The 68,638-nt window shown below is 54.9% G+C and overlaps 4 protein-coding genes across 5 annotated transcripts in view; 2 read left to right on the forward strand and 2 right to left on the reverse strand.

Annotated features, from left to right (window-relative positions):
• Positions 1-5,135: 5,135 nt before the first annotated feature.
• Positions 5,136-19,807, forward strand: PLEKHG6 (pleckstrin homology and RhoGEF domain containing G6; the record flags this gene model as incomplete). 2 transcript variants are annotated; one of them, XM_082665083.1, is made up of 14 exons in its annotated part: positions 5,136-5,273; positions 6,474-6,629; positions 7,198-7,362; positions 7,742-7,837; positions 8,129-8,179; positions 8,407-8,556; positions 9,389-9,499; positions 9,623-9,772; positions 9,956-10,093; positions 10,334-10,453; positions 11,755-11,887; positions 12,005-12,120; positions 18,298-18,443; positions 19,111-19,807. In XM_082665083.1, the coding sequence occupies 14 exons, from the start codon at positions 5,136-5,138 to the stop codon at positions 19,805-19,807; spliced, it is 2,367 nt and encodes a 788-aa protein (XP_082521209.1). The 2 variants fall into 2 exon arrangements, with proteins under 2 accessions (XP_082521209.1, XP_082521210.1); XM_082665084.1 differs by having other exon boundaries at positions 7,745-7,837.
• A 565-nt stretch (positions 19,808-20,372) lies between these two features.
• Positions 20,373-32,099, reverse strand: TNFRSF1A (TNF receptor superfamily member 1A). The gene is made up of 10 exons (XM_082665843.1): positions 31,820-32,099; positions 25,212-25,365; positions 24,869-24,997; positions 24,504-24,653; positions 24,279-24,357; positions 22,426-22,496; positions 22,189-22,302; positions 21,845-21,873; positions 21,385-21,658; positions 20,373-21,254 (listed from the first exon to the last, which is right to left on the reverse strand). Exons 1-10 carry the CDS (start codon positions 31,856-31,858, stop codon positions 20,947-20,949), a joined length of 1,347 nt encoding a protein of 448 aa, XP_082521969.1. The 5' UTR covers positions 31,859-32,099; the 3' UTR covers positions 20,373-20,946.
• Positions 32,100-36,973: 4,874 nt separating this feature from the next.
• On the reverse strand, positions 36,974-57,958 carry SCNN1A (sodium channel epithelial 1 subunit alpha). Its single transcript, XM_082666214.1, has 13 exons — positions 57,566-57,958; positions 57,060-57,420; positions 49,544-49,811; positions 48,574-48,761; positions 43,401-43,504; positions 42,855-43,018; positions 42,318-42,416; positions 41,986-42,103; positions 39,422-39,500; positions 39,228-39,285; positions 39,044-39,099; positions 38,806-38,881; positions 36,974-38,378 (listed from the first exon to the last, which is right to left on the reverse strand). The coding sequence occupies exons 2-13, from the start codon at positions 57,413-57,415 to the stop codon at positions 37,998-38,000; spliced, it is 1,947 nt and encodes a 648-aa protein (XP_082522340.1). The 5' UTR covers positions 57,416-57,420; positions 57,566-57,958; the 3' UTR covers positions 36,974-37,997.
• A 9,852-nt stretch (positions 57,959-67,810) lies between these two features.
• The window catches only part of LTBR (lymphotoxin beta receptor), a 6,580-nt gene continuing 5,752 nt past the window's right edge, over positions 67,811-68,638 (forward strand). The window contains exons 1-3 of the mRNA XM_082666443.1: positions 67,811-68,107; positions 68,246-68,342; positions 68,595-68,638. The exon at positions 68,595-68,638 is cut by the window's right edge and continues 82 nt beyond it. Coding sequence (XP_082522569.1) covers positions 68,012-68,107; positions 68,246-68,342; positions 68,595-68,638 — 237 coding nt within the window. The 5' untranslated portion in view covers positions 67,811-68,011. The remainder of the gene's footprint in view (positions 68,108-68,245; positions 68,343-68,594) is intronic.

A 68,638-nucleotide genomic window follows, 5' to 3' on the forward strand; every position in this document is an offset into this window, starting at 1 on the left:
GAGCACATAAGCCAACAGCAGCAGAATTAGGCAGAATATGAGTGGTGCCTTTCAAAGAAACACAATGGCCAAGGCATTGAAAGTGGGGAGGAAAGCCATCACTCTGGTTGGAGGATCCTCAGGAAAATGTCCTGAAGGAAGCAGGACCTTGAAGGAGGCAGAAGTGGAGATGGGGGGACAAGGGGTCAGGAACGTTAGTCATGCCAGCTGGGGGGAATGCTTGAGCAAAGGCGTGGAGCCAGGGAAGCCCAGGCAGAGTCAGAGGATGGGGACACATCCAGGGACGGAGCAGGGGAGCAGAAAGTGAAAGCAGGAAGTATGACTGGGGCCATGCCTTGGAGGTCCTTGCATGCCAGCAAGAGGTTTGTCCACCACCCAGAAATCGGCACCCAGGACGGGGAGGCTCTCAGGAGGCTTTGGGAAGCCTGCCCTTTCCCTCTTTCTTTCTAAACACTTCTCTGTGTCTTTGCTCATGCCGTTCCCTCCTCCAGAAATGCCCTTCCCTCCTACTCTGGTCAACAAACTCCTACTCAACCTTAGAGTCCCGGTACAAAGTTCACCTCCTCTGTGAAGCCTTCCCTGGCTCCCTTATGTAGCTATTAGTCCCCCCAAAGTACTCCCCCAGCTCTTGGCTCATTCCTTATATGTAACTTATAGATCAATGTTCTGTCCCCCATTAGTCTATCTGTCTCCCCATTAGTTTGTAAGTTCCTGGAAGTCAGGGGCTATCTCTATACTAGGAATTATACTATTCTTATACTAGTCTTCATACTAGGAATGCATATTCTATATACTCCTAGCGCCTTGCACAGAGAACACTGCCAGTAAGTGGGGCAGGGACGGAGGGCATCAGTTCTGGTCTGAGGCACTGTCAGCTGTGCCCCGTGGCCTGGCCTCCTGGTTTTATCTGCTTCACATGACCTGGTACCTCCCAGCTCGAGCCCTCAGCTTCTCCCGCCCCCAGCTCTGGAGGGAGGAAGACACACCTCCCATCAGCTCCCTCACTGCCAGTGCCTGCTAGCACCTCATTAACCCAGCTGGCCCCCGCCCTGCCCTGAGAGGTGTGGGCTGGGCAGAGTTCAGGGATCAAGGGAGTCTCCCTGACCTTTCTGCCCATGAGGAAGGGGAGAAGGGACTAAGGGCCCACTACACCAGCCCCAGAAGTCACCCTCATGCTGTACTGGACAGAGGCTTTTGATCCTCAGAGCTCTGCTCTTGGACAGACAGACACTTCACTAGCCGTGGGGTCCAGCTGGGGACTTGAAGGGGACCATCTGCACTGGGGCAGAAACGGAGGCACCGAGGGATAGGACTCAGGCTAGGGGGAACTCCCTGGCGGTCCTGTGGTTAGGACTCCGCGCTTTCACTGCCGAGGGCGCAGGTTCAATTCCTGGTCAGGGAACTAAGATCCCACAAGCTGTGTGGCACGGCCAAAAAAGTGTGTGTGGGGGGGCGGAATGTGAGGGAAGGCGGGGTGGGGAGAAAGACATGTACCCCGGTGCCCCCCAGTAGAGGCCAACCCGCCAACCTGCCAGCTCTTCCAGCTTCATTCAGCTCCCTGAGCTGTGTTCCCCTCTGAGCCTGTCGCAGGCAGGGTCTCCTCTCCACAGCGCAGAAGGGACCAGGCAGGCTGTGAGACGAACCATCTGACGAGGCCGGAATGGAACAGATAGAACACAGGAGTCCGGCCTCCCACCCGCCACGTTCCTGCGGCCACTCCTCCAGCTTCTTTCCCTGATAACGTCTCCTCCCAGACAGGCTGGAGACCCGGCCCTGGGGCAGTGGCGGGTGGAGGTTGGATCTCAGCCTCAAGACAAGTGAAAGGGTTAACGCTCCTGTGTCCACTGGCCTAGTGTAGCCAGCTCTCTCAGCGCCTGTAAGTCCGGGCTTGCCTCTGGTGTTCTCTCAGTTTCCATTCCTCTCTTACTCCTTCCACTTGGGAGGACACCCCTGGCACCAGCAGTGTGTGGGGTGTCATTTAATACTGCCAGTAATCAGCACCTCCTTTACTGGCTCTCTTTCCCTCATGGCTACTCTTGTCATCCCTGAATCCCTCTCTCTCTCTCTCTCTCTCAGACACACACACGCACACACACACACACGAGGAATGGGAAAAAGGGCTTCTGTCCACCGCAATTCCTGCCCCACACAACTTCTCTCCCTAAAACGGATCCAGATCAACTGGGAGGCAGGAAGCAGGAGGTAGGATGCAGAGAGCTGCAGGTGCCAACAGCCCTTCTGAACTAACAGAGCAATCGCATAACAGCAAGCTCAGAACAAGAGAATAGTGGAGGGCAGACGAAATTAGAAAGTATCAAAGGATAAAGATTCCTCTTCCAGATCAAACAGAGTCATCAGAGTCGAGGATTGGAACACTTCAGATCATTTGTGGGTTTAATATGCCAGCAAAGAGAGGAGAGAGATTGGACACCCTTTCCCCAGTGATACAATGAGAGGATGTCTGTACACTTCACTGCATAGCCATTTTTTAAAATAAATTTACTTATTTATTTTAAATTCATTTTTGGATGTGTTGGGTCTTCATTGCTGCGCGCGGGCTTTCTCTAGTTGCGGCGAGCGGGGGCTACTCTTTGTTGTGGTGCGCGGGCTTCTCATTGCGGTGGCTTCTCTTGTTGCGGAGCACGGGCTCTAGGTGCGCGGGCCTCAGTAGTTGTGGCTCGTGGGCTCTAGAGCACAGGCTCGGTAGTTGTGGCGCACGGGCTTACTTGTTCTGCGGCATGTGGGATCTTCCCGGACCAGGGCTCGAACCCGTGTCCCCTGCATTGGCAGGTGGATGCTTAACCACTGCACCACCAGGGATGTCCCCGCATAGCCATTTTACAGAAGGAAGAACCAGGACAGGGTGGCGGGCTGGAGGCATTCAGGCCTGCTCCCCCCACCTCTCCCCCCACACTGGGTCTTCAGCTTCATGGGTGAGAAGACAATGACCACACATCCATGGACACTTCTGATTCCATGTCGGCGTTTCTGTCAGATGATGTGTCCTGATCTGGGAATGTGAAAATGTGCCCTTTATTTTGCTGCCGGCTGTAGGTGCTGGGACGCCCTCCTGAAGCCTTCAATGTGGCTGTTTGCCAGTGAAGAGCGTGGGCGCCCCCATCTGATACCCCTGTCCTCCCAAGCCCCAGACTTGGTTAATGGGAGAAGTGTTGGGTCAGCCTCAGCCTGGCACCAGACGCCATCCTTCGAGCAAAGGTGAAGTCCAACCTTCTACCAGATGGCTGGAGCCGGCAAGCAGAGATAAGGGTCACACTTTGGACTCCACAGCCAGAGGTGGGGGCAGAGCCCCCGGGGTCCGTGAACCCCGACACCCCTTCTGCTGCGGGTCCTGCTCCCCTGCCTGGTTAAAGGAGGAAGACGGGGCCGAGACCAGGGCAGTGGGGGGCTAGTCAGTCACTCACAGCACGCGCAAAGCGAGGTGGGCACCTGCTGCGGGTCACTCAGTCATCACCGCCGCCCGGCCGGGGGGAGGGGGGCGCGGGGGGTTTGCAGCGCGGGAGGGCGGCGGGCAAGCCAGGGTGGGCGGCGACTTCAGGGGCGAGGGGAAGCGGGGACGGGTCCCTGCGGAGCGAGCCCTCCTCGGCGGGGGAAGGTGGTGGCCGCAGCCCGGGCAGAGCCGCTCGGTCCCCAGGGCCCCATGGGCGCCCACTGCGCCACGGGTCCGGTGCCCGCGGGAGGGGGAGGAGCCAGCCCGACGCCCCGCCCCTCCGGCCCGCCCCTCCCGGCCCGGCCCCGCGCTGCGCTGTACTGGCCCCGCGGGCCGCTCGGTCCCAGACCTGGCCGGGCCGCGAGGTGGGCATCGCCGGGGGAGCAATCGGCGACCGGGGGGCTGGCAGCGCGGGCAGCGGGCGCCGGGACACCTGCGGACACAGGTGAGTGGCGGGAGGGCGGGGGCGGGGCGCCGGGGCTGTGGGCGCGGGGCCGAGAGAAGGGGAAGCCGGGTCAAAGCTCGGAAAGGACCCCGGGGAGGAAGAGGGACTCAGAGCCCTAGGAGGGAGGATTATTGGGAGGGGGCCCGGGAGACAAGGAACGTTGTCCCCTGCTCATAAATCAGAGGAAAAGTAAGGGGCGGGCTGCGCGGGATTCTGGGGCCGCCTGGAGGGAGACCAGCACCTGCTTAGGAGGTCTCTCCTCTCCAGGCCCTGCCGCCCCAGTGAGCGGGTCCTCTATCAGGTTTAGGGGGAGGGGATGGCGCCCCGCGCGCGAGGCTCCCAGCCCCACGGAGGAGTTCCCACTGGCTGGGGAAGACCTAACAGAGCCTGCTCCCCCTCGGCTCGTCTGTAAGGCCAGCGGCCGGATAGCTGTCTGTGGCCTGGAGGGTCCAGGTAAGGGGTGGGGCAAGCTTTTCAGTAAAAGACCAGATAGTAAATATTTCAGACTCTGAAGCCGCTGTGGTCTCTGTCACAGCTAGCAGGAACGTAGTCACAGACAACTGGCCAAGGAGGCGATGTGGCTGTGTTCCCATAACACTTTATTTATGGACGTGGAAATTTGAATTTCATATAATCTTCATATGTTGTGAAATATTATTCTTCTTTTGACTTTTTCCAACTATTTAAACATGTAAAAAACATGCTTAGCTTGTGGGCTGTGCAAAAACAGGTGGCAGGCGGGGCTGCGTCCAACGGGGCCCGTCCAGCTCGCCACCCCAGACACTCATCCCCCACTCCCGTGTTTGGAGGAGGGGAGGGTGTAGCTAGGTGCAAGGGGCATCCTGGATGCCTGGGGGCCTCCAGGAACCGAGGGACCCTTGCTCCCAGCTACTCTTAGGACTTCAGCATCCTTTGAGGCCAGGGTGGGAGCTGGTACCCCAAATGCGCAAATGTGAGGGAAGGGGCATGGTTCCAAGGGGCTTCCTACCCAGCATGTCGGGGTGTGCCCAACCCCCACCAAGTAGTAGATGAGGCAGCTGTGCTCTCCCACCAAGTAGTCTTGGCCTTCCCTCTCCCCTTCCCTCTCTTCCCCTCCCCCTCCCCTCTCTGTCTCCAGCCTGGCGTTACCCACTGATCAAGGCTGGCCCTTCCATTCCTTATTTTCTCTCTGCAGCCTCAGCGGGTCCCTTTCTCCTGAACATTGGAGTTATGACCCTTGGGAGGTGACCCAGGAGAGAAGGGATGCACGCCTTTGGTCCTCCCAATGGGGGTCGCCTCCAAGGACTGGTGGCCTCCCGCATTGAGACCTATGGGGGCCGGCTTCGGGCCTCCACCCTGAGTACTCCTGGTAGCCTCTATCCCCGAGGAGGCCCCGTGCTGGTGAGTCCAGGCTGTGTCCCAAAGGTGACCGGGGTGGGGCAGGGGGGAGGACACCCAGGCTTTCAAGTCTCTGTCCCCTTGCCAGGCCTTGGACTGCTCTGTTCTTAGCCCGCACCCCTGCCTTCTTTCGTGGGTTGTGAGGGAGAGGATGGCCGTGCTGGGCCAGGCTCCCGGGACTCCACACCCATCCCAGACAGATGGGGCAGGTGAGGCAGAGAGCCAGGAGGGGCCAGGCCCTCAGTGCTGTTAGACTGGTCACAGGCACGGAGCTGGTGGGGAAGGTCACCAAACCCAGGGTTTGGCACCTCCCAGACTCCCACCTCTACTTGCGAGGAGCTGGTGGGCTCCTTGAAACCTGCCTCCCTCTGAGTCAGGCCTGGAAGAACAAAGGTTCAAGGTGTTCCTACTCTACAGGTGGGGAGGGGTGTGAGGGCCTGCCCACCTCCACCCCAGCTCCACCCTCCTGGCGGCCTCCAGTGCTACCAAAGAAATGGGCATGGAGGCGCAGCAGTCTTTCCCTCAGCCTCCAGGCTCTCCCTCCACCTTGAGGTCAGTTCTGCTTCGGCCGAGAGTATCCCCTGCCTGACTGGAGGAGGGTTTGGCCCTGGGAGGCAGCTGAGGGTGGGAAGGGAGACTAGGATGTCTGTGGGGTAAATCAGGCCACGGGCAGATCAAGGAATGTGACCAGGCCTGCCCAGGAGGAGACTTCTGGGCCAGGCCTCAGCTTCGCACACGGAAGGGCAGCCACTCCCAGCTGGAGGGGACATGCCCCGGGGAGGAGGCCGCACGTGTGAGGGCCCCCATCCCCACGTGCGCAGGAGGCTGTGAGGGCCCCAGAATGCGTGTGCACCGGGCACCGTGCAGGCACGGCCGTGGTGCAGGGAGCACACACGGGAGTGGGGCTGGAGGGGGACACCGGGACACACGCAGAGCCTGGGCATGTGCGTGCCAGAGCTGCTCTGCACAAGGCCCCTGGGCGCCTGGGCCCGGCGGCCCCTGCCTGGCTCAGTGGCCTCCCTGGAAGTGGCTACTCTGACTCAGGGCTAGAGCGGCTCTCACCAAACTGGTTTGAGGGGAGAGGTGAGCCGGCCCAACTTGCTGGTGTAGGGGATGCTGTCCAGAGCCAAGCCAGGCCCCACTGCTTGTCTGGGACTTCTGTGGGGAGAGGACACCCCCAGAACTCCTCCATTCCTCCTCCAGGATCCCAGTGGCCAACACCTCCAAGGCTATGTCCCCTTTACCAAGGGTTCTGGCCCGGCCCGAGGCCTGTCTCCCCTGAGGCTGCGAGAACCAGAGCCTGAGAAGAGGCATGGAGGCCACTTTGGGGCTGGGACACCTCACTTCCCCAAACTCAAGGTAAGGGGTCCCTCTCCTCCCATCCCCAAGCTCACAGCCTGAGCTGCGACGTCCTCCAGAGACCATCAGAGCTGAGAACATGGGAGCCCCTCCAAGAAGCAGGGTGCGGCTCTGTCTAGAGACCCTCTCAGGGGAGCATCTCTAAGCCAGGCTGCCTCGTAATGATGTCCGTTTGATGGGCAAGTGTCAAAATGTTCCTGAGACCACTGGTTCCCTAAGTGCCGTTCTGGTCTCCACCTGAAGGTCCCTCTGAAGGGTTCTGTCTCAGGAGAGCCCTGGAAGCTATCTTTCTGGTCAGGGAGCCCAGGTCAGACCCCTCTGTCCAGGGACCTTTCTGCAGACAAGGTGCCTCTCCATGCGTGTTCCGGCCACACCCTGTACCCCGTAATCCCAGCCAGGATTGATCCTCGTCCCTCGGGCCTGCAGGTCCTCACTCAAGCTCAGGGCAACTTGCCACCACACACACACACACACACACACACACACACACACACACGCACGCACGCACACACGCAGCCCTTCCCGGGCCAGGAAGTGGCCAGGACTAATCCCCTCTCGGCGCCCCCAGGAAGTCACCAGAGCCCATCAGCTGGAGATGAGGCTGCACACGTTCAGCATGTTTGGGATGCCCCGCCTGCCCCCAGAGGACCGGCGGCACTGGGAGATCGGAGAGGACGGTGACAGCAGCCTGGCCATTGAGAAGTCCTGGAAGGAGCTGGTGCCTGGACACAAGGTGGGCCCGGGACACAGTGTCTGACCCCGTGGGGTCCTAGACACACACACACACACACACACACACACACACCCCTCACCTCTGCCCCGGAGGAGGGAAAGGCCTTGGGAAGTGGGGTCTGCAGGGACAGCACTTGGAGGCATCTTGCTGTAACTTCAGATCCCGGCCCCGCCACATACTAGCGAGACCTCGGTCAAGACAGCAAACCTCTCTGCGTCTCGGTGGCCTCCTCTGTGACCTGGGGATAACGCCCCCTACACACTGGAGGATTGGTGGAGGGTTAAAGGCTTTCTGTGCAGTAGATCTGGTAGCATTCAGCAGATGGCATCTGCTGGTCTTGTCATCATTCCCCAGCTGAACCAGCCCTATCCCCACCCAGGAGATGAGCCGGGAGCTCTGCCACCAGCAGGAAGCGCTGTGGGAGCTACTGACCACCGAGCTCATCTATGTGCGGAAGCTCAAGATCATGACGGATGTGAGCCGCCCTACCCCCGCCACATCCCCGGCAGCCCCGCCCCCGGGCCCCATCCTTGGCCCTTTACCGTGTCCCTCGAATCACTCCCCCCACCCGGTTCTCCAGACCGGAAGGGGCACGGCTGTTGGGGAGAAGGGGCAGGACATCAAGATTCCCCTGACCTGAGACCCGCCCAGGGTCTTGGGAGAGAGGCTCGTGGTATGAAGGTGGGGGTGGGGATGCTGTGAAGGGCTGGCTAGGCTGGGGTCTGAGAGGAGGAGGTCAGACGCTGAAAGCCCTCCCTGCATCCAGCTCCTAGCCGCCGGTCTGCTGAACTTGCAACGAGTGGGGCTGCTGACGGAAGTGAGTGGGCACTCGGGGTGTGGGCCCCAGGGAGTGGGGGCGGGGTCACAGAGCGGAATTGCAACCCCCATTTACCCTGCCCTCCCCACTCCCCTCCTTGCCCTAGACCCCAAGCAGGCTGCAGGTCCCACCCAGCCCCTGCCACTCGGGCTTAGCCGTCCCTGCCTGCCCACCGCGCGTGCTGCCCGCAGGTCACCTGCCGAGGCATGTTCCGCTCCCTCCTCCAGGTGTCAGCTGAGACCCTGTTTGGAAATGTCCCTAGCCTGATCCGAGCCCACCAGAGCTTTTGGGAAGAGGTGCTGGGGCCCACCCTGGAGGAGACGCGAGCCTCGGGCCAGCCTCTGGACCCGGTCAGCCTGCAAAACGGCTTCCTGTCGGTGAGGCGGGGAGAAGGGCCCCATCTGGATGGGGCAGGACTGGGAGAGCCCCAAGGGGTCCTGTCCGCTGGAATGCTCATACCACTGGCACCCTGCCGTGACTCGAGGGCGTCCAAGGGCACGACCCCTACCCCTAAATACCACCTCACCTCTTCCCTCCATTCCACCAGTATGACCTCTGTCCCGAAGGCCCTTTGGGCTTCTGGAGCGCCCAGAGGGAGGGCAGCTATCTCAGGGAAGGGCTACACCTAAGCTCTCATCGACCGTGAAATCTTATGTCCGGGACAGAGACCCATCCACAAGCAGCAGGGGCCTAAGCGACTTGTCCCTCAGGGGCCTGGGGGGAGGGGAGTGAAAGGCCACAGGGTACCCAGGGCGTGAAGGGTGATAAGAGAAAGCAAGAGGCCCAGGATCTGACTTCCTCCCAGTTCACTGGCCAGGGAAACGTGGCCTTGCAGAGTTGGATTGGGGTAGAGAGGCAGGGGGACAGTCTCCTGGGGCCGTTGGTGGCCCTCTTCCCCAGGAGCAGGGCTCTGGGCAAGCCTCAGGTCACCACCCCGTGGCTGGGCTGAAATGGGATCCGCAGTGCCCTGAAAACGGTCCAGCTAAATTATTGATGGCGGGTGAGGTCCAGAGCAGTGGGGCGTGGCGGGGGCTGGGGATGGAGCTCAGAGGGCGGCAGCGGGTCGGCCCCTCGGGACCTCAACTCCTCCTTGGAATCCAGAGAGGGGGGCTGGAAGTGGTGGGGGGTTGGGATTGGCGGGAGCTGGACTAAGGATCTAGGCCAGGCTCCTTCCCCTGCCCGCTCCCCGCCCCACACCTGTCCCTCCAGTTCAGCCAGCGCTTCCAGCCCTACGTCCTGTACTGCCTGCGAGTGAAGCAGACCATGGCCTACGCCTGGAAGCAGCAGGACAACGACCCTCTCTTCCGCACCTTCCTGCAGGTGGGAGAGGGGCTGCTGGGGAAGGGGGATGCGGCGGACCTTGCTCCAAGGCTGAGGGTATCCCCGGGGCGGGGCAGGAGGGTGGCTTGCAGCCCCCTGACCCCTGCCCACCTTCCCTGGCAGTGGTGTGAGAAGCACAAACGCTCGGGGAGGCAGACGCTGGGGGACCTCCTCATCAAGCCCCACCAGCGCATCACCAAGTACCCACTGCTGCTCCAGGCTGTGCTCAAGAGGACCCCCGAGGCCCGCGCCCGGGAGGCCCTGACCGCCATGGTAGGGGCCACTGGGGCTGTACCCTCGGGAGTTGGGGGCTGGTGAGTGGGGACGCATCTCCAGGGACTCTTGAGGTCTCTTTCCTTACGTTTGTGTGCCGGCGTGGCACTGATGTCGTTGTCTGGGTGGGATGTACAGACGAGGAGCTGAGCTGTCCTCCCTCCACACCCCACCCTCACCTAGATCGCGGCGGTGGAGTCATTCCTCCGACACATCAACAAGCAGGTGCGCCAGCGGGAAGAGCAGGAGAGCTTGGCGGCTGCAGCCCAGCGCATCGGGCCCTACGAGGTCCTGGAGCCGTCCAGCGAGGAGGTGGAGAAGGTGAGAGAGGCGGAGGGAAGGGGGCGTCCAAAAAAGCAAGGCCCCCAGGAAAACGGATGAAGCCGAGGCCTGCAGCGGGAGAGGCAGAGGTGCCGTGGGCCGTGTGCCATCCTTCCTTCCCGAGGGTGAGGGTCCCAGGGGCCAGGTGCAAAGGAGTGAAACGAAGGCACTGGGATGCTTCCTGTCCTCCAAGAGGCAGGATGCCCAGGGCCCCACTCCTGTGCTCTCTGCACCCCTCAGAACCTGCGTCCATTCTCCACGCTGGACCTGACGGCCCCCATGCTGGGGGTTCCTTCTGAGCACACCAGGCAGCTGCTGCTTGAGGGGCCTGCGCGCATGAAGGAGGGACGAGAAGGGAAGGTGAGGGGGCTGTGGGAGGAGCGAAGAAGATGGGAGAGAACTAAGAGAAAGGAGGGAGAGACGGTGGGACACAGGATGCGTCAGGAGGCTGGGAATGGGAGAAAAGGGGTGTGTGTGTCTGTGTGTGAGTTTGTGTGTGTGTGTGTCTATGTGTGTCTGTGTGTATCTGTGTGTATATCTGTGTGTGTCTGTATGTGTCTATGTGTATATCTATGTGTGTCTGTGTGTGTATCTATGTGTGTCTGTGTGTCTGTGTGTGTCTGTGTGTCTCTGTGTGTATCTATATGTGTCTGTGGGTGTCTGTATGTCTATGTGTATGTCTGTATGTGTCTATGTGTGTATGTATGTGTCTGTGTGTGTCTGTGTGTCTATGTCTGTGTGTGTCTGTGTGTATCTGTGTGTATATGTGTGTGTCTGTATGTGTCTATGTGTGTGTGTATCTATGTGTGTCTGTATGTGTCTATGTGTGTGTGTCTATGTGTGTATCTATGTGTGTGTCTGTATGTGTCTCTGTGTGTCTATGTGTCTCTGTGTGTATTTATGTGTGTCTGTGGGTGTCGGTATGTCTATGTGTGTGTCTGCGTGTGTCTATGTGTGTATCTGTGTGTGTCTGTGTGTGTGTCTGTGTGTGTATCTATGTGTGTCTGTGTGTGTGTCTGTGTGTGTCTATGTGTGTCTGTGTGTGTGCCTTTGTGTGTGTGTCTGTGTCTATGTGTGTCTGTGTGTGTCTTTGTGTGTGTGTCTGTGTCTGTGTGTGTCTGTGTCTGTGTGTGTCTCTGTGCGTGTCTGTGTGTGTGTCTGTGTCTGTGTGTGTCTGTGTGTGTATCTGTGTGTGTGTCTGTGTGTGTCTCTGTGTGTATCTGTGTGTGTCTGTGTGTGTCTATGTGTGTGTCTTTGTGTGTGTCTGTGTCTGTGTGTGTCTGTGTCTGTGTGTGTGTCTGTGTCTGTGTGTGTCTGTGTGTGTCTTTGTGTGTGTGTCTGTGTCTGTGTGTGTCTGTGTGTGTCTCTGTGCATGTCTGTGTGTGTGTCTGTGTCTGTGTGTGTTTGTGTGTGTCTTTGTGTGTGTGTCTGTGTGTGTTGGGAAGAGGACGTGGTTCTGGCTTTGCTCTGCTTGCTGGCATGGCCCTGAGTCAGCCACTTTCCTACCTGTAAAGTGAGAGATGGGCCCAAAGCAGCACGGCTCCCAGCTGTCCTATCCCACAGCTCTGCACCCGCCCACACACCCACGTGTGAGCCCCGACCCCTGTCCCGCCTGCTCCCTGCTCCAGCTGACCCTCGTCTCTCTCTTCGCTTGCCCCCAGCTGGATGTGTACCTGTTCCTCTTCTCTGATGTGCTCTTGGTGACCAAGCCCCTTCGCAGGGCAGACAAAGCCAAGGTTATCCGCCCGCCCCTCATGCTGGAGAAGCTTGTGTGCCGACCGCTCCGAGATCCGAGTATGTCTTTCCTGGGGGGAACTTTTCCTTCTCCCTTCCCATCGGCTGGAGAAGGAGAGGTTGGGAAGGGGATCAGATAAAGTCCAGCCCTGGAAGCAGACCTTCTCCTCCACCCAGGCAGCTTCCTGCTTATCCACCTCACCGAATTACAGTGTGTCTCCAGCGCCCTCACTGTGCACTGTCCCAGTGCTGCAGACCGTGCCATGTGGCTGGAGAGGACCCAGCAGGCCCAGGTATGTGAAGCCAGGTGTGGGAGCAGGGGGATGGCGGGGCCCCGGAGCTCAGATCCGGTGCACAAGAGTGGAGGAAGGGGAGAGAGAGGGTGGGGTGCACACAGCTTCAGACTGGACCTCCTGCCCCTCTGGTGCACCCTCGAGAGGGAGACACAGCCTTGACCAACCTTAAGAGCATGGAAGAGGGACTTCCCTGATGGTCCAGTGGTTAGGACTCCACGCTTTCACTGCCGAGGGTGCAGGTTCAATCCCTGGTCAGGGAACTAAGATCCTGCAAACTACATGGTGTGGCCAAAAAAAAAAAGTACAAAGAAAAAGAGCACAGAAGAAAGCCTTTGGCCAGCTAGGGTACCAGTCCCTGGGAGAGCCAAGATAGCCTCCCCTGAAGGTTCCGAGGCTGTGAAACAATTAACTGCTGAACTTGAGCTTCCGTTCCGCGAACATGAACGGGGCACCTGCTGGTGCGCACAGGCTGGGTGCTGGGGAATCAGAAAAGCATATAATGCCATCTCTTCCCTCACAGAATACACGCTGCAGCCTAGCTAGACAGACAAGTATACAAATAACAGAAACGTGTGGACGGAATGGAGTTAGGACAGGGAAGGGAGTGGCTCACTCTGTCTGCTGGGTTGGCTGGGAGAGGGACAGTGCAGAGAACAGAGATCTTCCAAGGACAGAGGAGGCTTCGCCGAGGAGCTAATTTCTGAGCACCGCGGGCGGGTATCTAGGAGCACGTCAGGGGAACAAGGTGGGCAGGAAAGGCATTCCAGATGGAGAGCAGAGTGTGCGAAGGTCGGAAATCGGAAGCAGTTGTGTGTGTTGAGTGCACCGTCAGCTGAGTGGTTGGCGTTACCGGGGCGGCACAACGGCAGAGAGGCCAGGAGGGAGGTGCTACCAGATGGTGCCCGTCCCTGGATGCCGCGCCGGGGAACTTGAACTTTGTCCTGCAAGTGACACAGAGGCGGTAAAAATGTTAACTAGTGAAGTGGAGTGATGCGGGGGGCAGATTTATGCAAGAAAAGCCCAAGGAGTTCAAAAGGAGGGAGACCCGGATGGGGCCATATTGGTTACTGCTTTGGTGCCGTAAAGCAACAGAAACATTCCCTCACGGTTCTGGAGGCGGGAAGTTGAAAATCAACATGGCAGCCGGGCAATGCTTCCTCTCCACAGCTCTAGGGGAGCATCCTTCCCGGCCTCTTCTGGCTCCTGGGGGCTCCAGGTGTTGCTTAGCCTACGGCAGCATCGCTCCACTCTCTGCCTCTATCTTCACGTGGTCTTCCTCTCCATGTGTCTCTGTGTCCCAACCTCCCTTTCCTGTCTCTTAGTAAGACACCGGTCATTAACCCAAAATCCAGGATGACCTCATCTTGAGATCCTGCACTGAGGGTCTATGCACATCTGCAAAGACCCTTTTTCCAAACAAGGCCACTCACATTCACAGATTCTGGGGGTCAGGACCTAGACCCATCTTTCTGGGGCCACTATTCAACCCACTACAGGAGCAGAATTGCCAAAGAAGAGGGAAGATTTGAGTTGGACTTTAAGGATGGGGAAGACCCTGAGCAGAAGACTCAAGGGAGAAATTGGGTTGGATTTATTTGGGGGACAACCAGCATGTCTGTCTGAGTCTGGAGGGAAGGGTTTTGTGTGGAGCCAGTGATGAAACGCCAAGTTCTAGGGGACCCCAGGGCCTGTAGAAGAGGGTGGGCTGGACGAGACTGAATTGAATTGGGTTGGCAAGTTGACACCAGAGCCACCATAGATTCTTTGAGCAAGGGAAGGCCATGGTGAAATCCACGTGTTTTGTCTTGAATTGTCAGGTGGCAATGTGACAGGTGGGCTGGGGGCAGGAGAGATTGGTGGCAGGAGATTTCCCGTACTAGTTTGGGTATGAAACATAGAGGTTGAGTGCCACGGCCTTAGGGACATGGTGCAAAAAAAGAAAAGAAGAAGAAAGGAGCTGAAGAAGAAAGAAGAGACAGGTGAGCCTTAGGGAGACCGATAGAAGCCCCTACCGGGCCCATGGTTCAGACCCCAGCTCTGCCTCTTACTAGCTGGGTGACCTTGGGTGAGTTATGTGGCCTCCCTAGTCTTCCGTTTCTTCACCTGCAAAATGGATATAAATAATAACCGTCCTTGTCTCATAGGGAAGATTCAAAGAAACCATTCAGATTAAGTAGGCAACTTGGTGCCTCGGTAACTCAGGTCCACAAGGACAAAGGATGACTTGCTTCCGAGGTTCCTGTGTGAAAGGCTGCTTTGGCAATGACAACAGAAATCATTAGAAAGGGAAACCTGTTTGTCTAGTTGTTGCTTCCTGGGTGGCGTGGGGCATGGGTAGCAAGGTTTACTTTTAAACAGAAGCACTTTGGAAATGAGGTAATGGGAGACAGCCAAGTGGAGACCTTTCAGGGGTTTGTGGAAACACAGACTAGAGTTCAGGCGAGAAATGAGGGTGAACTATGAAAATCGCTAAGAGAGCAGATCCTAAAAGTTCTTTTCGCAAGGAAAAAAATGTGACGACGGTGACGAATGTTCACTAGACGTCGTGTGGATCACTTCATATGTACACAAATGTGGAATCATTATGTTGTACCCGTGAAACTAATATGTCAATTACACCTCAATTTTTTATAAAAAGAAGAGGCATTTTGAACAAGTTAAGAAATCATAGTGTAGACGATTTCTAAAGGATGCAACTGCACTATTTTTAAAGAGTTTAAATCAAACTCTTTACTCATAGGACTTGCTTTAATGAGCAGATTATAATGATTTGTCGTTTGCACATCAGGTAATTAGGGCTTTGAAACTTTGGAGGATGCGTAAAAACAGTCTTGTCCTTTAAACAATTTTAAGCATTCTTCCCACAGTCTTACCTATGGCATCGTATCAAGATGTGGAGAGCTTATTCGAGAAAAGGAAAACCAGAGCTTAGTCTCTGTTTAAACACTGTATTTAAAGATTCGGAATTATGAGAGTAATAAATAGGAGGTTTATGCCATTAAAAAAAAAAAAAAGAAAAAAGGATGAAAGATCTTGAACCTCAAGATCTTGTGTCCTCCAGCCCATCGGGGCTGTCATTTCCTTGGATACCTAAACACGATGGTGACAGCGCCCAGGAAGCCAGAGGTAGGGGACAGGGTGTGGGTCATCTGCCCTGACCCCTGCTCCAGGCCGGATCAGAGTCCCCTCTCTCTTTGCAGTGGGGCCTCCTCTCTACACCATCGCCCCCCAGCCCAAGAAGAGACCCCCCACCTTCTCCTTAGAACCCCCAGGGGAACCACTAAAGATTGCTGGTATTTTATTACACAAACTAATTTAGCCCCCAGGAGTTTTACTCCACGCTAACTGAGGTAGAGAAGGCATTTCCAATACCTAACCAAGCAGCGCACTAGCTCCCCGCGTCCCCTTGCAAAACCAAGAACCCTGAAACTTTGAAATGAGATTGTCCTGCTACTGCCTCACACCAAAGTCTTAGGGAAAATCCTTTTCGCAGTTCCCACCAGTCCTTGTAAACTGAAGAGGGCCGTAGCATACCTGCTGATCCTAGGGGTCAGGGTGTTTTTTCTCCGCCTTACAGAATTGTACATAGGTAGATTTATTCCTAGCGGGTCTGGCTGTATGGCTTCAGCTTTTAGAGAAAATGAGCTTCTCAAGAGGAGAGACACTGAATCTTGGGGAATGCCCATGTTTAGGGGCTGGGAAGAGGAAAATGAACCAGTGCTGGGAACAAGGAGCTATCAGAGACGAGGCCAAGATGTGAACGGAGGAAAGAGGTGGGCTCGGAGGGCCCGCAGCCCAGCTCTCACTCATTATCTGCGTCATTTCGCTCAGCTCCGGCCCCACCTGGGAACTGCAGGGATAATGGGAACCACCTTGCAGGACAGACGGGAGAGTTATGTTTGTAAGCTGCTTGACACGCGCCCGGCACTTAATGGGGGTTCCATACATGTTTATTGTTGTCAACTTTAGAAGATGCCAACATCTTCTAAAGGCCGGGGGTGCCTGGCCGAGGGCACCTTCAAGAGATGGTTTTCGTCCATGATGGGAGACTTGGGGAGGGCAGTGGGTGAATTTGGGAGCCGCTCCAGGGGCAGCAGGGAGAGGAGGCATTTCCTCCCAAGGCTTCAGTTCCCCACCGGGGCAAAGGAAGAAGAACCATGGCGTCGGGGGAGCCCTCCCTTTTCCCGGCTTTGTGGGGCTGTCGCATTCAGGCCCAGGCACCAGTTTCCTCTTCCTTTCCCACCCTGCCCCCAACACGTCTCTCCTCTTACCCAAGCTGTGAAAATCCTCCCAGGGTTGCTAGAGAGCCTTTGGGGTGGCCGGGGGCCCTTCAAACAGCCCGGTCCCTGGTAGCTGAGGTGTCAGTTCCTCCATCCCCACCCCACCCCTTGCCTCCCTGCTTCTTCCCAGGTGGGCCCACGGGAGAGTTTAGTGGAAATGCTTGCATGGGACAGATGTTCCTTCCAGACCACCCCCCAGCCGCCTTCCTCCCAGTTCTTTTCCTCCACACACCATCTCTATCCTGGACATCCCAAAGATAAACTTGAACTTGAGTCATATGGGGCCAAAGGGCATCTCAGCAGGCTGCCCCAGCCCCACCCTGACCCCAAGAGCGGCTCCTCCCACCCTCGTTACTCTGCACAGCTGGGAGATGTGGAAAAGGTCACAGGACCTGGCCTGGTGTGCTGGTCTCCTGCCCCCAGACACCATCATCCCTGGCTCTGGCCGACAGAGCAAGTCTTGTGAGACTGCTGAGAATCCTTGCAGGAGACAGTGACTGGGAAGCCAGGCAGGAAAATTGGAAATACAAGCCTGAGGTCATTTTCCTGTCCCTGTTCGTCCTTTTCTCCAACACGTCTCTTGTACAGACCCAGCTACCCCCCACCCCGTTGTGTTTCTGGAGGGGCTTTGGGAAGGTCCAGAGTTGCCTAAGAATTGCTGGTTCATAGGGTGGGGGGAGGGGCACATTCAAATTACTTAATAACCAGAATGGAATGGGCATCAACCAATCAGAGTAGAGCTTGGGGAGGCGGGGGGTGGGGTGGTGGTGGTGGTGGTGGTGGTGGTCCTAGAGGCCCCCAGCTGTGCCAGATGTTATCCCTCTGCTGCTGGATCTTGGAGGGCAGGGTAGTCCTGGTGAAGGAAGATGGGAGGCTTGGGCAGTAGCCCTTTGCTCACCAGCATGAAAGTACTTCAATATGTGCACAATGATAAGGCCATTCCAGCCAGTGCTGGTACCAGCGCCGCCCCCAGGAGCCTCCACCACCTCTTTTTGCCAGGCCTCCGCCTTTGGCCTCTCCGAGGGTTCCCTTGCCATCCCTCCCCTCCCCCAAGAGAAAGTTGTCCTTTGGTAATTCCTGACCCTTTCTAAGGCTGCCCTTGAAAAATAGTGCAGTTACTGAACTAGGACTCACAGAGAAAGACCCAGCCCCAATTCTGCTTCTCTCTACCTGTGCGCCCTGGACCAAGTCCACTCATCTTTCTAAGTCTTGTTTCCCCATCTGTAAAACTGGCTAATACACTGCAGGCTGATGGTGCGTGTCAAATGACCGCCTGCGTGTAGAGGTGCTTCATAAACCACTTCTCAGATATTACTATTTTATTCCGGTGGCGCCTGTATGAAAATGCTAAGGAAGACAAAATATAATGTATATCCTCTCTCCATTCCTCTTGGGATGGTCTTGTTGTCAACTCTGAAGGACAACAAAGTCCTCAACCCAGGACAAAGCCTGCCCCTGCCCACCCTGGTGGTAGGAGAAAGAGTAACCTGAGGGCCCAGCATCATTCAGAGCAATTATGCCACCATCACCACCAATCAGGGAGGACTTCCTGAAGGAAGAAACAGACCAGACCTTGGCTTGCCAAGGGGATGTGAGAGGCAGGAAGAACGTACAAGTAGGAAAAGGGGCCTTATGTTTACCCCACACATCCTAGGACCAGCTCAAGAGTTCAAATACTGGCTCCGTCCTACTTTCCCGCAGCATGACCGTGGTAGTTACTTAACCTCAGAGTCTCTGTTTCTCAGGAGTAAAGTAGGAGCAAAAAAGTCTGCCTCATAGGGCAGCGGTGGTGAAGAGAAAGCAAGATAATATATGTAAAGCACTTAGCGTGGTGCCTGGCATACAGCAGGTGCTCAATAAATGAGAGCTCTTAATGAAAGTATCCCCACCCCAGGTCACCCTGCAAAAGCTGAAGGCAGAGGAGTACATCCAACAGAAGAGGGAGCTCCTGGCCCTCTATCAGGACCGGGACGGGGAGTCCCCAGGCCCCAGGCCCTCCATGCCTTCAGTGGAAGGCTCTGAGAGCAGCACAGAGGGAAGGTAAGACCTACAGGGCGTACAAGGCCTCCCAGAGGAGGGGGGCTGCAGGCAGGGAGGGAGGGCAGAGGAGCCCACAAGGTTGGGAAATGGTATTACAGCTTTTGGGGGGACGGGGACCAGACTGAGGAACCCAGGCTACAGGTTGACACCAGCCGTGCGAAAGGCCACATGAGACAGCCTATGGGGTTAGCCAGCCTAGGGCTGGCACAGGGTGAAGGAAACAGGCACGAGAGGCACAAATTCCCTGAGAGAATCAGGTTCCCCAGGCCGGGGATGGAGAGTGAAGGCCAGTATGGGTTTGCGGAATGTCAGAGCTGCAGGGACCCGGCTAGTTCAAATCCCCAGAGAGTGTGGGAGTTTCACCCAAAATAACAGCTGTTGAGCAGCACGGTTATAGAGAAAAAAAGACTCCATCACCGGGGGATAACCTCAGGGGAGCTCAGGAAGCACTCAGCAGATACTTGATAACAAGTTTCTGGACTGAGTGCAGGGGCTAAAATGCCTTTAAGGAGCTTATAGTCTAGCCAGTGAGTCAGTGCAGTGTAAAAGTGATACCAAAATAAGTTTGGAGGAGGGCCCATTTCTGGATGGAGGGATCAAGGGAGACTCCCTGGACTTGAACTTGATCCCTCAGCATCTGACTCTGACCATTTGCTAGTAACTGTAGGACTCCTGGGTCCTCGATCGTCATCCCCCAGCTGGTGGTGACGGAAGACACAGATGAAGATGCTCCCTTGGTACCAGATGATATCTCGGACTCTGGCTATGGCACTCTGGTCCCAGGCTCCCCCAAGGCGTCCCACTTTCTGCCAAACCGTCTACGCTCCAAGGTCCTTCGGCGGGACCCTCGCCGCACCTTCTCCACCCTGGACCTCCGAGATGTTCCTTTGCATCTCCAGCCTCCTGACCCCCAAGCTCCCCAATGCCGAAGCACCCCTGAACTGCCAGAGGCAAGTGTCCAGAAAGGAGACAGCCTTCCCAGGGGAGACCCACCGACCTGGTCTGAGGAAGAAGGCGGGACCTCGGTTGGAGAGAATGTGGTAGTGGAAACCTTACATAGGGCCCGACTTCGGTGGCAGCTCTCCCCCTCCCTGACCCACACTGACTCTTCTGGGGAAAGCCCCTGGGAATCCTCAGGGGACGAGGAAGAGGGGCCTTTCCTGGGACCCGGCTACAGCCCCTCCCCTCACCCGCTCTGGGCCGAGGACATGCTCCGAGAGATCCGGGAGGAACTGGCCAGCCAAAGGATTGAGAGAGTCCCCGAGCCTGGGGACAGCAGACCTCGGAAGCTGACTCGGGTCCAACTGCAGAGGATGCGGGGGCTTCACGTCATACGCCTGGACACGCCCCTGTCCGCATCGTAAGTGCAGAAGGGAAGCTGGCGTGGGATGGAGCGGAGGGGAAGGCCAGTATGGAGCCAGAGGGGATGCCGGGGCAGGGGGTTGGTGGGACAACACAGGAGGGCAGGACCAGAGGGGGGTCATGGCGGGGAGGGGCCTTTAGCTTCACTCTTCACCCCATGTCTGCCTACCTGACACCTGCCTCTTGCCTTTGCAGAGAGGTGTGAGGGAATACCTCCGTAAGAGTGCTGGTCACCACCTCCACCCCTGGATTCTACCTCAAGGACACTTCCCCAGGCACCCTGCCCTTCCTGCTCTGAGGACTTTGGGGATCAAGCGCTGTACACCGATGTGTCACAGACACACCAGAGTCCCACATAAAGTTGTGCATAAAGATGGCCGTCCAACCAGCACTAGATGAGGGCGGGGCAAAGAGAACCTGGCGGGTGAGGAGTCACAGACTGAGCACAGGTGACTCCTCTGTTACTGGGCTGCACGAGGGTGAGGTATCCCCCCGCCCCCCTACTCCGCCAGGATCACGGCCCCGGCCCCGCCTCCCACCACGCAGAAAGGCCACTCCCTCCAGGAGCACAGCTTTAATTCCGGGCTTTTAGTGTATTTACAAGTCCACAGCTCCAGCGGGAGGGCCCTTTGTTCTGTGCCTCCCCTGCCTTGGGACACTTCGGCTTACTCTGTGCTTGTCCAGGCAGGGGGACAAAGGTTCTATTAGTGTACATAATGGAAACAAAGATTGCTTATCTACTGTGAAACAGGCTCAGGGACCAACCAGGGGCCCCCAAGCAGCCTTGCTGGGTTCTCCAAGTCCAAAATGGGCAATGAGGCGCCCCTCATCCCCGCAGCCACCGCCTGGGCTCCTGGCACACTCAGCCTCTCTCACGAGTAACACACACTCCACATCACACAGACACACACACTCTGACACACACACTACACACAGCTCACCCGCTGGCAATGCTCAGGCAGCTGAGATATACACTGAGGGAGTAGCACCAGGTTAAGTGGCTGCCAGATCATGCCTGCTCCGCCAAGACCCTTCCCCTCCAGAAAAACGGGGATCCAGAGGGCATCTCGCGGGTCCTTCCAGGCTGCCTGGGGCAGGAAGCAGCCGTCTCAGGGCTGCCCGCAGGGGCCGGGGCGTGGCCTCATCGGGGAAGGCGGGGCTCGGGCGCGAGGGGGGCGGGGCCGCCCAGCGCTTCCTCGATGTCCTCCAGGCAGCCGAGCAGGTCCATGTCGCGGAGCACGCGGCCCAGCAGCTCCAGCGTGGCCTCGCGCCGCGGGGTGCGCCGCCGCCAGGCCGCCAGCATGCTGTACTGCGCCTCGCGCAGGCAGCGCAAGTTCTGCAGCTCCAGCCGCTCGATTTCGTGATCACTCAGCCCCAGCCGCCGCACGAACTCCTTCCAGCGCAACGGGGGCACGCCGTCCACCACAGCGTACAGTGTCGCGGGGTCAGCTGCCGGGAGGCGGCGCGGTGAGCCCGGAGCGGCGGCCCTCCCCACCCGGCCCACACCCACTCGCCCCGGGCGCCCCGCCCACCCGCCTCCCCGGCCGGGGTTCCCTGCGAGGATGAATGAGGAACTCACCATCTGCGAGCGGAGCGGGGGCGCTGGGGGCGCCGGGGGCGCCGTGGGCGCTGGCCTCCCACTTCTGCACAGGGGTGGGGACGGGGGTGGAGGCTGGAGGCGCAGGGAGGATGGGGCCAGCCCCTTGGTGGGGCGGGGCCATCTCTCTGGGGAGAGATGTGACTCTGAAGTTGGACCACGGGGGGTCACAGGGGGTGAAGGTGGGACTGGAGGCAGGACTGAAGCTCGGGATGGGACTGAAGCTTGGGGCCGGGGCCAGGGGCTCTGGCTCCCCCTGAGAGAGAGAGAAGGCACAGCATTAGCGGGGAAGAGGAAATACAGCCCCAGCCCTCCTTCTTCTGGACTCCGGACGGGAGTTGGGGCTAGAGGGAATCAGGGGAGCCCCAGGACGATTTGGGTGTTACAAGATGACAACGGACAGTCAGGGAAGACTGCGGGTAGTTCCCCGGTTTCACCTTACCTCCTTTACAGGAGCCGACTGCCCACAAACTGAGAAAAAAGAGACAAAGCGTCACAGATTTCACTTCCTCTCTCAACCCTGGCGCCCATCATGGGGCTGGCGATGGGTACTTGTGGTGACATGCTTCAGGGCCTATGTGGCCCCAGGGACGAGAGAGCTACTGATGCAGTATGAGCTCTCACCAGCCGTCCAAGACCACCTCGTGCCAGTGGGGTCCTCGCCAGCGAACTAAGGGGACATTCCTCATCTCCCTCCATGCCTGTGCACCCCTCCCTCCCGCCTCCTCTGAAGCCTCCTCCTGCATTCCTACCAGCACCCTTTCCCTTCCCAAAGGTCTCACTCACCGATGGAGTAGAGCTTGGGCTTCCACCGCTGGTATCGGCATGCTAAAACAATGAGGAGGAAGGATGCCAGGCAAAGACCAAATACGATCACCAGGGGCAACAGTACTGTGGTGCCTGGAAACAGAGCAGATTGTGGTCAGAGGAGAGGGGCTCTGGAGGTAGCAGGGCAGGACGGATGGGGAGGGGCATGACTAGGAAAGGGTCCATGGGCATGGGCACCAGGATAATTCTCCTCACCTGGGTCCTGAGAGTTGTTACTAGTTACAGGTAGAGCTGGACATAACTTCTCGCACTCCGTGTTCTTACAGCTAAAAGAAGAGAGAGTGCTGGTGAGTAGGGGCCCACCGTAAGAGGAATACAGGAAAAAAAAGAAAAAGAAAAAAACCACACAGATTGTTGGAAATTCTTGGCTTTACAAATATTTTAGCTATCTCTTGATATAATGGAAATTAATCCTATCTTGGGAATTGATGCGGAGGAAAGAAACATTAGTTAATCCCCAAATCATTTCATTTTAGAGCTGGATTTGATCTTGAAGAAGCTATGTAGAGGGCTTCCCTGGTAGCGCAGTGGTTGAGAGTCCGCCTGCCGATGCAGGGGACACGGGTTCGTGCCCCGGTCCGGGAGGATCCCACATGCCGCGGAGCGGCTGGGCCCGTGAGCCATGGCCGCTGAGCCTGCGCGTCCGGAGCCTGTGCTCCGCAACGGGAGAGGCCACAACAGTGAGAGGCCCGCGTACCGCAAAAAAAAAAAAAAAAAGAAAGAAAAAAAAGACATTATGTAGAAAAAGAGTTAAAAGCAGTCAGAGTCAGGTATAAATTCCAGCCCCATTCGTTGGCTAGCAGTGTGACTCCAGGCAAATCACTTCACCTGTAAGCCTCAGTTTCCTCATCAGTAAAACAGGGATCCTACCCACTGTCAAGATTGAGGATTAAGTGAGATAATTATGCCTGACATATAGTAAGCCCTCAATAAATGCTGACTGTCATTGAATTGTTATTTTATCACTGTTTTACTGATGAGAATCCAGTGAAAAAAAGGTTAAAGAGCTTTTTCTCTAGATGACACTGCTGATGACAGCACCTAACTTTGAGAGAGGGGTCTAGCATGCATGTGAACAATTAAAAAACACATCTTGCTGGGGGCAGCCAGAGAACACTCTAGAACAAGCGCATCTTCCCGTTTTGGAGCTGGCACTGGGCAGCATGGACTAATGAGAACTACATCAGGGGTCCTAGAAGGAACTTGAGGAGGTGAGTTCTCAGCAGGAATCTGAAAGCAGGGAGAGGTCATTTTGCCCACCTCACAAGCTCCTGGTGAGAACCACATGGAAGGGGTGTAGAAGTGCTTTTAAGGGGAAGAAATTCGTGGGAAAAAGAACATAGTTTCTTGTCAGACACTTTGTGGCTATTTTTTGTGGTCCTTACAGCTTTGCCAACCTGATGTCATTATCCTTACTTTAAAGGTAAAAACAACTAAGGCTCAGAGATGTTAAGTCACTTGCCCAAGCTCACACAGCCTGAGATGTTAAACCCAGGGCAATTCAACTTTAGAACCCTCAGTTTCCTCTTTGCAAGCAAGTGTGCAAGAACAGCCCCTGCAGAGCCAGAAGGAGTGAGGAGATGCGGTCAAAGGGACTGGGGAGGAAAGTGCATACTGCATTAAACCTAAGATCAATAATCAGAGACATTACGATTTACATCACACACACACACACACACACACACACACAAACACACACACAGGTGCCAACTGAACCATGATACACCGTCAACTGTTGTAAGATGCAGTATGATTTCAGAGATGTAAAAGTGTATTCCTAGAATCCATAGTAGGGTCTGTTGCTCAAGAATCTGAACGTCTTCCAAAAAACATCTGAATGTCTAAAAAGAACTTCAAGTCCTTGCGGTATGTGCCTCTATCCACAGAGACTTCATGAGATTTTAGGAACAAGTTGGGGGCAGGGAGGACTGTCTGGTATCTTGACATGAAGTGTCTCCCATCCAAACAGCCTGGAGGAGCCAGATCACCTCCCACAGTCTCCCCCTCCCATGCCGATCCGGTGCCCAGCAGCCAGCAGAAGTACTCACTGAGCACAGGAGACGCACTCAGCATCTCTTAGAAAGAACCCCACGTGGCAGTGGCAGACGGTGTCCTGTCTCTCCTTGCCTGTAGGGAGAGATGCGGCACAGCTGAAGGAGGATGGCCCAGCACCCTGAGGGCCGGAGGGAGAACCGGGGGGGCAGGGGTACAGCAAGCTGGAGACCGCCCTCCGGAGACGGGGTGACCAGCTGGGTCGGGAGGGCCATGCTCACAGGAGTGGTGCACCGTGCCGTTGGGGCAGAGGCTGCAGTTCAGACACTGGAACAGAGTTTCACTCCAATACTTCCGATACTGGTTCTTCCTGCAGCCACACACGGTATCCTTGTCCACTGCGCAAGGAGCAATCTCCACCTGGAACATTTCTGGTGCGGGGAGTAGATGGGGTATGAGCTCCCACTGTCCCCACCGGGTGTGTCTCTATGGGTAACGCACGCTCACACCCATGCATTCGTTCACTTGCGCACATGCATCCCTGCCCACCCGCAGCAGCACAGCTTCGTACCTTCCCCTGGAGACAAGACGCGCACACCCACCTGACCCAGTCGGTTTAGAGTCCCGCCCCCCTGCTGGGACTTACCTTTCCGGCACTTGGAGCAGCTCAGACATTGTCTGAGGTGGTTCTCCGAAGCGGTAAAGGTGCCGCGGGCACACACCCTGCAGTCCGTGTCCAGCCCCGGGCCCGGACAATCATTGTACAGGTAGGTACCTGTGATTGGGGGGTTGGGGTTAGGCTGCAGCCAGGAGCCCCAGCCCCAGGACGGCCCGGGCACCTCCCCGAAGTCCCTGGGAGAGGAAAGGAGGGAGAAACTCCCAGCCCTGGAGAGGCAGCCAAGTCAGGGACCCCACGTTCCGGAACATCTGGAAAGAGCAAAGGGAGAAGCAGGGCCCCTGAGGAGCCCCACGGTTACCCCTCCTCCTACCTTTGTGGCACTTGGTACAGCAAATGGAATTATTTTGAGGGTGGCTATATTTCCCTTGGGGACACGAACTCTCTCTCTTCTCCCGGTCCCCGGGGTGAGGGACCAGCCCATGAATCCCCACGGGGTACACATCCACCAACAGAGCCCGGAGCACCTGGGGAAGAGTCAGATGGAGAAGACCCCATCAGGAGAGGGAGGGGTGGGGTCTCAGAGGGAGCGAGTCTAAAGCCTTCCCAGCTCAAGTCTTCTCAGCGGAACATTCTCCCCAGGCCACTCCCGCTCACACGCCACGTTCTCCTCTAAGCCTAGGCTGCCGGCACAGTGCCATCTAGTTGTCCTCTGGTTGTCCTGTGTGTGCGTTTCTGTCCTTCCAACTCAAGGCTGGTAAACTCCAGGCATGGGCTGTATTTTATCCTCATTTCCCTGAAGCAGCTGTTAGTGCTGGGCACAAGGCAGATGTTCAAGGAGTTTTCTGGGTTGGGAACAGGACCTTCCTTCCGACGAGTAGCCCTAAAGATTGGGGTGGCGCTTCTCCATCTGGGTGCTGCGTTCACAGTGTATTCACTGTGCACATTCACGGAGGTGAACAGTTAGGATCTGTGCACTTTCCTGAACTATGTTATGCCATTAAAAAGGTTTTTTGTAACATCAGATTGGAGTGGAGGTGAGCAATGTCCCTGTGGGGGCCATTCCTGGACAGCGGGCAGAAGCCACAGGAAGAGTTTCTTTGTCAATCTGTACCAAAACCTCACTCAGGATCCTGCCCTCGGACTCCGTGCTGCATCCCCTTCCGCCAGTAAACCTGCATGAACACCCCAGGTTGGCCCGGGCAAAGGGGGAGTGGAGAAAAAGGGAAAGTTCAGGGTCAGGGATGGGGGTAGAAAGGTGATGAGGTTTAGGTGGGGCGGGAGGGGGCACAGGCATGGAGGTTACACGTAATCGTAGCCGGCTGGAGGCTGGGGGTCTGGCTCAAAGACCACCGAGCCAGGAGCTGAGGGCGTGCCAGGGAGTCCCTCTGCCCTCTGCACATCGGGGTGTCCGGGGAGCCTGTTTTCCGGCCCCAGGCCGGGCCCCCGTCCCGGAATCACTCGCCCAGCCCTGGCTTCAGAGCTGGGACGGCACGGCCAGGAGGCTGTGTTGAGCTCCAACCCAGACTTTGCTGTTTCACCTCCTACCAGCCTCTTCCTGGCTTTCCCTGGCCCTTGATTTTGTTTTCTCTGCTACAAAGCCCGCCTTATATGAAGATAAGAGGATGTCCTCCAAGGATGTTAAACTTTGGGAGCAACAGGCTAATCAGATCCCAGAAACCCCAGCCCAGGACAGGAGGGCCTGGTAGCCCAAGGCTGTAGGCAGGTCACACCCAAGTCCCCCGCTAGGTGTCGCTGCAGCGGCCCGGAAGCCCAAGCCCCCGCCCCAGCCCCACACAGGGGAAGCCACACTCAGAAACCCAGCTGCCACCCCCCAGGGGTGTAGGGCGCCCTCCCCACCCAGAGGCAGCACCCTTCCCTGGCCACTCCAGCGCTGTGCCACCTCCCCTGAGAACAGGGCTGAGGCTTCCAGAGCAACAGGAAAAGCTTGGAGTGTTTATGGGAAGGACTTCCCAGTCCTGAGAGTGTGGTTCCTTTCCCCGAAGAAGGGCTCACAGCACCTAAGGTCACTGGCACTTGGAATTCCACCCAGGAGGCTGGGAGCAGAGCCAACCGGCAGAGACAGCATCAGGAAAAAGAACGGCGGCGGGTTGGGGTGGGGTGGGGGTCCTTCCCAGGAAGGAGGGAGAGGCACCTTCTCCGTCCACGTGCCTCCCACCGCGATCTCCAGCACTTTGGGGGTTAAGTCAGATCCGGGAAAGGGAAATCTTTTCCCAGAAGCTCTGCCCGGTGACTCAGGCCAGAGGGAGGGAGGGAATCTAGGGGAGGGAGAGGGAACCAGCAGCTTCCCCAGCTCCTCAAGGGTCATGAGTCAGCAGAAAGGCTGAAGGGACCAGCCCGCAATTGGGACCCGATCCGATCTCTTCCTCCTGTGGGCCAGTCTCTCCCTCCAATCCCCACTCAGAGGCCCCTTTCCTCCCCTTCTCCTCCCAGGAGCCAGGCAATGGGCCTCAGTCCCCCTTGGCCCCACTTTTTCGGGAAATGGCTCCCTATCCCATTCCATCCCAAAGGGAAGTCTCGGCCGACCCCCTGCTTCCTCCCATCAGGTCACTACCCGCCCCTCCCTGAGGGCCACTCAGCTCCTTCCCACCCCTCAGCATCCTTCCTTCAGACCCAGCCCCGCCCAGGCTCCTCCTCCGGGTTCAGCCAGTCTCTCTGCGGGTTTGTCCTTTCCCTGGCTTCTCACGTGAGCCCCACCCCGCCCCCGACACTTCCCAGTTCCAGAAGGGAGCAAACCAAGGCTGCCCTCCCACCCGGGTTCACTGCCTTCCCACAGCCTGACTGGTTCTGGCCAGCTGGGTTGGGCTTGGGCACCTCCCTGGGGTCCTCAAACAATCCTTAGGAAACGCGGCCAGTTCTGAGGCTCCACACGCCCCTCCCACAAGCCCACTGGCAGCACAGGCAAAACTCCAGAGCCCTGAGCACCCAGTTCCGGGAGGGAGCGAGCAAGACGGGATGTAAGACAAGCAGCACCATTTCCCCGGGTCCCCCCAGTCCCCAGCAGCCCCCGGAGCCAGCCCACTCCGACCCCAGGAGCCAGCAGGCACCGTTCCTCGGCACTGGCTGGCGCCAGTGCTCAGCCGCTGCACCGTGCAGCAAAACAGCGGAGCTAGGAGGTGAACTCTGAGCGCCCAGACCCCAGGCAGCCTGAGTGCCTGTGTCCTGGAGCAGGGGAAGCGCAGGAAGCCGGGGTGCCTGTGGAGAGACGGTTGAAGGGGTGGCCCAGCACCCCTCCAGCTCCCCCATAACTTCCGCCTAGGGAGACTTTTAAGTGTGACTTCCTGTGCTGGGGCCACGGCTTGGGGGCGGAGGGGTGGACCCTGTGGTCTAGCTCCCACCCAGCAGCCTCACGGTCCCGTCCTGCGTTCATCTGTTCGTTAACTTAAAATGTCTTGTGTTCATTGGATGTCAAAATCTTTGGGGAGCTCACGACAGCTTCTCCTCCAAGGCCCAGTTGAGGCCCGGCCTCCCTCCCCGAAAGCCCCCCATTAATGAGGTTTCCCCCCACTCCAGCTCATGAGATACATAACCACCCTGTGAACTTTAAAAATATGAATAAACTATACCTATTTTGGGCTCTTACCATAACTACCTAGGGTGAGTAGATACGGTCTCCCCAAACAGACCATAAACTATGCGATGAGAGATGAGAAAGTGTTTTGGTCAGAGATAATGTCTAATCCTCCGCACCCAGAACTGGAAGAGGGAAATAAGTGTGGTTTGACTGGGTGATTTCATGACTATCTGTCTTCCACTCCAGTCAAGGCCAGTGAAAACCAAAGTGGGAAGATGGGAGTCAGTGCCTCCCTGTAGGCATATATTTATCTCCAGGGGAGAGTTCCCCTCTCCTTCCCACACACATGCACAACCGCAAACACCCTCACAGGAGATGCTGACAAGCCTTCCTCTCCTTCTGAGCATCCCTGGTGAGTGAAGGTTTTGTGTCACTTACGAACGACACAACGGCAGATGTGAGTCTGAGAACCTCTGCTCTGGCCTGTTAGATGCCCACTTCACTTGGCTATTCTCCAGACCCTCAACATGCCCCAAAGGAAATCCATCGACCTCCTGACCTGGACAGATGTCACACCAGCAACTTCTCTTTGCCACCCTTCTCTCCTCAAAGCCCCCATCCCTCCTGTGCTGCCATCCAGTCTGTAGTCCATCTTGCCAGACCTCCCCTGTCATCTCTCAATCCTTTCCAAGTCCAGGGGTTGCCTCACACCCAGATCACTGCAACCGTCTTCCCACCTTTTTCCTGCTCCAATCCATCCTACACGCTTTCTTATCTGCATTTAAGCTTCAACTTGCACCCACAGGTGTGGGAATCTTCCTTTCCGGGGCCGGACCTCAAACATCATTTCCATGGGTCACTCTTTCCCTGAATGAGAACTTGCAGAGGTACCTCACTGCTATACTGGACACATGCCCAGGTGCAGCGGCCCTGAGAGAACCATTTATGAACGAATGAATGAATGAATTCCTCTACCTGGGACCACAGTCAGGACTCTCTCTCCATCGCTTCCCCCACTTCCTCCAATTTTCTCTTTCTCGCTTCTTCTTGTTCCTCAACAGGGTCCTTCCCCTGCAGCCAAGGTGCTCAGCTTCCTGCCACCACCAGCCCCCAACACAAAATCCAATCTCTCCGTTCCTCCGCTCTACCTCAAACCAGTCCCCTTTCTTTCCAGCCTGCTGCCAGTGAGTGACTTTAAAGCTCAGCTCCAAAACCACTCTTCTATGAGGCATTTCGTCCCTCATTCCATCCTTTATTCATTCAACAAACAGTTACGGAGCACGGTAGAGACGCAGGTCCCGCAGGGATGCCCAGGTGAATACATGGCTTGAGCTCTCAGTTGGGTCAGAGACGGGTGACTGTGGACTCTGCGTCTCTGCAGGGAGCACAGGTGCTGGAGCTGAGATCAGCTGAGCAGAAAAGGCAGCAGGACGGCACTCACACCCCTCCTGGTTCTGCCTCCCACGGGTGTTCCAGGGCACCACATCGCAATGCTTTTGTGGGCATTTCTCCCTGGAGTGCTCTAAAATCATTTTTTGCTATAAGCTGTCTTGGTTCCAAGACTGTCAGCTCGTTGAGAGCAGCAAGATCTTATGTGCTCTGTTACAGTCTCTCCCGCATTCTTCCCCCACCTCCACGCCCCCCCCCCACCCGGCCCCGCCGCCACACAATCACAGTTCCCTGCATTGCCCATTGGAAAGCCCGTGGACAGCCTCACCCAGCACTGCACACCTCCTGTTTCCCCTCCAGCTCCAGGCTGAGCTTGGTCCCTTAGCTGTCACACCCCAACCCAGGCTGGATCAGCTGCAGTCCCAGGCACATTCCTTCATCTGTTCAGGCTCCCCCCGTACCTCTGTTTTCCAAACGCAGAAGCCACTGAGTAATTACAACCACTACTGATACTATTAAGAATAGGAAAGCTAACATTTATTGAGTGCTTTCTGTTTGCTATACCCTGTTCCTGCACTAGAATAGAGACTCCATGAAGGCGGAGACTTTTGTTCACTGCTGTAAGTCCAGCACCTAAAAGAGTATCTAGTGCCGAGCAGGCAGAAATGAATGGAATACTTAATATCTATCTATCTATTTCATCTTCAGAACGACATTATGAGGTAGTGACGATTCTGTCCATCTTAGAGATAAAGAAGCAAGGCATGAAGGGTTATGTTAACCTGCTCAAGTCCAGGCAGCTAGTCCCTGAGGGAGTCAGGACAGGACCAGGGGATTCACTGCCAGGAGACAGGAGAAGGCAGGGCAGCTGGATGGGGAGCAGGGAGAGCCCCTGGGGAGGACAGCCTGCACAGGAGGGAAAGGTGGGCCTGGGGCCACAGGAGGTGGCGGGGTGCTGCGCAGGGAACTAGGGTCTAGAAACGTGGACTAAAGCAGAGGGAGCGGGAGGAACTGGAGAGAAAGGTTCAGAAAGGAGACTCGAGAAGTCTGAGGAGACGGGACAGAAAAGAAAGGGATGATTTGGGGACACAGTACAAGACCCTGGGGGAAGAAGAGGTGGGGGGAGGAGAGGTGGGGGAGGAGAGGTAGGGGAGGAGGGGTGGGGGAGGAGGGGTGGGGAGTGGCGGTTGGGCCAGGGAAGAGCAGGAACCCTGAAGAAAGTGACCAACGCAGTGCCCCCAGCTAGGTGGAGGCGAGGGGCTGGATTTCTGCGCAGGACGACTGCAGGACGTGGAGGGGTCAGGGATGCATTGAAACAAGGCTGAAGCAAGAGAAAGGGACATTTTCCAGTGACGAAAACAACTGTCTACCAACTTCCCCAAACTGAGCTGTGGGAGAAGAAAGCAAGTGCTCTGTTGTCTGGGTCCGTGGGAAGGGCTTGGGGGGCAGGTCCAGGGCTCTGAGGCGGGGGAGGAGGGTCAGGCCCACAGACAGGGGCCACAGACCCAGGGTGAAGCGTGCCCCCCGGGGGGGAGGCCTGGGCCTGGGGAGGCCTATCCGGCTACCGACCCCCCTCCCAAATGCCTCCAACACACGGCATCCCAAGCCTACCCGCCCCGAGCCAGGGCCTCTCCCAGACTCAGTTTCCCCACTTCGCTGGCATCCAGTCCCTGCCCTCCAGCAGGGTGTGCTCAGCTGGGCTCACCGGCAGCCTCGCCTGTCCACGGCCCAAGACTGCTGACCTGCCGGACACAATTCAGAACCATCTGGACTCTGAGAGGACAGACCTTCTTTCTCCCACTCCTTTCGGTTTCTTAACAAACTCCCCCGCCCCCGCCGTGGGCACCTGCCCCCCCGTCTTCCTGGCAGCCCGGGAACCCCTTTCCCTCCGTGCCTTTCAAACTTCTCCCTTGCTCCCGACTCAGGGCAGCGAATGAATGGGGCAGTGTTTGAGGTCAGGCCGCGCAGGCCTGAGGCTGGGGCCCGGCCCTCGGCTCTCTCCCGCCCCAGGCGCCGCTCGCCCGCCAGCCCACTCCGCCCTCCGTCCCCCGTCTCACCAGTGGCAGCAGCAGGCCAGGCACGGTGGGGAGGCCCATGTCCGGCCAGCTGTGGCCTCTCACTCCCCCATCAGGGCTCAGGCAGTGATGGACAGAGGCGACAGTGGCAGCGACACAGTCCCAGGATGAGCAGGGTCCGGAGTGGAGCCCGGGCGTCAGGCAGGGGAGTGGAGGGTTGAGACTGGGGCGCGGATCACAGCCGGGTCCCGGGGACCTCAAACCCGGAAGGCCGGCACTGCAGCCTGAGTTCGGAGAACTCAGAGAAAAGTTAAGCAGAGAGGAGGTGGGAGGGGAAGGGAGAGGGGGGGTGTTGCAACTTCAGGACAGGAAGAGCCGGGGTGGAGGCGGGTGGAGGCGGGAGGAGGCGGGAGGAGGCGGGAGGAGGGGGGAGGTGGGGGGAGGTGGGGGGAGGTGGCGGGAGGAGGCGGGAGGAGGGGGGCCAAGGTGCCTTAACCTTTTGTACCCAGTGCCAGCGCGGGCGCCCGGATCCAGCTGCCCTGCCACGTGCGCGGGTCTGACCACTCCCACCCAGACACCCAGGAGCGCCGGCCCCCTGCCCCCTCCCCCCATCGCCCGGCCTTTCCCAAATGAACCATAGTAGAAGGACTCGGGGCTTTGGAGTCAGATTCGCTGGGTTCCAGCTCAGGATTCTCTACTTTTTAGGTGGGTGGTGTTGGGCAAACTCGGATGCTGTGTTCCAGTTTGCAAAATGGAGAGCCGCTGTCTCGTGAGGTTGCCGGCAGGATTTCTTGACACTGGCAGGTAAGCGTCTGATGCCAGACAAGTCCTCAGTGTTCCTTAGAACCCCTTCCCCTTTCCCCAGAGCTCTCCACTGACACCGTAATCTCTCACTTTCTTAGGAATTTACGCCTCGAACCCAAACCTCAGAGTAAAGCCTAGCCCTGACTTGGGGCCCTGCCGCCCCGCACCTCCCTGCCCCACCCCCTCCGCCCCAGTTCTCATCCAGTCTTTGCTGGGCGATGCTCCCAACAGCGGATCCTGGCTCTGCCTCCAAACGATGGTGGGACCTCTCAAAAGACCTCGGTTTTGAAATGAGAGCGACAGTGCCTGGCCTGCCTTCGTGGGGAAGATGATGTCATGAGTCCTAATGAGATCACATCCGTGACAACGCTGTGGAATTACAGCTCTCTCCATCAGGTATTACTAGTATGTTCCCAGTGCCCCTTTCCCAAATATTCCGATACATCAATCCGAATTGCGCTCGGAGATCATCTACCGCAGCCCCGTTGTTTTATAATCGAGAAAACGGAGGCCCAGAGACACGCAGGTCATGTGCCCTGCAGAGCCAGCCCAGCCCCCAGACTCCTGACTTCAGACTAAGGGCCCATTTTGCTACGACACATAATTACCGCTTTCCATCAGTCCTTCTGAGTCAGACCCCCCAACCCGATTCTTCGGGTATTTTTTAAAAAATATTTATTTATTTATTTATTTTTGGCTGCATCGGGTCTTAGTTGCAGCACGCGGGATCTTTCGTTGGAGCGCATGGGCTTCTCTCTAGTTGTGGCGCACAGGCTCCAGAGCAGGTGGGCTCTGTAGTTGCAGCATGCGGGCTCTCTAGTTGAGATGTGGGGGTTCAGTAGTTGCACCAGGTGGGCCTAGTTCCCCAAACAGGGATGGAACCCACGTCCCCTGCATTGGAAGGCGGATTCTTAACCACTGGACCATCAGGGAAGTCCCTCTTTGGGTATTTTATGCCATGCTTATCTGTGCAGGACATCTCCCCAGTGAATCCCACAACAAGGGTACAACATTCACCCAAATATTCTCTGGCCACAATGACCTTCCCTAGACCCAGTCCAGGCCCCGGGTCCTCCAGCCGCTGACGTTGCTGGAAATGCAGGGAGACCAGACAGGAGTGAGGTCCTAGGGCTTTGTGACTTGGAATCAGAGCTACTCACCCCTTTGCCTCTTGATCCACCAGCTGACTCCCCACGCTGCTATCCACCCTCCCTGGCCCTTTCCTGGTGCCCCTCTGTGATTCCCGGAACAGAGCTGTGGATGTGAACGGAGCTTGGACGCCCCCACTTCTGGCTGACTTCACTCCACCCCATCCTCCAGCTTCTGAGGGACAAGAGGGTTGAAGTTGGACTCACAGAGGAAGGAGGTCCCCTCCACCAACACACAGGGAGGCTCCAAGTACAGCACGCATGGACCCGAAGCAGAGCTCTTACAGAAGCAGAGTCACTGAAATAAAGTGCGAGAGTCAAATTGCCCAGTTTCCAGTGTAAAGACGCCAGAAGAGCCACAGGCTTCTCACGTAAGAAATGGGAAGCAGGCACTGATGAGCAAACGCACGTGAGGTGTTTAGCAAGGCTTTGCCGTATACTAAGCATTCGGTCAGTGGTAGCAATGGTAATAATTTGTATTCACCATTATTATTCAGTGTCCTATTTTTTTTTAATTTTTATTGAAATATAGTTGATTTACAGTGTTGTGTTCGTTTCAGGTGTCAATGTCCTATTTTTAATGTTACAAGGAATTTTTAGTAGTCTGTGCCAACCGTCAATGCCATTACACATAGCCCGGCACAAAAGGAGAATTTCTTTCATTGTTTAGGATAAATGCCTATTTACTCAGCAGGTTTAAAGTCTTGAGACACATGGTATTCAACTGTTCAATAAAATTCTGTTTAAAAGAAAAGATGCTGAGGGGCTTCCCTGGTGGCGCAGTGGTTGAGAGTCCGCCTGCCAATGCAGGGGACGCGGGTTCGTGCCCTGGTCCGGGAGGATCCCACATGCCGCGGAGAGGCTGGGCCCGTGAGCCATGGCCACTGAGCCTGCGCGTCCGGAGCCTGTGCTCCGCAGCGGGAGGGGCCACAGCGGTGAGAGGCCCGCGTACCGCAAAAAACAAAACAAAACAAAACAAAAGATGGTGAGAGGTGCATGGATCTAGGGATATGAACAGCTAACCAGTCTCTTGGAGGAGGTGAGAGTATATAAGCATAATCCCTCCAGGGGAAGAAGAAATCATGGGGAGGGAGACAATGGGAGAGCTGGAGAAATAGGACAGCGGCAAACTAGGATTGGCTGTTAGGGCTCATGAAGAAAAGGATAAAGAGTATAAAGAGCTTTAGATAACAGAGCCCCATCTCTCCATCACGTGTCACACACACACACAGACTCACACACACGGGCCCCACGGTAGCAGAGTCATCAAAAGGGCACTGAACTCTCTCTCAGTCGAGGTGACATGGGTTCCAGCCCCTGACATCCCAGCTCCATGTGTCACAGGAAAACAGGCTGAGTCACAGAAGACCTGGCTTCCAAGCTGGTTCTGTAAGAATCATGAACTTGGGCAAGTCACTTCACCTGATAAGCTCAGTAAGGAGAGTGAGGCAACTGGAACTCTCTTCTCTACCAGTCTGATCGACCTGGGACAGAGAAACTAGGCGCACCTCCCCTGGATGCGCTGATCTTGGATAACTACTCATACGGTGCAAGTGTGCAGATTACTGCCGATTTCAGTAAACACTCTAGAAAAACGCATGCCCTGTATTACTGGTACCTGCCCTAGTCCCCTCCCGGCCCGCGTAACTGGTACCCGTTTGCTTTTAAAATCCACTTTATCTTGAATCATGTAAGACACATACATTAATAGAAGTTTTTATGGAATTTGTGATGCCTTGAATAATGGTCAGAAGGTGCATGTCTTTGTGTGTGGGTGAAGAAGGAAATGAACTATTTTTAAAGCTAAAAAAAAAAAACAAACTACCCTAGTGTCCAGAAGTAACACAAAGATGAGGGATGGAGGAGAGGAGGAAACAGCTCAGGGTGGACATGCCTTTGGCAGGAGAAACTCCAGCGCAGGCTGGGGGAGAAGGGGAAGGAGGGGGAGCGTAGCTGATTGCTGTCATCTGCAATAGCTCCAGCTTTGCCCCGCAGGTCCTGCCCACGCAGCCAGGGGAGACGGAGCCAGGGAGGGCTGGGGCAGGACTGATGATAGGCTGTGGCCAGAGAGCACAAGAGCAGGCTGAACCTGAGGGCTCTGAGAGGAAACCGTTGTGACACCAGCATTTTCCCCTCATCGTCTTGTGTCTACGAAAGGGAAGTCAGGAGTCGTCACATCACTTCCTCGTCATGACCTTTCCTACCTTCCCGCTCCCTCCACCATCCCCCCCTTTCCCAAGATTCACGTGGCTCCTCAGGACGGGGAGATTACAGTTGAGGGGAGTAAGACCAAGGCAGCAGGGGAAGTGGTCCCAAAGAGGATGAGGAAGGCTGACTTCTGAGTTCCAGGTCTGATGCTGGAATGGGGGAAGGAACTGGGGGTCTGGAAACCCGGGTTCCATTCAGACATCCCTCAATTCTCCTTTGTTAAAATAAAAGCTGGGGCTTCCCTGGTGGCGCAGTGGTTGAGAGTCCATCTGCTGATGCAGGGGACGCGGGTTCGTGCCCCGGTCCGGGAAGATCCCACATGCCGTGGAGCGGCTGGGCCCGTGAGTCATGGCCGCTGGGCCTGCGCGTCCGGCGCCTCTGCTCCACAGCGGGAGAGGCCACAGCGGTGAGAGGCCCACGTACCGCAAAATAATAATAATAATAATAAATAAATAAATAAAAGCTGGAAAGATTCCCAATGCTGCTCTCTCTGTGATGACGTGAGAGTAAGAATATACAGGCTTTGAAGTTCCTAGGAACCCGGACTCTCTCTCATACTCCTCCACCACTAGCGGGCAGTTGCTGGGGAGGCAGGCAGGTGAGGATGCTGCAGACGAGGCAGATGAGGACGAAGATGTTGCAGCTGCGTGGTGAGTGGTACTCAGCGAATGCAGAGGAGGATTACACATGGTGGTAACCAAGGTTGGGAAGGAAAGGAGGTTCAGGCCGTGGACAGGGGCACATCATCCCAGGAACTGCACAGCAGGTCTCCTGACGGAAGGGCACCTGTCTTCACCTCACACCTGAACATGGTGATGGGCACATAGGAGATGCTCAGCAATGCCCGTGGAGGAACTAACAAGCTAGTTTGTCTCTCCTAAGGCCCCTGAAGAATGGCCATTGCCGTAGTGCAGCCAGGGGTACGGGAGACTGTCCCTTCCCCCAAGCTGGGACCTCCCAGGTGCTTGGACAGTGACCCAGGACTTGCATCCACTCCCTGACCCTTTCACGGTGCTCCCATCCAGCACTCCAGACATTCTTTATGCAGCAACATTTATTAAGTACCTGCCTACTTGCTCCAAGCAGGATACTGGGCTAGACCCTGAGGATCCCTAAATGAACAAGACTCAATCCTGACCACAACGAGCTCAGTCTAGCTGGGGACGCAGACGCAAATAAACAGGAAAGTAAAATGCAGCATCTGCACTTCCATGGATGTTATGGTGTGCTATGGGAGTCCACAGGGTAGGGAAGTGGTCACGCCTGGGCAAGACAAGACGGGGCAGAAGCCTGCACACAAGTAATGGTATCTGAGCTGGAGTTTAAAGGATGCGTAGGAGTTCTCCAGCAGAGGGTGGGAGAAGCTTCCAGGCTAAGGAAATAGCTTGAGCAGATGCACAGAATTCCAAAGGACAGGGATGCAGGGCAGAGGCGCTGGGGTGTGGCTCCGTGAGGGCATGGGGTCGTGAGGCTGGAAGAGTCCTGGGACTCCGACTGGGAATGGCCGAGTCTTTACTACACTGAGCTGTTCCAGCCCCTGCCCTGAGAGTCAGGGAAAGGGAATTGCCTAGCAACCAACCAAGGGGGCTTTTGGGTGGGGTTCCCCACCCAAGTTCAAGAAGAGGAGCAAATGTCTGTGTCCCTGGAAAGCAGCGTGGAGGGCCATTCTAGGGCTGAATCCAGGCATCTTTGAGGAGGAAACCGTGCATGGCTTTGTGTGCCCTTGTTTGTGTTTTGTTCTGGTTGTCAGTTGTTTCCAAGGAAAGTTCTTTGTCAAAGATCCAAGTTTGTCTTGGCTGGTCCAAGGGAAAAGAGGACTTGTCTGCACTCGGGTGGGGAAACCGGAGTGTTCTCGAGGCAGGACCAGGGGGTACAGGGCAGGAACCGAGGCCATGCTGGCCATGGTTCTCCAGACAATTTCCTCAGCCCCCTATCCAGCCTGCTTCCCTGCCCCCCAGCACAGGCAGCTGGGCAGCTCTGAGAGGCAGCCCCAAACATTCTCTAATTCCCGCCCACCGAGGGAAGCACCTGCCGTGGGGAGGGGACACCGCCCTTCCCTCTCAGGGCTCCCCCGGAGTGTGGGCGGACGAGCTGGCCTCCGTGGAGCCTGATGGAGCCAGGCGGGGGCCCAGGGTGGCATAGGCAGGTGGAGGGGCTGACAAGGCCAGGGAGGTGGCAGGGCCCGCCGCGGATGAGGATGGAGACGCGGGGTGGGGGCAGAAACGGGAGGGGAGGGAGGAAGGTGGAGTGGAGGCCACCTCCTGGGCACCCCTGCCCCCTCGGCCTGGAGACCAGTATTGACTTTGGAACCTCCGGAGCAGCATGAAGAATGTGATGGCCAGGAGGTCAAAGATGAGCTCAGCCATCTCCACCACAGACAGCACGGAGGAGCCGAACCACAGGCTCCACTGGCTACCCAGGTTGGACAGGAGGGTGACCATCTGTAAGGGGGAGAGGCACACTGACCACTCAGCAGAGGAACCCTGCCCTCCTGCCCGTAGGCCCTCGGCCAGCCCGCTCAGCCTCTCCTGGTCCCGGGGCCCCTGGCCTCTGCTCCCCTCCCCTGGGAGCACACGGCCACTGGTTGGTTTCTTCCAGGGAAAGCTGAGAACCAGGCCACGACGGGGACAGCTGAAACCCAGACCTGTCTCAGGGGCCTTCTCCCCATCGTCCGTCACCCCCTGCCCCAGAGACTTCACCCCCAGCGAGCATCCTCCTTCCAACCTTCTAATCCTCACCCTTGCCCTATCCCCTTTCCACCTTCGAGGCCCAAACCCTCTGGCCCACAGAGGCCATCCCTTGTCTTTACGGACAGCCACCCCGCTAAGATCCCCAAGAGATCCCTAGCCTCAGTGAGGCAGGACGCACCGTGACAGAGGGAGACTCAGAGTTGGTTTTGTAGTTCAGCTCCTTGAAGAAGATGTTGAGTTTGGCAATCCCATCTCTTTGGCGTTGGGGAGAGGGTGGGAAGAAACGGCAGAGGGTTAACTTCTCTGCCGCTCGAAAACACCCTCCTCCAATCAACTGTATCAATGATCCCTCTTCCCAGGTCTGTTTTCCCTCCAAAAGATTCCTTTCCCGGGGCCGGAACCAGGGTAGGACTGACCTCTTGTTCTTGACGGTATAATTGTTCTGTAGGGACAGCATCTGGAAGACCCAGTCCTGGGAAAGGATTGGGGTGTCAATGGGGTCACCCCAGAGTCTTCAGGCTTGCAGGGATGGGGTGGGGTCATACACAACCATAAGCATATGGCCAGAAGACCACAATGTTACACACACACACACTTTACCTGGGATGTCACCGAGGGCCATCGTGAGTAACCGGCAGAGAGCTTGTAGGTGGTCATACTGGGGACGGAGAAGGTGCTCAGTGATGGGGGGTGAGGCTCTCCCACTCAAAGCTGAGCTGAGGACCCCGTATTCTACCCAGCCAAGCAGCCAGCTGCCCAACCTGCGCTCCCGGGGGGGGTGGGGGGAGGCTCACTTGCATGGCTTCCGGCACTTGGTGAAACAGCCCAGGCGGTCTGAGGAGAAGGCGTCCTGGAGCTTATAGTAGCAGTAGCCTGCGGGTGCAGAGACGTGCTCATTTCCCTAGGCCCCCTCAGCCTTCTCCACCCCACACCCAAGAGGTCCCCCAAGATCCCTGGCGCCCACTTCACAAGAGTATTACGTAGCGTTACAGTGATGCCCCCCGAGTGGCAGCAACAGAAAATGTAGAAGAAATTAAGCTAAGTCCAATAACAAATAAAATCAACCAGGGTGCACCTCTGTAAAGATGCATAGGATATGGACAAACATTTAAAAGTCAAAGAAGGAAATGGGAACAATTTTAGTGCAAGAATAATGAGACACAGCGAGATACCCCTTCACACCCACTAGGATGGCTATAATGGAAAAAGACAATAACAAGTGTTGGTGAGGATGTGGAGAAACGGGAACTCATCACTGCTGGGAATGTAAAATGGTACCACCGTCGTGGAAAACAGTCTGGCGGTTCCTCAAAAGGTTACACATAGAACTTCTCTATGCCCCAGCAATTCCACACCCAAGAGAATTGAAAACTCAACACAAAGCTTGTACACAAATGTTCAGAGCAGCATTATTCACAAGAGCCAAAAAATGGAAACAACCCAAAGGTCCATCAACTGACGAATGGATGAACAAGATGTGGTCCATCCATACAATGAATATTATTCAGCCATAAAAAGGAGTGAAGTACTGATGTGTGCTACAAAGTGGATGAACCTTGGAAACATTATGCTAATGAAAATAAGCCAATCACAAAGGATCACATATTGTGATACAAGAAATGTCCAACACAGGTAAATCTTACGGTAGATAGAAAGTAGGTTAGTGGTTATGAGGGGCATGGGATGGTAGGGGCAGGGAGGGAGCCTGTGGTCGCAGGGAAAGGGGAGATGGAGAGGGCTAATGGGTACATAGTCTCTTTTTGGAGTGATGAAAAGGTTCTAAATTGATTGTGATGATTGATACACAGCTCTATGACTGTGCTAAAAACTGAAAGTATACTAAAGTTCCACTGTACACTTTCACCGGGTGAGTTATCCGGGAAATGAATTACCTCAATAAAGCTGTTACCAAGAAAAAAAAATAATGGGACCGTGAATTCGCCCTTCACCCCTATTTCTCAAGTTCTAAGTAAGGTTATTTTGTCATTCTTGCTACTTTTAGTCACCCGTCCAGAAGTCCTTCTTCATTTCTGACCCAAATCTCTCTGTCTACCAGGGTTTATATTATTAATTACATAATTAATCTTTAATTAGGAAGAGTGGGAAACAGCTAGGCCCTTTTCTCTGGGAGTAAGCCATCCTCAGGAAACTCAACAGACTGTGTTTTCAGCCAGGCTCCTCTCCCTCATCCTCACAGCTTCTCAGCAAACAGCAATGTTATTTTTCTCTCGAAGATCTTTTTCAAATTCACAACCACTTAGCAATCACTGTTTGGGGGTCGGGGGAGCAGTGGGCAGAGTCCCTGCCCTGCGTGTCCTGGGACATCACGTCTTCCCTCGGGAACCTCAGCTTGTTCATCTGAGAAAGAAGCCCGTCAGGCCAGACGCCCTCCGAGCTTCCCTCCAGCTCTGATGCGCTGTGATGCTCTAAGGCCAGAGGGCTAGGAATCGGAAGGCCGGAAGGCCGACTGCAGAGCACAGGCAGGGGGAAAGCTGAGTGCAGCAGAGCCAGGAAAGGAAGTAGGCAGAAAGATGAACACAGCAGAGCCAAGACAGAAGCAGCACGCAACTCTAGGGTCTGCTGTGGCCCTGCCACGTCCCCTGGGAGGGGTCAGCTGTGCCAGGTAAGGGCATGTGCACAGGGACGCCTGCCCTCTATCTTCTAGTCTCTTGGGGATTTTCTTTTTCTCTAAGCACAGCTTCCCTGCTGAATAACTCAGCTGTAGAAAAAAGGAAAAGGGATTGGTCGGCTCCTAGACCAGGGTCAGGAGAATCTAGCGCCCTCCAGATTCTAGGTAAAACATTCCTCCGTAAGCCATTCCAATCTATGTACTGGGTTTCTAAATGACATACCCACTCCCACTGCACTGGTACCTTATGTACATTATAAAACATACATAAAATGGAAGATGTTAGGGAATGAGGCAGATGCACATAACGTCTAGTATTTTCTTCCTGCCCCCAGTGCCAGTGCCCAGCACCGGCCCGGCTGGCACCCTGGGGAGTGAGCCGGGAAGCTACAGTCAGAGCGCAGAACCCGGGGGAGATCTGCTTCATGGCTCTTCCTTCCTTTTTGCTGCGAGTTATTTTTAAATGAGGCCATCCCATTATAAACACACAGAAGCCAAAACAGAGAGAGAGAGAAACTGTGAGGGAGGAACAGAGATAGAGGAGAGACACAGAGAGTGAGAGGAAAACAGAGAGGGGTGGCATCTAAGGGCCGGAACACAAGAGTCGGCAGGAGAACCTGCCAGAGACCGTGGGAGCCAGAAGCCACGGCCGGGGCACTGAGGGTGCAGGGCTCCTGGGACTGTCCTGGGCTCAAGTGGGGTGTGGGGCCGGGCCTCCCGCAGTCTCACCCCAGGAATTATGCTTCCTGTAGTCACAGAACTCCACACCCCTGGGCTGCGGGTAGAAGATGTAGGCACAGCCACACTCCCTGATCATGTTCACCTGGAAGCAGGAATGGATACACACCTGCAGGAGGGGAGAATGAAGGGGGAGGGGGTCAGGACTGCCCTCCCCGACGCAGCTCCAAACGGCAGGGGAGGGGAGCACACACCAGTCCCCGCAGTGCGCCTCCATCCCTCTCTCCACCCGTCCCCATCACCCTCACACACACCCTGTGGCTTTGGCTGACCTGCACTGCAGGCCTGGGAGATGGTCGCCATGGAAACAGGCTGAGCCTCACCTGCTGCGTGTACTTGGTACCGTAAAGGTTCTCCACTGGGACATCGCTGCCATTCTTGGTGCAGTCGCCATAGTCACCCCCAAGTCTCTCCACGGCTTCCTGCGAATGCAGAGACATGGAGAAGTCAGAGGTCAGAGGTCAGACCTCTCGTTGTCAAGGCCTCTTCCCGGCCTCTGTCTTCCCTCAGTCCCAGGCTGTATGTCCTACCTTACCTCCTCTCCTATCTGCCTCACCATTTCAAAACACACGCCCGGGACTACTTCCAAGGACACTGGGCCCGGAGCACCCCCTGGAACCCCAAGCACGCCCCGCACCCCTTCTCGGTGCTCTCGCCCGAGCCTCCCTCGCCCCAGATCCCTACTTCCTAACGCCCACTCGGCCGGGGCCCTCACCCTTGGTTTCTGCTCCTGAAGACCTCCACGCGCTCGAGGCTCCCCCTGCACGACCTCTTCCGGTCCTCTGGCTGTCACCCCCCAGGCCCTCTCCCCGCCCTTCACCTGAGGCTCTCTTCCCAGGCCTCGCAGTCAGCCTCCTTGCCTTACTCATGCTGATGGAGGTCTCCATACCAGGCCGCAGGTTAAAGCCTCCATCGTCCATAAAGGCGGGCTCATCCTGCCCGTGCACCATCACCCTGGCCCCGGTCACCGTGGACAGCAGCGGGATGAAGTCATTCTGCTCTGTCCGCAGCATCAGGGACAGACCTGGGCGTGCAGGGGGAACAGAGTGACGGGGGTCTGGGAGAAGCATCTGGGGGTGGAAACCCACCCGCCTACCCTGCCTCGTCTCTAAGCCTCCCAGGGCAGCAAGTTCAGGAAGACCTGCAAATGGGCTTGGCAACCCCTGAGCTGGATTCGGGGTTGGGGTGAGGGGCAGCGGAAGGCAGGACTGGGACAGGATTCCTACCACACCTGGAATGTACCACGTGATGTCCACGGGGGAGAAAAATCAAAGAGGATTTTTCCAGGATACAGATGGGCACGCTGCAGTGAGGCCCCAAGCATCACTAGGACGCGGGCTCAAGGTGGGTAAATGCGGGTGCACAGCGCGGGGGAGGGGCTGGGGCCGAGGTCAGGGGTGGCGCACCGTTGTTGACCCCAGGCATGAAGGACATCCAGAGGTTGGAGTTGTTCTTGTCATTGAAAGTGTAGCAGTTCCCATACATCGGGTGGTGGAAGTGGGAGTAATTCCTATGCAGGAGAGAGAGAGGGGGGTCAGAGGGGAAAGTGCAGGGGGTCAGGGAGAGGAAGACTTTCAGAGCCCTTTGTTTCCTGATCACCTACTATGTGCCAACACAGTGCTGGGAGCCTTGCCCACAAGCCCTCAGTCACTCCACTGGGCATCATCCCTACTTCACGGAAGAGGGAGCACGGGCTCGGAGAGATCCAGTAGCTGCCCAAGGTCACACAAGCAGCAAGGATGAGATGGGACACCAACCAGATCAGCCATCTTCTAGCCCAGGCTCCTTCCACCCTCCTTCCACCCTTCCACCCAGGCTCCTTCCCTTCCATCCTACGGTGAGGCCACCTGACCTCACTGGCCTTGTGACCCTCCCGTCACTGTGCTGCACTATGAACTCCTGCAGCACCCCTAGCTTCTCGTGTGTCTCACTCTTAGTTCCCCATTTGGTTTATAATCTCCTTGAGGACAGGAGCCACATCTCATTCATGTCCGAATCATCTCTAGGGTAATGGTGTTGTTCCTGGCACACTGGAGACACAGGAGATCGTTAACAGCTAGCTGACAGATGAACGGAAGGGAAGGGGGGTCCGGGGGGAAGAGAGTGAGACCAGTGAGCACAAAGCTTCAAGGAGGAAGGTCAGATGCGAGGGCGGGAACGGGGCCTCTCACGTCAGCATGCCTCCCACTGGTAGGTCCAAAGCTGGGCTGGGATAAGTTTGGGAACAGAGAGAAAGGAATCACAGATTTGTGTTGCAATAGGAACACGATTTGACAGCAAATCACAGGTCCCCCAACAGGGAGGCTGTGCGGGGCTGCAGCTAGAGCCCACACGGGAACAGAGGGGATCTGTGTTCTAACTACCCTGCCCTCTGGGAGCCAGTGAGGGGAGCAGGGAGAAGAGGGGGACGAGGCTTTGGGCCGAGAGAGGCAGAGGAGGAAGGAAGAGAAGTAGGAGAGGAAAGAAGGCTGGACGGAGGTCAGGAGCGGGGCGCTGGCTGCACGGCCTTGAGCAGCCATTTTTCCCTAAGCTTACTCTCCTCATCTGTAAAACGAGGAGATGGAACTAGATGATCTGGAATGCTCCATCGGCCTTGAAGAGCAAAGGCGCAAGGGTGTGAAGTACTGGTGCACATTCTGGGAAGGGCTAGGAAGTCAGCATTTCCAGAACAAAGGCTTCCCTCAGGGAGGGAGGAAGAAAGAAGCGGCCAGTCCTGCAAGGCCTGTGAGCCCTGCTCAGAGGAGAGGGACAGGGACAGTGTGGCAGACGCACACCCCGGGCTGTTTGCAGCAGGTGGAATCAACAGCGTAGACACAGCACCATGGATCATTCTTAAACTCACAGAGCTTAGTTTACAAAATAAAAAGTGACACGAGATACATAACACAACGCCATTTATGTCCACATTACACACACACTGGGTAAAAACACATACAAAGAGAAACACAGTAAGCACATTATGAGAATACGTATATGAGCAGCAGCATAACGTGACGGTGAAGAGCACGCGCTCCAGAACGAAACAGCTTGTACTCGAATCCTAGCTCTAACCAGTGTTAGCTGGAGGACCAGCCCAGGCACTTGATCTCTTTGCGCTGCAGTTTCCTCATCTATACAATGGCGATAATCATACTACTTACTTCACAGGGATACTGGGAGGATTAAGTTACACTCAGAACGGTGCTTAGCCCTCAGTAAGAGCTATGTAAATTTGCTATTAAGAGTAGAGGGATTCAGGGACTTCCCTGGTGGCACAGTAGTTAAGAATCCACCTGCCAATGCAGGGGACACGGGTTCGAGCCCTGGTCCGGGAAGATCCCACATGCGGCGGAGCAACTAAGCCCGTGTGCCACAACTACTGAGCCTGCGCGCCACAACTACTGAAGCCCGCGCACCTAGAGCCCGTGCTCTGCAACAAGAGAAGCCACCGCAATGAGAAGCCCGCGCGCCGCAACTAGAGAAAGCCTGAGCGCAGCAACGAAGACCCAACACAGCCAAAAATAAATAAATTTTAAAAAAAAGAGTATAGGGATTCGTTAAGACATCTAAAGTCAAAAGGACAGATATAACAAGGGGAGGCTGGGGAGAATTTGCAACCCTCACACACCGCTGATGAGAATGCAAAACAGCGCAGCTACTTGGAAAACAGTCTGGCAATTCCTCTAAATGTTAAATATAAAATTACTATGTGACCCAGTAATTCCACTCCTAGGTATCTCCTAAGAGAAATGAAAATATACATCCATACAAAAACGTGTACAAGAATGCTCATAGCAGCATTATTCATAATAGCCAAAAAGTGAAAGCAACCCAAACGTCCATCCGCTGAAGAAGAGATAAACAAAATGTGGCTTATGCATACAATGGAAAGCTATTTAGTCAGAAAAAAGGCAGGAACTGGGGGGGATTCCCTGGCGGTCCAGTGGTTAGGGCTACGCGCTTCCACTGCAGCGGGGCACCAGTTTGATTCCTGGTTGGTGAACTAAGATCCCACATGCCTCTCGACGTGGCCAAAAAAAAAAAAAAAAAAGGCATGTATTACTGATACACACTGAAACATGGATGAACCTTGAAAACAGGATGCTAAGTGAAAGAAGCCAGTCACAGAAGACCACATATTGTGTGACTCCATTTATATGTAATGTCCCCAGCAGGCAATCCATAGAGACAGAAAGTAGAATAGTGGTTGCCAAGGCTCGGAGGAGGGGAAGGAACAGGGGGTGAGGAAAATATTCTACAATTAGACAATGGTAATAGCTGCACAATTCTGTGAATAAACTAAAAACAAATGAACTGTAGCCATTAAAAGGATGAATTTTGTGGTATGTGAATTATATCTCAATAAAGCTGGGTTTTTTGTTGGTTTTTTTTTTTTTGCTGTACGCGGGCCTCTCACTGTTGTGGCCTCTCCCGTTGCGGAGCACAGGCTCCGGACGCGCAAGCTCAGTGGCCATGGCTCACGGGCCCAGCCTCTCCGCGGCATGTGGGATCCTCTCGGACCGGGGCATGAACCCGTGTCCCCTGCATCGGCAGGCGGACGCTCAACCACTGCACCACCAGGGAAATCCCTGTGTTTTTTTTTATACTTATTTTTTTATTTAGGCTGCGCTGGGTCTTAGTTGTGGCTCGCAGTATCTTTTAGTTGCGGCATGCATGTGGGATCTAGCTCCCCAACCAGGGATCGAACCCGGGCCCCCTGCATTGGGCGCACGGAGTCTTACCCACTGGACCACCAGAGAAGTCCCTCAATAAAGCTGTTATTAAAGAAAAGATTATAGAGAGAGGGGAAAGGGTGTTGGATACAGGGGAGGAGAGGACTGAGAAAGCCATGATAAAGCGCTTGAACTCAATTCCGAAGGCCAGAGAGACACTGAAGGATTTTAAACGGGCCTGACTGGAATAGTTAAGTACAGTGAAGTGCAGGCAGAACCCTGAAGGATTAAAGCTTCCTGTGGTCGCAGAATAAAGGGAGGATTGAGAGGCAGAGAGACAAATTAGAAGGGCTATCATAATCCCGGTGAGAAATGAGGCTCTGAACTGAGGAAGTGACCTAAGCGTCAAGTCTGAGATGAACGATGGACTTTCCATTGATGGGGAGGCAGCAGCCTGGGGCAGGCAAAGTGAGAGGGTGACAGAGCAAGTCGGTGGCAGGTGTGGGCTGACCCAGGCTCAGGTGCTGGTCTCACTTCCCCAGTGGCAGCTTCTGTCCTCAAACAAACACAGAAACAAGAGACAGGAACAAAGGTGTGCGCTGGGCAGAGTGTGTGTTCCAGGTGAGGGGTGGCGGCAGAACCAGGTGACACGTGGTCCTAGTGACAGAAAAGGGCAGGGGTCCCTGTAGAGTGGAGACGCTGCGTCAACACCCTTCCTCAGCCAGGCAGAGGCAGGGAGATGGTGCCTGAACACCGAGGAATAGGGAGGGGAAGGCGGGGGTAGGAGGGGCCAGAGGCTACAGAAGGGGACCTCCCTGTACCCCTAGCCCCTCCCAGCCCTCAGAGAGCTGGCAGCTGCTGTGACCTCTTTGCAAGGACATTATGACAGGAGATGTGACTGAAAGAATGCCTGGCGGGCATTGCAGTAGAGTGGGGAGGACCCTTGGCTCGGGCTGGCCTGGTGGCCTAGGGCAAGTCACTTCATCTGTGTGAGTGTCATTTCACAGGAGTAATGAGACCCACCACTCACTGCAGTGTGTAAAGTGCTCTCAACTCGTCATCTCTTGCACTTGGAGATAGATGTTATCATCATCTTCATCACTTAAGAAAAAGTGCCAAGGGACTTCCCTGGCAGTCTAGCGGTTAAGACCCTGAACTTCCACTGCGGGGGGCGTGGGTTCAATCCTTGGTCAGTGAACTAAGATCCAGCATGCCGCACGGTGTGGCCAAAAAAAGAAAGAAAAAAAAAAAAGAAGAAAAAGAAAGAAAAAGTGCCAAAAGACAAGGATTTTTCTTCTTCTTCTTTGATGTATCCCAAATGTCTACAGCAGTGACGGGCACACAGCCCAGACAGTCAAACATATTTGTTCAATGAACATTGAATGAATCTCATTTCCCCCACTTTACAAAGAAGTAGGCTCCGAAGAGTGATGTGAAATGCTCAGAGTCACCTGGCCTGGAAGAAACAGAGCCAGAGCAGGAACTGAGGGTCAGACTCTGACTCAGTCCACGCTGTGTCCACTATGCCACTACTGCCGCGTCATCTGAGCAAGCGGGGCAGGGGACCAGACGACCTTCCAGGCACTCTGGAGTTTGATGCTAGTGAGAAAGAGTCCTTAGAAAAATGGAGAACCATGCTTCCAGCCCTTGGTTTCTCAAAGCCGGACCTCAACCCCAGCCTTCCCAGGGCATCCATTTGAGGCTGCTTCACTCAGACCCAGCCCTGCAGGGAGCAGCAGAAATCCTGCAGGACAATTCCTGGGGCAGAGGTTTGGACCTGAAGTCAATGCTTCTCCCTCCTCCCCACCCGCAAGCATTTATTTAGTCAACCAGCATTCCGGGGTGCTGGCCATGCTGGGCCTCAGGCTGGCGCAGGGAAGGAGACCCCATGGGGAGCACGAAGCCAGGCCTCAGGGACAAGACTCACGCCTCATTGCAGGAGACCTGGTTGAAGCGGCAGGCGAAGATGAATTTGCCCAGCGCTTCCTCCTCCAGCATTGGAGTGTCCTGCCGTCTGGATAGAATGTTGATGTAGTGGAAGCGGTACCACTCCCTCACTGCATCCACCCCTGATGAGTACGTCCGGTAGAAGCAGTCCGAGTTGTTCTGGTTGCACTAGACACAGAGACCAGAGAGTCAGAGGACCAGCAGCAAGGGTAAGCAGGACGGGGGCCAAGGTCAAGGAATGGATAGTCTGGGGTCCTGAAGCCAGATAGACAGGGGTGGGGAGCCAGGAGTGGGAAGAAACAGAAGCCCCGAGAAGAGCGGACCCGGAGAGCAGGAGATTAATGGAGGAGACCGGGAGCTGCACACACCTCGGGGTCATTTATGCAGTCCGAGGAGGGTGGAGCAAGGATTCTTCTCCCCATTTCACAGATGGGAAGACTGAGGAATCAACTGGTTCGTCCCAGCACCAGAGCGGGGACTGGAACCCCGGTCTCCGGGTACCATGCTCCGCTCTCACTAAAGGGGCCTCTCTTTCTTCTCTCTGCTTCTCTCCCATTTATTTTTAAAGTTTCCTTGTTACTGTCTCCCTATTCTCTGTCTTAGGCCGGCGGAGCCCCAGTGCCCCATCACACTGGAGGGTCCCAACTGAGTCCCACTGGGGGGGATTGGAATTCAGAAAGCACCTTTTCCACCGTAGATCTGACTTCTCACCGCATAAACGTTCCCACAGAGGCCCCCAGCGAGGAGCCTCCACAAGCTGGAGCCCAGAGAGATGCCATTTAATTTTATTTTTCAAACCATATTTACGTATTTAACTTACTCATTTTGCCAGCCAGCGGACTGGGTCCGCCTTGTATCACTGGCAGCAGAGGTGGGTAGGAAAAGGGAGCGGAGCGGAGTCCCGGGCTCCGGCCGCACCAGAGGGGCGGGGCGAGGGGGCGGGGCCTTACCAGTTGGAAGCCGATCTTCCAGTCCTTCCTGTTCACCTTCGGGTTACTGTGACTCAGGCTGGAGTCGGATCGGCGGACTCTGCTGGCGGCGTGGGGCGGAGCCGGGACCGGCAGGCGCTGCAGGGGGTGCGGCAGGGACTGCCGCAGGTCGCGGCGGCCGCGGGCGTGGGCCACGAGACTGTTGGAGGAGTTGTACTTGTACAGGTCGAAGAGCGTCTGCTCTGTGGTGCGGTCCAGCTCCTCCAGGTCCTTTTTCATTTCCGTGTACCTGGGAGGGGCGATGGCAAAGGGTCGGACCAGGAGGCGGCGGCCTCGCGACAATCCCCGGCGCCCCTGCGCCTCAGTTTCCCTGTCTGTAACCGGAGAGGTCGGTTCATCCCGGAGAAGCCTGCGGGGAATAGTTCTGGGGTCTCCCAGGCTATCTCGGGGGCGAGGGGGCGTGCAGACAGGTGTGTCCGCGGAATAATAGGAGGCGACAGGGAGCTCCGGCGGTGACGGCATTTACTGCCGCGTGTTTATCGTGAGGGAGAGGCGGGAGGCGCTCTCCTCCCACCTAGCCCTGGCCTGGAAGGGAACCCAGAACTTGTCTGCCCCTTCCCAGGGCGGGAGGGGGGGTGGACGGGCTGGGCCCAGACACTCCAGGGACCCGCGATGCGCGCGCCATCCCGCCCCATTCCCCCGCCCCTTCCCGCCCCGGCGAGGGTGGCTTTTGGGTCCGTCTGCCACCTGACACTTTCTAAGTCTGGGGTTCTCAACTGCATTTCTAGAATCTTCCAAGGAACTTAAAAAATGCCAATGTCAGTGCTGCATACACCGCGCCCCCTCCCGCCTACCAGACACCAGAGGAGACTCAGTTTTAATGAGTTTCGGGTGGGGCCCAAACACTGTAAGTTAAGCACCGTCCAGTATAAATCCTCACATTCCTTCTTCTCAATACAAGGCCTATATGCTGCATCACGAAAGTCCAGAGTAGCAGGGCCTTAGGGATAGAATCTACCAAAACAAAACAAACACCTAGAACACCTAGAAATTAAACGAGGTTGCAAGACACAAAGCCAATGTACAAAAATTAATTGTATTTCTACAAGCTAGCAACAAATATTTGGAAAATGAAATCAAATACAACACCATATTAAACAGCATAAACAACATCAAACACTGGGAATAAATCTAATGAAAGAAGTGCAAGACCTGTACACTGAAAATCCTGCTGAAACAAACCACCAAGACCAAAATAAAAGGAGTTGCAGATGTTCATGGATCAGAAACTCATGAGGGGGACTTCCCTGGTGGCTCAGTGGTTAAGAATCCTCCTGCCAATGCAGGGGACATGGGTTCGAGCCCTGGTCCGAGAAGATCCCACATGCCACGGAGCAGCTAAGCCCGTGCACCACAAATACTGAGCCCATGCTCTAGAGCCTGCAAGCCACAACTACTGGGCCCACGTGCCACAACTACTGAAGCCTGTGTGCCTAGAGCCTGTGCTCGCAACAAGAGAAGCCACAGCAATGAGAAACCCACACACCCCAACGAAGAGTAGCCCCCGCTCACCACAACTAGAGAAAGCCCACGCGCGGCAACAAAGACCCAACACAGCCACAAATAAATAAATAAGTAAATATTAAAAAAAAAAAGAAGGAAAAAGAAACTCACGAGGTCTCCCAGATTGCTCTCTAGATTCAACTCAAGTGTCTATCAAAATTTCAGTGGACATTTTGGAAGAAATTCACAGGCTGATTCTAAGATTGATATGGCAATGCAAAGACCCTAGAATGACCAAAACGATTTTGGAAAAGAAGAGCCAAGTTAGAGGACTTACTCTACCTGAGTTTAAGACTATAAAGCCACAGTAATCAAAACAGTGTAGGGCTAATATAAGGATAAACGAAAGATCAATGGCACAGAATAGAGTCCAGAAATATAATCACAGATATATGGTCAACTGAGTTTTGACCAAAGCACCAGTTCAACTCAATGGCAAAAATAATTTTTTTTTAAAATAGGTGGTGCTGGAACAACTGGATACTGTATGAAAAAAAGAAAGAAAGAAAAAAAAAAAGAACCTCAACCTCTACCTTAGTCCATATACAAAAATTAAGTCAAGCTGCATCACAGACCTAAACAAAAAATTCAGAACCATAAAGACTATAGAAGAAAATATAGAAGAGATCTTCATGTCCTTGGGGTGGGCAAAATTCCTTGGAATAAGGAATATCTAGGGACTTCCCTGGTGGCACAGTGGATAGGACTCCTCACTCCCAATGCATCAGGCCTGGATTCCATCCCTGGTCAGGGAACTAGATCCCACATGTATGCCACAACTAAGGAGCCCACGTGCCACAACTAAGACCTGGTGCAACCAAATAAATAAATATTTTAAAAAATATACCTAAAGAAGAAATCCTGAAATATAAAAACTTCTTATGAATCAACAAGAAAAAGACAAATTGTTTTAAAAACGAACCCCCAAAATATACGAATGGTCACTAAACACATGAAAAGGTGCTCAAGACAATTCGTCCTCAAGTGAATGCAAATGAAATCCATAATGAGGTACCATTTAACATCCATGAGGCTAAAAGTAAGAGACTGACAACACCAAGTGTTGATGAGAATGTGGAGCATCTGGAATTGCTGCTGGTGGGAGTTTAAAGTGGTACCACCAGTCTGGAGGACAGTTTGGTAGTTAAAGTTAAATCTACATCTACCTTATAACCCTCTGTATATTTCACCCAATTCCACTTCTAGCTATTTGCCCAAGAGCAGTGAACACATAAAGACTTGTATGTGAATGTATAGCAGCTTTATTCATAATTGTCAAAAAGCTTGAAAGAACCCACATGTCCATCACCACTGCTCAGCAGTAAAAAGGGACTGATACAGAAAAAAAACAAAGACAAACAAACAAACAAAAAACCACATGAAAGAATTTCAGAAACATGAAGCCAAGCAAAATAAGCTAGACACACACACAAGAAAATTCATAGTGTGTGAGTCCATTTATATGAAGTCTAAGAACAGAAAAAACTAATGGATGGTGACAGAAGTCAGAAGATGACAGTGGGAGAGGGAAAGGAATTGACTACAAAGGGTCACCAGCTAATGGAATGTTCAATATCTTGAGCGCCAAGCCTCAAAGAGCACCTAAGATTTGTGCATTTTACTGTAGGTAAATTTGCCTCAATTAAAGAAAAAGTGAACCATCAGTGCAGGCCTTCAATCACCAGAGTCAGATCTGGTGGGATCGGGTGGGGCCCCAACAAGGTAGTTTTTACGAGTCCCGGGAGGTCCTAGTGTGCAGTCACAATCACTGCCTAGTCCAAGTCCTCAGTCCTCCTCTACCATCTCCCTCATAAAAGACTAGCCGGCTGTCCCTCATCTTCTCCCAGGAGAAAATGTAGCTCAGGTGGAAGGTGTGTGTTTGACATTCTGAGATTTGTTTGTTGCTGGTCATTAAAAGAACAGCAGTAGAAGGAAACGTTACTGGAACTGAGATCTAATCAGCTTTCCACACTCATTTCCTAGCCTCGCCACTTTCTAGATGGTTAGCCTTGGAGAAGTTACTTTGGAGAAGTTACTTTATCTTCTCTGGGCTTCTGTTTCATCATCTGTGAAATGGGAGCACCTGCTGCATAGTGTGGTGATAAGGATTAAATGGGTTAATATATCAAAAGTACTGAGGAAAATACCTGGCCGAGTGGGTACTGTATAACTGCAGCTGTTGTTATTATTGTCATGCCTGTTCTTTAATGCGAACGATAATAGTAACCTGTTGTTGAAGCAGAGAAGGCTGAGGAGACAGGAGCACTGCCTGCCACTCACCTGCCCTGTGACTTTGTGGTCTTAACAAACGTGGATCCTGAGACCAGATTCCAATTCTGACTCGTCCACCTAGCAGCTGGGTGACCTTTGCAAAGCCTTTAGGGTCTCAGAGCCTCCGTCTTCTCCTCTGACTCTGAGCTGACAGTTCCCTCCTTATCCAGCAAGCTTGTGATGAAGATCAGATCGCGATAGTGGACTTGACAAAGTGCAGCACAGTCAGGTGCACCTGAACTGATGGCCATCGGGCAAAGAAGAAGATGTCTTTAGAATTTCTCCAAAGAGACAGAACCAGGACAGGAGGGTAGAAGTGACGGTGAGGTAAGCTGCAGCTTTACCTAAGGAAGAACTTTCCAGCAACAGCTGCTACAGAGGTAGTAAGGTTCCTGACGTGAAGGAGTCCATCCCTGGGAGGGGGTTGGGAGAGTGTCAGGTCTAAGAGTCTGGGCTTTCTGTCCCTGCCAGGCCTGCCAATGCAGAGCCTGCTTTCCAGATCCTGTGGGAGTGCAGGGTCGGCTCAGAGCCTTCCCCTGCCTCAAGGCAGCTCTTTGGGGCACTGCCCTTCTCCTCACCACCATGCCCCCTGCTCTGCCATCTCCAGGAAGGAAGATTCCATGACCTTCTTTGCTGTCTAAGAATGCCAAGCTCTTCCTTAGAATCGGCCTCAATCCCTCCGAGGACTGGATGAAAAATATGTTCTTGGGCTTTGATGTGGCTATGTCTGGCCCTGTCTCTGGGGTGAAGAAAGCCCTTTGTTAACCAGAAAGGAGGGGATTGCTGTAGCTGACCTTTCACATTGGATTCTCAGCACCTCCTTGCTTAGCATGAAGGTCTTCAGCCTTGTCCCCTTTTCTGGCAGTTATAGAACAGCCCAGAACCATGCTCCCCCTTCTTCCTCCCCCTCTGCTGGCCACGCCCAGCTGCCTGCTGGTGGGCATCTGGTCACGATTTCCACCTCCTCCCTGCTTCCCCTGTCCAAGTCACCCATCTTGCCTCTGCCTCTAGTACCCATGCCAGCGTGGGTCACACTCAGGCTACCACCCACCCCCACCGAGCTGCATCAACCTGTCCACCCTTCCCTGCCTCTCTCCTGGAGCAGGAACCAATAGCCTGGATCCTTCCCTCCTCCCTCCTCCCTCCTCCCTCCTCCCTCCTCCCTCCGGACTCCTGCTGCTCTTCCCCACAGACTCCCACCAGCCCCCCAACCCTGGATGCCTTTGCCTGGCCCCTCCTTAAAGTGCAATGGGAGAAAGAGCTTTGAGATCAAACACACTTGGTTTGTAACTCAGCTGCTGACCTAGGATGCACTGGCTCCTATGTTGGGGGGGGGGGGGTGGATTTTTGAATCTCAGTTTCACCACCGGTTCCCTGTGTGAACTTGGGCAAGTTACATAACCTCTCTGGGCCTCAGTTTCCTCAGCTGTAAAATGGGAGTAATACTGGTTTCTACATTAGAGGTCTGTTGTGAAGATTAAATCATTTAATTAATAGAAAATTTTCATTTGTTTGTACTGTGAAGTACTATATTAAGTACTGTATGTGTTAGCCATTATCGTTGTTCATTTTTTTATTATTTGCTGTTTGACCCTGCTCAGTTACTTCACCTGCACTTCCTCATCTGCAAAAATGGAAATAATAAGGCCCATCTCCATGGACTTGTCAGGATTAAATGGGGTAGTGCTTATAAAGCACCCAGGGCAGGATCAAGCATGTAGTAGACGTTCAATACCCTTGCCCGCCTTTCCTGACTCCCCTCCCTTCCAGGGTGCTGTGTTCTCTCCCCACTAAGTCATGCAGGAGGGATTTTGTTCCCGTGTGGACACCTGCCTCCCAGCCTGCAGGCCTCAGAGGCTGGGGCTCTGGTTTTCATTCCCTGGGGGCTTTTTCCACTACTGTTCAGGGCCTTGCTCCCTGCAGAGCCTTGGAAAATACGCAGGCCTCAACACTCACCCTGGCCCTGTCCATCTCTCACCCACATCTTTGGACCACAAGTATTTTATTGACAGCCTAGTCCTCAGGCCTGCCTGCCCTCCCCTCCCTCCCCTCCGCCACTGCCCCAGGGGATGAGGGTGTGGGAAGAGGAGGGAAAGGTTAGGGCAGAGGAGCACGAGGTTGGGAAGAGGAGAAGCAAAGTCACAGGGAGCAGGGGAGGAGAAAGAAGGCTGAGAAGGCAAATAAAACAAGCTCAGAAAGGAGATGTAAACGTCTGAGCGGAGATTCCATTTAGTCCACGTTCACATCTTGGGTGTTAAGAAGAGGCAGGGTTTGTGAGTTGTGATCAGGCAAACAGGGTGAGTCACTATCTCTGTGACCTTGTGCCGTACCTCTCTTTGCCTCAGTTTCCTCAAGTGTAAAACACGGATGATAATAGTACCTGCCTCGTAGGATGGTTGGGAGAATTAAAGGAGACGCCTGTGGGGTACTTAGCTGTGTCTGGTGCGTGAGGCAGCTTCTTGGTAACTGGCCTCTTACCCTAGACCTTATAAGGGGGTTAATCAGTGAAATGGCCCGGCAATGTTTCTCTGTAGGACAGGAGGTCCCAACCCTTATTAGTTCATGACACACCTTCGGACACAACAGAACATGCCACCCCCAATGTGTGACCAATCCCAGTCACCCACAATCGCACGCACACGCCGTTTGTGTGCTCACACACACACTCCTGCGATCACACACACGTGCACTCGTAAATCTTACACTCCTTGAAGACAGAGACTATACCTCACAATTTTTATTGTACCTATCACAGTGAGCTGAAGTTATTTGTTTATATGCCTGTCTCTTCCATCCTATCTTTCAAATACCTAGCAGAGTACCTGGCCCACGGCAACAACTGCAGGAATTATTGGTGAACCCATTTGCCGGGTGCCTAGCCCTGTGTCTGGCCTGCCTCGGGTGTCCCAAGGTGTGGCAGGACTGAGCGAACACACAGAAAATGTGGGTGTGTGTAGACACCCAGCCCTGCCCTCCTGTCTTCTCTATGGTCACCTCCACACCCTCTGGCTTCCCGACCGAAAATTGGCAAAGAACGGTGATGAAACCCAAAACTTCAGGACACACCCAAGTACGTAACAGTCAGTCACCTGGGCAGGTGGACTGTACCGCCCAGCAGGGTCACCTGAGCCTCTGGGGGAACAGCCTGACCAGGGCTGTCCTGTTCTCCTGGCTCTGTGACGCTCCACGCCCCCCACCTCCGGCTCACAGAATGCTTTGCTACCACCCGCCACTTTGCTTTCTCCAGAACAACCCCCCCTGCTCAACCAAGACCACCGTACCAGGGCCCGGCCCCTGCCAGCTGCCACCGCCCATCCCACCGCCCCTGCCCCAGAACCTCCGTCAGATTCATCGCCTGACGCGGAGGAGGGGCTGATCCCTACCCTGCCCTTCTGGAGTTCTCAGCATCTTGACCTCATCAGCACTCCCTCCCGCTTGCGGGAGGATGAAGGGCTGGAGGAGGAAGCTGTCGGTGCCCCAAGCCTGCTCTGGAGAAGCCCCAGGCACTAGGAAGGCGTCACTGGGCAGAGCGAGGGCCAGCCCATCAGGTCGGGGGCTCCCTACCCTGCCCAAAGGGAGGTCTGCCTCGGGACAGGAGTGTCGTCTCCTACCTCTGGGTCTGAGCATCTGCCTGCCCGGTGGGCACCCCTGTACCCTCTGGAGCCCCCTCCCAGGCTCGGGAAAGCGGCGGAAGGAGACCGACCTGTAGGGATTGAGGGTGCAGACGGTGACGGCGGGGAAGACGAGCTTCTCCGAGTTGAGGTTGATGTTGAGGCTGACGGGGTAGCTGAAGTACTCTCCGAAGAGCAGGCCGAACTGCCAGTACATCATGCCGAAGGTGCAGAGCCAGAGCACAGCCCAGAAGGCCGTCTTCATGCGGTTGTGCTGCGAGCACACCAGGCGGATCGCGCCGTGGATGGTGGTGTTGTTGCAGAAGAACTGGAAGAGCTCCCGGTAGGAGTGGTGGAACTCCAGCAGGGGCTCCTCCTCGTCCGTGGACGGCGGGGGGGCCGCAGGTTCGGGGCCCGGCTCAGGCTCCTCATGCTTGTCTCCCTTCATGAGCCCTTGGGTGGGTCGGGGAGGACGAGGGGCAGGACTGAGTCCTGGGCTCTGGGTGCCTCCATTGTCACCTCGGGGCCGCGCCCTCAGCCCACCCTCAGCCCACCTTCTCCCTCTCTTGCCCGCCCCCCTCCCCGGGAGCCAGCTGACCTGCAGCAGTCGGGGCGAGAAGAGCTGGAGCTTCCCTGGAGTGACCTCCCTGCTTCCCCGATAAGGCCACCTTTTGGGTTCTGTCCTAGAATCTCCCCTTCTGTCTCTACTGCGGTCTCTGCCCTGCTGAGTCAATCCCTTTCTTTGGTCTCTTCCTCTGGGCTCTGTGTCTTAGCTTCTCTCCGTCTCTGTCCCCGTCTCTGCCTCCTGCTTCTCCTTGGGTGTCTCTGGGCTCCCTTGCTTTGCCTGTCTCCTCTCCGTGCACCCGCCTCTCTGATCCTGCCCCCTTTCCTTTCCGCCCCCGCTCCCTCCGGTCTCTGGCCCTGACCTCGGCCCCGAGGACTGCAGGACTCCAAGAGGCCTGGGTGGCCTCCGGTTCCCCACTCCCGGGTTGTGGCTGGACTCGGACTGGTTCCTTTCCAGCTGGATCTGGCAGCCCGGCCTCTCCTCCCCCTCACCTGACAGGTGCAGCCTGCCCTCCCGCCCGGTATGGGAGCGACAGAAGCCTCATTAGCATCTCAATTAAAGGTGAGCCGGGCAGGGGGAGGGGCAGAGGAGGAGTCAGAGCTGAGAGCTCCTCGGTGGGAGGAGGGTGCCTGAGGGCAGGTGACAGGCGCACAGGGACGGGGAAGGCGAGAGGTGGCGGGGAGAAGAGTCAGGGCCTCGGAGTGGCGGGGAGCTGGCCGGCAGGGGGACCAGGAGACAGAACGGCAGGGGAGGGTCAGAGGTCTTGAATCAGGAGAAGGACCCTGAACGCAAAGCCAGGAGGGCAAAGCATGGGAAAAAGGACAAGTTAGGACGAGTGAGACTAAGGTGGGGAGACCAAGAGACCAGGGAAGGCAGGAGAAGGGAGGTGGATGGACCAGGAGAGGATGAAGGACCGGGAGGGAGGAGAGGCAGAGAAGGGGGGTGAGGAGGAGGGAGCCGGCCCCCGAAGCAGCCCCTCCCCTGAAGGAGAGCAGGAAGGCCCCCCTGTGCGGGCTTCCAGGAGCCAGGCCCCTCCCTGGGGAATCCCTCCAGAGGCACCCCTGCGTCAGCCTCACCCCCAGGCCTTGGAGAGGAAGGAGAAGGCGTGTCTGCAACCTCCCTCCCCGCTCACTGAGGTGGGAACACCTCGCGGCCCCACCTGGCACCAGGCACAGAGCACCCTTCTCCCTGTCCGAGCTGGTCCAGCCTCTTCCCTCATGACTCCTCACCAGCACCCCTACCTTGTCCAGCCCAGGGAGGGGCCCAGGTGGAGCTGGGGGCTGGGCGGGGCCCTGGGGACATTCTGTTCTTTTTTACATCACTGGCTGCCAGGCCAGGAATGTGTAATGTCCCCAGTTGTGGTCACGGGGTTGCAGGAATGTGTGCTCGGAGAAGGGGCCAGGCAGGGCACTTGGGCAGAACCCCGGAGCCCAGGGAGCTCAGGGACAGGGGGCACCGAGGAGACAGGGAGGGACGTGGGCCGTGCAGGGAGATGCGGAGGAAGAGGCCGGGCCTGGCCCAAGGCCGCACCAGCCCTGGAAGGAAGGAAAAGCTCAATATGGGGCTGTGTTTTTCCTCCAAAGTCTCTGCCCCAAGCGACTGAGCAAGAGAATAGTGAAGTGCCAAGTGAAGAGGGAAGGCATCAGACACTGAGGCCTCAGAACAGGGCCCAGGAGGCACAGAGAGCAAACCACACCGCCGGGTGAGAGGTCTGCCACTGTGTCCCTGCAGGAGGCGTCCGCCGGCTTCTCCCGCCTGCTGGAGGAGCAGGCCTGGGACGTGCAGGCGCCGGGGCCCAGCCCGAGCGCTGATGTAGCTGGGTGGGAGAGGGCAGGCCCTGTCGCAGGGTCCTAGCGACAGCTGCGGAGGCCAAGTGCTGAGCGAGCCTGGCGGCGGGGAGGGAGGGAGAGGCACTCACCCAGGGGGGCTCAGGAAGGCTTCCCGGAGAAGAGGGCATCTCTGCTGGGTCTTGCAGAACAAGCGGGCTCAGGGTACAGCCCTGTCTGCGCCCGTCTCCTGTGGCCTCTTAAAGTGAGAGCTGCTGTCGACCAGGATTCCAAACGCACCCCATTGCTTCCCTGACACGTATAGGGGACAACTCCCCTTGGAAGGGAAAGGCTGGCTTTTTCTTTATTTTCCAGATGAAGAAACTGCCCTCCGCAAAGATAAGCCAGTGTTCTGTGCACACAAAACCTAATAGCAGTAGAGTGAAGGACAGAGCAGAATTGTTCTTCGGCACGGGGATGTCTGCTCAGGGCTTTTGCCGTACACCCCAAGAGAGACCAGCCACAGACTCTTGGGGAACCGGGGCTCCCCTGCACCTGGTTTTGAACACCAGGAAGTTTCACACACTCCCACAGAGAGTCCGTGGATTAACCAGCCATCAGGGTCCTGGATTATCTCCCAGGCTCCTTGAGAAGCTCTCTCTACCGTCCCCGCCTTCCCAAGGGACATCCTACCTACAGGTGCGGTACTCAGCGCCCTGCTTGTCCCATCTCAGAGTTTCAGAGAGACACATCCCTGCCTTTCCTATTTGCTGGCTGGTGCCTGAAATCCAACCACTGGCCCAAGGCCTCACTGCAAATAGTTTTCGTCTTCCTCTCAAGGGCTCAGTGAGCAGGATAGAGAGGCCTGGGCTGGGCTGAGCTGGAGCTCGAGCGCTGTGTCCCTGTAGCACCTGCCAGGGTGTGGTAGCTTAGAGACAGCAGCATTCCAGATCTGGAACGGGCCAGAGCAAGCTTGTTGTTGTGAAAAAAGCAGAAATCTGAGACCTGCACTTGTCATGGCTCTGTTTTAAATATTATCTTTTAAGGTGCAGAAAAAAATACCTGAACACGTTTTTTTCACAACACAATTTTCCAACAACATGGAGGTTTACAGGACAATAAAAGCCTCCCTCTGTCCCATTCCTTTCCCACCCCTTGGCCCAGGAGAGCCACTGTCATTTGTGTCCATCTTTTTTGGGTGCTTTTATAGACTTACATGTATTTTTTAAAAACAAGATATATAGTTTTTTTCCATAAATGGGACCACGGTCTAGGCATTATTCTATGACTTCCATGTTTGCTTTTAAACTATGTGCCTTAGAAAATGATAGTTTCTCCTGGGAAAAACCACAGTGGAAAAGAACATTAAAAAAAAAAAAAGAATGTAAAAAAACCCACAAAATGACACTTTACCACTCTGGGCCACCAGGCTCTCAATGAAAGGGAGGGGGTGGGGTTGTAAGGCAGCCCAGATGGTCACCAAAGCCCTTTCCAGCTGGCTCTGCATCTAGCCCCTTGCTTAATGCATCAGGGAACTGAGGCCCCAGAAACAAAGTGACTTGCCCACGTCACCCTGGGAGTTGGGGGTGGGGCCAGATTGAGAGCTGAGCTTCCCCTTTCCAAGCTCAGTGATGCTCCCTGACTTCCAGAGAAGTGGATGCCTGTTCTGGGGGGCATCAGGGCCTTGTAGGTCTTGTCTTGAAGCTCCCCCAGCCTCTCCCAGAGCCTCAGCCCTTCCTTCCCCCTCCCAGGACTGGCTATCCTCTGACCCTGTGGTTTGGCCATAAACTGTGCAAAGGCTACAGGGAGAGAGGGGAGACTAGAAGGTCTGCAGTGGAATGAGGGTTGTGAGTTCGGAGGGTCTGCCTGCCTCTTGCTCCCCAGGGACAGGAGATGGTGGAAGTGATCGCTTTCTCCCCCATGCTCCAACATGCACCGCTGTACACTCTTATCTCAGTGTGTGCATGTGTGCATGCGTGTATGTGTGTGTTTCCATATGCACGGATCATATTATGAGTTCTCTGAAGACAGGCACTAGGTTTATTACCAGTGGCCCCAGGGTCTAGTGGCCACTCTTTGTTGACTACCCCATTCTGCAGAAGACAGCAGAATTAGCATCTTGGGTAAGACTCAAGGTATATCTTTGACAGAGAGTGTTGTGCTATGAGAAAGTATCCTCAAATCTAAAATTTGACACAAACGATCTTATCTACAAAACAAATTCACAGACATAGAGAACAGACTTGTGGTTGCCAAAGGGTGGTGGTGGGGGAGGGATGGATTGAAGTTTGGGATTAGCAGATGCAAACTAGTATACATAGGATGAATAAATAACGGAGTCCTACTAGAGAGCACAGGGAACTATATTCAATATCCTGTGATAAACCATAATGGAAAAGAATGTGTATATGTGTAAAACTGAATCACTTTGCTGTACAGCAGAAACTAACACAACATTGTAAATCAACTAGACTACATTTTTTTTTCCGTTAACAATTTTAATCAGTTTATTGTCTGAAGCACTATACTAGGTATAACATAGATACAAATTAAATTCTAAAGATTGCTCTTACCCTTTTGAAGTTTACCTTCAAATGCAAAGGATAAAGCTATTAAGCTACTAAAAAAGGAGTAAATTTGGAGTCACTTGGGCAGGACAAAAAGATTTGTTTCATTATCTAGAAATAGTCGTAAGTCACCATTATAAGTAGAGAAATACAGAACTGATTTTTGGCTGCATTGGATCTTCGTTGCTGCACGCGGGCTTTCTCTAGTTGTGGCGAGCGGGAGCTACTCTTCCTTGCGGTGTGCGGACTTCTCATTGCGGTGGCTTCTCCTGCCGTGGAGCACGGGCTCTAGGCCCGTGGGCTTCAGTAGTTGTGGCTCGCGAACTCCAGAGTGCAGGCTCAGTAGTTGCGGCGCACGGCCTTAGTTGCTCCGCGGTGTGGGGGATCTTCCCAGACTAGGGATCGAATCCATGTCCCCTGCAATGGCAGCCGGATTCTGAACCACTGCACCACCAGGGAAGTCCCATGAATTTTTTAAAAATTAAAAAAATAAATGAAGATATCCTCAAAACATCCAACATCCTAATTTCCTCTGAGTACCCATTAATTTGTGTTTTGTTAATTTATCTAAATTTCCTTCCCCTTTTCATTTCAGTCTCTATCCTTTCTAGGGTGAAAAGGAGTCACTCAAGTAATTGTAAATTTTTATTCTTACTGCTTAGAGCTAATTAGCCTCTCCACACTGAGCTGCCCACTGTGGAAAACAGTGTCCTTTTACCTGCGCTTATGTAGTATGAATTTCTCTTTCATCGAAAATGATGTTCCAGAAAATCCCTCCCTGCCACTCTTGGTCCAATCCCCTGGCACGATGCCTAGAAGTTCACCATTTGAGGTTTATTCCTTTGGATTAAGGCTGAATTTCTCAACCTTGGCACTACTGACACTTGGATAATTCTTCGTTGTGGCCGTGTCCTGTGCGCTGTACGATGTTTAACAGCATCCCTGGCCTCTACCGACTAGATGCCAATAGTACCCCCTGAATTGTGACAATCAAAAACTCCTCCAAATATTGCCAAATGTCTTCTAGGGGGCAAAATCACCCCAGTTGAGAACGACTGGGCTGAGGGATTGTCCCCAGTGAAAATATTCTGGAGAAGGACGACCCTCATCGATTACACATTTCTCAGTGTTTACCAGACCCTATTCAAGGACAGCAGCTGGCTGAGAGCAGTATGGGGAGGAGGGGAGAAAGAAGAGTATTTAGAAGAATCCACAGGGGGAAAGGAGGGGGAGAGATAAATTGGGAGACTGGGACTGACATACACACACTACTCTATACAAAATAGCTAACTAATAAGGATCTACTGGCTAGCACAGGGAACTCTACTCAATACTCTGTAATGACCTATATGCGAAAGAAGTCTAAAAAAGAGTGGATCTATGTATATGTACAACTGATTCACTTTGCTATACAGCAGAAACTAACACAACGTTGTATATCAACTATACTCTAATAAAAACCAAAAAAAAAAAAAAAAAAAGAATCCATTCCCATAAACCCTCCTTTTGGATTCCCGTGGGCCTCTGGGAAGAAGGATCTCCCAGCAACCCCCTCTGGAGAGGGCCTGGAGAAGAGCCTCACTCCCACACACTCTGGGGGTCTATGGGGCACTCAGTCGGGGTCTGGTGTTGCCCCACGGAAATCAGCAAAACCTCAAGGAAGCCAATGAAGAACACGAAAGGGAAGAAGCAGAGACGATGTCTGCCCGTGAAGAGTTCATGGACGCCTCGCCTTGTGAGGCTCCCCTCACCCTCCCGGAGAAGGCAGGGCAGGCATAATCACCATTCATGGGTGAGATTTGTCCATCCGTGTCCAGAAAGAGGAAGCACTCTATGTCTTTCAAATGGAAGAAACTTAACACAGAGAATTGGTACATGGTTGATGGAAATGCTGAGAAGCCAGTGGGGGACAGCAAGGCAACCCAGAAAATAGCAAAGCAGGAAGCAGCTACCTCTCTAGGGCTGGAAAGACAAACTTATACAGAAGCCTTACAGACCCAGAAGCCTCCAGAGCTATTTGGCAGGAACTAAATAGTGGGGGCTGCCTGGCAGGGGATGGGATAGTGGAAGGATGGAAGGAAGCAACACAACCAGCTGCGCGCCGTGTCAGAAAGCAGAGAAGCAGAGGAATCGCCTGGCTTCTTCCTTCTTCCCGCCAAATTGTCCTCCACCCACCTGTCTTCCCACTGGCTGAGCCTACAGGGAAGCCAGAGGGAAAAGCACTCTGGGAAATGTAGTTCCCAATAGGGAACAGAACAGAGCAGGGGAAGGGTGGAGAACAGATCAGAGCCGCAAGCAAAGCAGCAGTTGATTTGGCACAAAAAAAGAGACCCAGAGAGGTGAAGTGACGGGGCCAAGATTAAAGTCCAGATCTTAGGGCTCTTTCCATAGGACGCAGAGAGTCCTTGAAAGCTGAAGTGACAGCTCATGCTAGCAGCAGAAAGAATATAGTTCAGACTGCTGGAGCTAAAAGGATCTGAGATGGGGCTTACCTGTGACGCAGGGAGCTTTGCCTGGAAAGGGCGTGCAGGAACATTTTGGGGTGCTGGAAGTATTCTGGGAGATACACAGGAATACACAAAAGTGAAAATTCATTGATCTGTACACATAAGATTAGTTTACTTTATGCATTTCATTGTTTATAGGTTATTCTTCAATTAAAGGAAAAAGAGTCCCTGTCTTTGAGTAAAATCTTAAAATATTTTCAAGTGAAATAATATATGTCTGGGATTTGCTTCAAAATAATTAAGAGAAGATTAGAAGAGTAGGAGAGGGTTCTATGGGAGAAATAAGACCCACCTGAGTTGAGGCTGGGAGTTCACAGTACTATTGTCTCCTCTTTTCCATATGTATAAATTATGCGTGATTTCCATGATAATAATAAAAAAAGAGACCTAAATAGACTTTTTTCCAAAGAAGACACACAGTTGGCCAACAGGCCCATGAAAAGATGCTCAACATCGCTAATTATTAGAGAAAGGCAAATCAAAACCACTATAAGGTATCACCTCACACCAGTCAGAATGTCCATCATCAAAAAGTCTACAAATAATGGGACTTCCCTGGTGGCGCAGTGGTTAAGAATCCACCTGCCAATGCAGGAGACACGGGCTCGAGCCCTGGTTTGGGAAGATCCCACATGCCACGGAGCAACTAAGCCCATGAGCCACAACTACTGAGCCCGCGTGCAACAACTACTGAGGCCCGAGTGCCTAGAGCTCATGCTCCGCAACAAAGAGAAGCCACTGCAATGAGAAGCCCGCGTACTGCAACGAAGAGCAGCCCCCGCTCGCCACAACTAGAGAAAGCCCGCGCGCAGCAACAAAGACCCAACACAGCCAAAAAATTAATTAATTAATTTTTTAAAAGTCTACAAATAATAAATGCTGGAGAGGATGTGGCGAAAAGGGAACCCTCTTACACTGTTGGTGGGAATGTAAATTGGTGCAGCCACTATGGAAAACAGTGTGGAGTTTCCTTAAAAAAACTAAACCTAGAGCTACCATATGATCTGGCAATCTCTCTCCTGGTTATAGATCCAGAAAAGACGAAAACTCTAATTCGAAAAAATACGTGCGACTCTAATGCTCATAGCAGCACTATTTACAGCAGCCAAGACATAGAAACAACCCAACCGTCAGCAACAGACAATTGGTTTAAGAAGAATGTGCTATATATATATATATATATATATATATATATATATATATATATATATATATATATATATATATATATATATATATAAGGAATATTACTCATAAAAAAGAATGAAATATTGCCATTTGCAGCAACATGGATGGACCAAGAGATTGTCATACTAAGTGAAGTAAGTCAGACAGAGGAAGACAAATATTATATGATATCACTTGTATGTGGAATCTAAAATATAATACAGATGAATCTATATACGAAACAGAAACAGACTCACAGACATAGAAAACAAACTATGGTCACCGAAGGGGAAAGAGATGGGGAAAGGATAAATCAGGAGTATGAGATTAACAGGTACACACTACTATATATAAAATAGATAGGCAACAAGGATTTACTGTCTAACACAGGGAATTGTATACGATATCTTACAATAAACTAGGATGGAATAAAGTCTGAAAATATGTATGCTTCAAATTTCATATAACTGAATATATGTTCAGTTATATATATAACTGAATAACCTTGCTGTACACCTGAAACCTATACAACATTGTAAATCAACTAAATTTCAATTTTAAAAATTTTGTTAATGAATAGAAAAAGGGATCTAAGGTGCGCACACAGACCTTTCTGCATTTAAGAGCTCAGTGGTGTGTCCAGTCCCAGACCCCATTTTCTTGACCTGAGCAGCGCGTGCCTTTCTGACACTTCCTCCCTTCCCAGGCAGCCTTGGATGTTCTCCGGCAGAGGGCGGGTCCTAGGCCTGCACCAGGAGAGGAGAGAGATGTCTATAGCTCAGGCAGGCTGATTTGCCCTTTTGTGATCCGCCCCCCACCAGGGGCACACCCCTGACCTGGACTTCCCACTCTTCCACCAGGAGCCTGTCCAGCCAGCCAGACCAGCCAGGGTTAGGATGTGTGAACAGAGCCCTCCAAGGAGGGGGCAGGGATGATGCCCAGGTGACCTCTCTCCAGACAGTCCGTCATGCTTAGGGAGGCACCCCTGAGTCACGAGGAGGGAGCCTGGTTGCTGGAATGAGCTGGGACCCAGACATCCGGAGCCCCGGCCTCTAGGCTGGCTCTGCCACGGACCGGCTGTGGGACGTGGGCGAGGCATCATCGGTTTAGTCCATAAATATGTACCGGACACGCGGTGCGTGCCAGACCCTGTGTGAAGCTCCGGGAGCCCAGAGTTACAGCTCCGGGGCAGGCCGCTGCCGAGCTCAAGGCCCAGCGGCCAGCGGATGGCAAGCCACGGGTCACAGGGAGTGGTCTGCAGGGAGGCTGGGCAGCCCGGGGTGGAGGTGCTTCCCAGAGCCCAGGTGACCCTCAAGGACAGGTGGGAGTGAGCCAGGAGCACAGGAACTTGGAGACCAGACACCCTGGCATGGTTGGGTAAGGGCTGGGATGCTGTTAATGGGTTGCAGGGAGATGGTGGGAAGAAAAGGGACAAGGACCAGACCGAGTGCCCCTGGAATCCCCGTCTCCTCTACATGGCACCCTGGCCTCTGTGTCCTCATCCTTAATGTGAGGGGCCCGGTCTGGTGGGCTGTCAGCTCCCTCCAGCTCAAAGGGATTCAAAGGCTCCTGGGTGAGAGGCTGGGACTGAGGGTGGTGGCCACCCAGCCCCAGCCCAGCTGCCCTGCTCATGGGAACCTGGTCTATGCACCACTGCCTTCTCTGAGGACAGGGGAGCAGGGGCCGCTGCACGCTCTGGAGAATCTCATAGGTGACCCGTGTCCACTGAGGTGGGTGTGGGCTGGGTTGACTCAGGGAAGGGGGTGCTGGCTGGCTGTGACTCCTTTGTAGTTTATCTTCAAAAGTCACACAACAGGGTGGGAAGCCGGGAGTCCAGACAGTCTGCCAGCTAGGACTTCTGGTTCCCAGATGCTGGTCTGGCTGGCCGAGGCTCTCGGTGGGTCTCTGCACCCTCCAAGTTTGACGGTCCAGGCCCATCCACTTTTCAGATCTGGCGTCCTGCTAGCTGGACACAGCTGTGTCTGGAACTCCATCTGTTCCCAGCTGGGCTTCCGGGGGCCCAGCCGAAGAGTGTGCACTGGCTCTGCTACCCCTTTCCCACTGGCTGTGCCTGGCCTGTCCCTGCATCCTCCTCTCCGGTCAGGCCTCCAAAGAAGGGCGGAGGCCCGGTTCCGGCCCCGCTGCCCTCACGTGCTTTCCCCGCCACCCCCTCCCGCCCTGCGTCGGGCAGCCAAGCCTGTTCCTCTTCCCGATTGCGACAGACAGCTGCCTCGGCTCCCAGCTCTCCCTGTCCCCGCCCCGCCGGCTCCTCCACTCCCACTTCCTGAGCCCAGCGCTGGAGCCCTGGAGGCCAGGCCAGGCCCGGCCGCTCTGGCCCCCGGGGGCAAGTCGGCCGAGTCCTGTCCCAGCCTCTGGGCTCGGGAGGCTGCTGCCACCACTGCCCGGAACGTCCAGGCCTCCCACCTTCCTCCCAGGCCTCCACCCATCTGCTCGGCTGGCTGACTGGCCGCCATGCGCCTGCCGTGGGCCGCCTCCCCCTGCGGCCTGGCCTGGGGGCCGCTCATATTGGGCCTCTGGGGTCTCCTGGCAGCATCCCAGCTCCAGCTGGTGAGGGAGGGGCCCAGGCCAGCGGGTGGGGGTGGGCTCAGCCAGGGAAGAGGGGTCTGGGCCGCCCTCTCTGTAGCCCCTCTGCCCTTCCCAGCTGACTGCTGAATACTTCTCGCCTCACTCCATCTCCCCTGGAAGGTGCCCCCGTACCGCACGGAGAACCAAACCTGCCGGGACCGGGAAACGGAGTACTACGAGCCCAAGCATCACGTCTGCTGCTCCCGCTGCCCCCCAGGTGAGTGGCGGGGGCCACAGGAAGTCTGGGACAGGGAGGTGGGTTACAGGGCGCTCCAGCCCACACCGCTGCCTCAGACGGAAGGTGGACGCCATCTCCCAGGAGTACCCGCTGGCAGAAACAGAGAGTGAGAGACACCGGCCATCCCTCCCGTGTAGGCACCGCGGCAGGCCCAGGGTCACACAGCAAGCAGCAGAGGGCGTGGGGGAACCCTAGTCCCCTGACACTCCCACTGCCCCGCTCACATCCTAGGCACACACGTCTCGGCCGAATGTGGCCCCGACCAGGACACCACT

Source organism: Grampus griseus (assembly GCF_964374135.1).
Source record: "Grampus griseus genome assembly, chromosome: 11".
Lineage (NCBI taxonomy): Eukaryota > Metazoa > Chordata > Mammalia > Artiodactyla > Delphinidae > Grampus > Grampus griseus.

Excerpts from the sequence above, each read along its gene's own strand:
- SCNN1A (XM_082666214.1), bottom strand. The coding sequence starts at position 57,415 with ATGAAGGGAGACAAGCATGAGGAGCCTGAGCCGGGCCCCGAACCTGCG. Across the intron at positions 39,501-41,985 it reads CAGGAAGCATAATTCCTGGG|GCTACTGCTACTATAAGCTC; the intron begins GTGAGACTGCGG and ends CTGCACCCGCAG. Across the intron at positions 39,286-39,421 it reads AAGTGCCGGAAGCCATGCAA|TATGACCACCTACAAGCTCT; the intron begins GTGAGCCTCCCC and ends CTCCGTCCCCAG.
- TNFRSF1A (XM_082665843.1), bottom strand. The coding sequence starts at position 31,858 with ATGGGCCTCCCCACCGTGCCTGGCCTGCTGCTGCCACTG. Across the intron at positions 24,358-24,503 it reads CGGCACGGTGCACCACTCCT|GCAAGGAGAGACAGGACACC; the intron begins GTGAGCATGGCC and ends CTCTCCCTACAG. Across the intron at positions 21,659-21,844 it reads AGTCGGCTCCTGTAAAGGAG|GGGGAGCCAGAGCCCCTGGC; the intron begins GTAAGGTGAAAC and ends TCTCTCTCTCAG.